This window comes from Oreochromis aureus, linkage group 7 (assembly GCF_013358895.1).
Source record: "Oreochromis aureus strain Israel breed Guangdong linkage group 7, ZZ_aureus, whole genome shotgun sequence".
NCBI lineage: Eukaryota > Metazoa > Chordata > Actinopteri > Cichliformes > Cichlidae > Oreochromis > Oreochromis aureus.
The window spans coordinates 18,851,182-18,915,503 of record NC_052948.1 but is presented as its reverse complement, the minus strand read 5'-3'; the positions used below and the strand labels follow the sequence as shown (position 1 = coordinate 18,915,503).

At 39.5% G+C, this 64,322-nt stretch overlaps 6 protein-coding genes and 1 long non-coding RNA gene across 12 annotated transcripts in view; 4 read left to right on the top strand and 3 right to left on the bottom strand.

The window, feature by feature from the left end:
• Positions 1 to 1,771, top strand: part of pus7 (pseudouridine synthase 7) — a 6,992-nt gene extending 5,221 nt beyond the window's left edge. The window contains exons 14-17 of one of the 2 annotated variants that reach the window (XM_031756260.2): positions 36 to 137; positions 400 to 529; positions 734 to 825; positions 1,150 to 1,771. In XM_031756260.2, the coding sequence (XP_031612120.1) occupies positions 36 to 137; positions 400 to 529; positions 734 to 825; positions 1,150 to 1,286 (461 nt within the window). In that variant the 3' untranslated portion in view covers positions 1,287 to 1,771. The remainder of the gene's footprint in view (positions 1 to 35; positions 138 to 399; positions 530 to 733; positions 826 to 1,149) is intronic. The other variant, XM_031756261.2, reaches the window with a different exon arrangement.
• Positions 1,772 to 4,001: 2,230 nt separating this feature from the next.
• Positions 4,002 to 36,968, bottom strand: LOC116333108 (plexin-B2-like). 2 transcript variants are annotated; one of them, XM_039614304.1, is made up of 21 exons: positions 36,952 to 36,968; positions 30,111 to 31,240; positions 27,222 to 27,410; positions 26,972 to 27,103; positions 25,913 to 26,013; positions 23,526 to 23,652; positions 22,906 to 23,065; positions 21,958 to 22,069; positions 21,328 to 21,439; positions 20,860 to 20,961; positions 19,502 to 19,597; positions 19,034 to 19,121; positions 18,541 to 18,707; positions 16,283 to 16,431; positions 12,393 to 12,498; positions 11,565 to 11,701; positions 10,958 to 11,140; positions 10,246 to 10,339; positions 5,962 to 6,159; positions 5,020 to 5,172; positions 4,002 to 4,686 (listed from the first exon to the last, which is right to left on the bottom strand). In XM_039614304.1, exons 2-21 carry the CDS (start codon positions 31,236 to 31,238, stop codon positions 4,534 to 4,536), a joined length of 3,687 nt encoding a protein of 1,228 aa, XP_039470238.1. In that variant the 5' UTR covers positions 31,239 to 31,240; positions 36,952 to 36,968; the 3' UTR covers positions 4,002 to 4,533. The 2 variants fall into 2 exon arrangements, with proteins under 2 accessions (XP_039470238.1, XP_039470239.1); XM_039614305.1 differs by lacking the exons at positions 4,002 to 4,686; positions 5,020 to 5,172; positions 10,246 to 10,339; positions 36,952 to 36,968 and having other exon boundaries at positions 5,969 to 6,159.
• A 3,339-nt stretch (positions 36,969 to 40,307) lies between these two features.
• On the bottom strand, positions 40,308 to 42,420 carry LOC116309621 (endonuclease domain-containing 1 protein-like). Its single transcript, XM_031726288.2, has 2 exons — positions 42,051 to 42,420; positions 40,308 to 41,288 (listed from the first exon to the last, which is right to left on the bottom strand). The coding sequence occupies exons 1-2, from the start codon at positions 42,342 to 42,344 to the stop codon at positions 40,692 to 40,694; spliced, it is 891 nt and encodes a 296-aa protein (XP_031582148.1). The 5' UTR covers positions 42,345 to 42,420; the 3' UTR covers positions 40,308 to 40,691.
• A 2,092-nt stretch (positions 42,421 to 44,512) lies between these two features.
• LOC120441012 lies at positions 44,513 to 45,699 on the bottom strand. Its single transcript, XR_005613713.1, has 3 exons — positions 45,621 to 45,699; positions 44,751 to 44,849; positions 44,513 to 44,648 (listed from the first exon to the last, which is right to left on the bottom strand). It is a non-coding gene; the product is annotated as an uncharacterized LOC120441012 (long non-coding RNA).
• aplnr2 (apelin receptor 2) lies at positions 44,806 to 47,523 on the top strand. Its single transcript, XM_031726278.2, has 2 exons — positions 44,806 to 44,925; positions 45,404 to 47,523. The coding sequence occupies exon 2, from the start codon at positions 45,603 to 45,605 to the stop codon at positions 47,082 to 47,084; it is 1,482 nt and encodes a 493-aa protein (XP_031582138.1). The 5' UTR covers positions 44,806 to 44,925; positions 45,404 to 45,602; the 3' UTR covers positions 47,085 to 47,523.
• A 680-nt stretch (positions 47,524 to 48,203) lies between these two features.
• On the top strand, positions 48,204 to 55,563 carry hdac10 (histone deacetylase 10). 2 transcript variants are annotated; one of them, XM_031726293.2, is made up of 22 exons: positions 48,204 to 48,279; positions 48,394 to 48,518; positions 49,696 to 49,830; positions 49,924 to 50,020; positions 50,104 to 50,201; positions 50,444 to 50,548; positions 50,652 to 50,720; positions 50,806 to 50,932; positions 51,176 to 51,241; positions 51,330 to 51,389; positions 51,480 to 51,569; positions 51,666 to 51,772; positions 51,853 to 51,920; positions 52,121 to 52,364; positions 52,454 to 52,544; positions 52,666 to 52,751; positions 53,565 to 53,621; positions 53,753 to 53,834; positions 54,105 to 54,293; positions 54,623 to 54,782; positions 54,882 to 54,955; positions 55,271 to 55,563. In XM_031726293.2, the coding sequence occupies exons 2-21, from the start codon at positions 48,460 to 48,462 to the stop codon at positions 54,911 to 54,913; spliced, it is 2,022 nt and encodes a 673-aa protein (XP_031582153.1). In that variant the 5' UTR covers positions 48,204 to 48,279; positions 48,394 to 48,459; the 3' UTR covers positions 54,914 to 54,955; positions 55,271 to 55,563. The 2 variants fall into 2 exon arrangements, with proteins under 2 accessions (XP_031582153.1, XP_039470086.1); XM_039614152.1 differs by having other exon boundaries at positions 48,207 to 48,518.
• A 1,332-nt stretch (positions 55,564 to 56,895) lies between these two features.
• parvb (parvin, beta) overlaps positions 56,896 to 64,322 on the top strand; it is a 17,908-nt gene continuing 10,481 nt past the window's right edge. The window contains exons 1-2 of one of the 3 annotated variants that reach the window (XM_031726298.2): positions 56,896 to 57,070; positions 64,165 to 64,254. In XM_031726298.2, coding sequence (XP_031582158.1) covers positions 56,956 to 57,070; positions 64,165 to 64,254 — 205 coding nt within the window. In that variant the 5' untranslated portion in view covers positions 56,896 to 56,955. Of the gene's footprint in view, positions 57,071 to 60,565; positions 60,690 to 62,458; positions 62,636 to 64,164; positions 64,255 to 64,322 lie in introns of those variants that run through there. The other 2 variants (XM_031726300.2, XM_031726299.2) reach the window with 2 other exon arrangements.

Below are 64,322 nucleotides of genomic sequence, written 5' to 3'. Positions count from 1 at the left end.
TATAATATCATCTTCCAAATGTTATGTTCCCAAAGCCACAGCACACGTGCTGTCTGCAGAGGAGGCAGAGAGTTACTCCATCCACGACATTGTGATGCCACTTCCAGGGTTTGACGTCATTTACCCCACACACCACAGTAAGTATAGGCTATGTATAATGTAGAGTTAAGTTTTTATAGCATATAACCCAAGTTAACATTGGGTTGTTTTAACACTAATGTATTTAAGATGGTAACACCTGTATAACAAAGTAACGGGTGTTTCTGGTGGAAAATGGAATAATCTGAGTGGTTTAATAAAATAAAAATTGACATAAAACATGAAATAAACCTACAGCAGAAGAGAAAATAGTTTTGTTTTGTGTTACATTGTCAGTCATACCTGTGTGTTTTGTTTTAGTCGGAGAAGGTTACAGAGAGCTGCTCACTGCAGACGGGCTGGACATCGACAACATGAGGCACAAAGTGAAGGACTACTCTCTGGCTGGAGCCTACAGGCGCGTCATCATCAGACCCACTGATGTCAGCTGGTCAGCACCTCTCACTGCCTTTTTCACACAATGCAGTGCATGACTTGTAACAATCGCAATTACTGTTGTGCTTTGCTATTTCACAGTAAAACATAATAGTAGTGGTAGAGTAATTGTGTACTGCTCTCACTGAATGCTTTGTTAAACTGTTGCTCTGTTTACTGTAGTACTACATTTCCCCGTATTTTTCGCTGTTCTGTGCAGGGAGGTCATTAATTACGATGACCCCAGGGTGTCTCTGGTGCATAGTGATTTTGAGAAACTAGAGAACAAACCTGCACCTGTCTTCAACAAAGGTAAACTTATTTTTACACCTGTTTAGATCTGTGTCAACGATGGATGTAAAATTTGATTTAATTTCCATAGATTAAAACTTTAGACTTACAGGCATAGGTCATGTGTGCATAAACCCAGTTTATTTCAAAGGGAAACTGACAATACTTACAATATGAGATCATTTTAAGGGCAGATTTTGAATGAACTACAATAATAAATGGAGGACATGTATATATTATACAACAATCAAAAGCATGAATGATTTATTTTACTACTTAAAGCACAAGAAATAATGTTTTGTTTACAACCTGCGTAAACTGTGCTACTCTCCATCCCCCTGACAGAGGGGAAATATCGCGCTCTGCGGATGGAGTTCTCGCTGCCTCCGTCGACCTACGCTACTATGGCAATCAGAGAAGTCCTCAAGCTGGACACCAGCATCAAGAAACAGACGCAGCTTAACACGACCTGGTTTAACTGAGACCACGACACCTTCAGGCATGAACTGGACCGTTGATGCAGTGGCTGCTTACTGTTGTTTTTAAGTCATGTGTAGTATGTGTGTGAGAGCATTTGGGTTTTATACAAACCCAAAGGTAATTTCTTTGACGTACAAAGAGCAACAGTTTATAATTATTGATCTTTTTTATGTTTTTATTTGCTCTGACAGGTTTTTGTGCTGCACATTGCGATTTCACATATTTTGACAATGATTTAAATATGTTGTGTGCTTTCAGGGCGCTCACACATTCAATAATTACTGCTGCTGGTTTTGTACAGAGATAAGAACTTCCTTTTAGCTTGAAGCTAATAGCATAAATTTAAGATTTTTTTGAGAAGGAAGAGAAATTTAAATTGTTGAGAGAATCAGTGGAGTGTGTGTATGAACAAAAAAATCTGAAATATTTTTTATTTTCTTTTTTTGTTCTTCCACTTATAAAAGTGGTAATAAAGCTGTTATCTCTCTTTTGAGTCTTTTCCTCTGCAAGGTGTTGTGACTGCAGTGATTACAGTAACACCGTCTCCCTCTAGTGGTTGACCTCTACTACCAAAACAAAAGTGAACAGATCCAGACAGTAGTAGTGGAAGAAGCGCTATTTTATTTTTTGTATTCCACTTTATATAACTACAGATAAGCTTAGTTCACATTTAACGGGGGGGGGGGGGGGGGTTGAGATCCAAATGTAAAGAATATTAATATTTGATTCTGATAGTCTGAGAAGCATAATTAGTTGCCTGCTAATAAAACTGAAGTACGGTTGAGCACTACAGTACAGTACAGACTGTTCAACACTTTCAGGTGTAAGCTGGATTTTTGATGCAAGCTACAAAAGACTCTAGTGCTGCTACCTACTGTTGTGGTTGGAAGATTGTTATATGTGAGTTTGAGAGAGGATTTAGGTTTTATATAAACCCAAAGGTAATATTCTGTGAAGTGCAAAGTAACTTGATGGTTATTCATCTTTTTTATGCTTTTACTTGTCACTTGCGGGGGTGTATACTTTTTAGGGTGCTCACACTTGGAGTAATCCTTCTGGTTTACTGTACAGAGATGATGACCAGTTTTAGCTCTAAGCTAATGTATTAAATTTAGAAAAAGCTGGTAAAATTGTTGAATCAGGAATGCAATAACAATTATGGTTTGAATTTGACTCTTGGATGTAGTAATGACGCTGTTATGGCCTCTGATCTCTAGAAGGCGTCTGGCTAAATGATGTGACTGCAAAGGCTAGAGCAGGGGTCGGCAACCCGCGGCTCCGGAGCCGCATGCGGCTCTTTAGTCCTTATATTGCGGCTCCGCCTGGTTTGGAAAAATAAATTAGAAGCATTTAGCTGAAGTGTATTTTATTTATGTTAGTTCTTTTTAACTCGTAGTTCTAAATTGGAAGATTATTGTGATACTGAAATATAAAAATAAAATTATATTCTATTATTTTTTTTCATCGCTCAAATTAAGAGTCACACTCGCGGAAGCCGGTGTACCCGCCGAAACGCCGTGCATTTATCGAGACTTTCAACCCCAGGTAGGCCAATTATGGATCTTCGGATCCACATTACGTCAGCAGCTGTTCTCCACCGTGAACTATGTTAAAAGACAAACACCGCTCACGCCTGACAAATGACAGATGACAGTCCTGCGTAAACTGACTTCGTATAGCCCCGATTTGCGGACTCTGTGCGCAGAGGTTCAGGAGCAGAAGTCCCATTGTAAACAAATCACGGCAGACCCGACGATGTTTCCATGAGCATGCTTTTGAGCATCTCTTTATTGAGCACTTTTCACACACGGTTGCTGTACGCATACAGCCGGCTGTAGCTTTTCAGCTCACAGCCCGAAATACATCACCAACAACACAGCACAGATAGCGCAGACGTAAAGGCAGCGAGGCGTGATTGCGGGTGTCGCTCAGGTGCGTCCGCCTCCCCTGCAGCAGCGCTGCAAACCACGCCCCGCCGCACGCATTAACCAGGTAAAATACATATTTAGGCAGAATTATATCTATTTTTCATTTTTCAGCAGCATAGTGCTTTTTTCCAATTATTTTTTAAGAGTCAGGTCAAGGCTCCAACAGCCTAAAGGCGATATAAGGGTGGCGGCTGACAACAGTTTTTGTTTGCTACATGGATCATTTTAGTTCAGGTTGGTGTCTTTCCTTTTGTTATATTTCTTTAAGAGTTCAAAATGTGTTGATTACATAAATATAATTTTATTTTCTCTGTGCACTTCATGGATTTCATAAGCAGCACACCTTAGTTGTTCACACAAAGCATAAAGATAAAAAAAACAATATATACAGTGTTATCTTCATTTTAGATGTCAAAAAGTATTTGCGGCTCCCAGTGTTTTCTTTTGCGTGGAAACCGGGTCCAAATGGCTCTTTGGGTGTTAAAGGTTGCAGACCCCTGGGCTAGAGCAACACAGTCTCCCTCTAGTGGTAGTCAGTGCCAATATCAGTATGCTAGTATCAGTATGCTGCTGGTCAACAGGCATGGTGGCCCAGACCAACTGCAATCCTCTCAAATTATTACAGATCACTGAGAGCGTACTCTGCAGTGATCTGTAATAATTTATGGTCATTTCTTAATCATTTATTTATAAACAGCTAGTAAAATACAAAAAAGATGAGAAGTGAGTGTCCAGCTGAAACAAACAGATATTTGAAAGAAACAGGAGATATGAATTGTCTCTGAGTTTATTAAATGTATTAAAGCAGAAGCACTTTGCCTCTAAAGCGCTGAATGTATGGAACATTACAAGGGTAAAAAGGCAAAAAAAATCAAAAACATAATTTTAATGCGTAAAACAATCTGAATAATTCTTATACATAATACTGAAGTGTTACTGTAAGCAAATGTTTTTATCATGTTATAAATATATATATATATATTGCAGGATTAATGTGAGCGATATGACTAGTGGCAGGAAAAAAAGCTGCTTTTTGCTGACATAAAAAAAAAAGAATTTAAAAAAAATCTCAATAACTATAATAATCTTTAAAATGTACTAAATTTTCCCCTGTGATGTCATTGAGGTGGAATGTTTAATAAATTATATACAATAATTTAAAACGTGTTACCAGTGTACAGTTCACAAGAGACTGCATGACATGGCAAAATCAAAAAGTAGCTGCGTGGAAACACACGACTGTCCACTTTTGTGTTGCATATAGTGGCATATTGGCCAGCTAGATGAATGCACAGTATATGATATGAGTCTTAAAACAAACCTAAAACAACTGAGCTCGTGTGGCGCAGTAGACAGAGATAGTGATGGTGACCAGGGTGACCAGAAGGATAATGCGGATGATCATGTAGAGGTAAAAATTCTTATCCTCAAATTCCATTGAGCCAACCACCCACTCCCCTTTCCCAAACTTGATCTGTGGGAAACAAAAGAGTGGAAATCTTGTTATTTACACAAGCGCTGCACATTTTAGCCAAAGGTAAAGACCGGAAGATACTGGAGTAGGGATAGAACGTAACTTTCTGCTAAATCGGGAGCTTAAGGTTTTTGAAATGAAAAAATTAAATTAAACTGGGTACTTAAAGTTCACTCTCTTGATACTTCCATATTTTTACATTTTCAGAGGACTGCCTTCATTTATGAAGTCATGTTAGAGCGTTGTAGCTTGTTAGAACTTTCAATGAAATAAAACAGTTGGAATATGTCCTCCATAACAGTGTGTCATCCATTTGTCTTTGTGTGGTCTGACCTTTACATCCACCTGTGTGGAGTGAGCACGAGGTGGGCTGGAAGGTGGTTCCAGGAACATCTTTTCATCCTGAAGGGTGCTGACCACATACTGAACGTCACCTACGAAGGCTCGAGCCTCGTTTGCTGTCATGGCTTTGGAGAATCCCCGACCCTGCAGAAGGAAGAGTGAATCCAAGGCTCTAAGGGCAGTGACTGACAGATAATACGATGAGCACTGAAAACATTATCGGCAGCACTTTATGAGAAATGGGTGGGAATGGGTGTACTGTATGACAGCTATGAGTTGTCATACGCCAAAAATAAAGAAAAAGATAAATATTGGAGTAATTGTAAGCATCTATTGTAAAAAACTTAAAAATCCTCCAAAAGGTCTTTAATATTCAGTCCCCATCTTATCTTACTCATAGTACCTTATCACCGTAATAGAGAACTTCACTTTCAGACGCTGGCCTTCTTGTAGTTCCTAGGTTATTTAAAAGCAGAATGAGATGCAGAGCTTTCGGTTTTCAGGCCCTTCTCCTGTGGAACCAGCTCACAGTTTGGATTTGTTGGATTAGGCTTAAAACTGTCCTGTTTGATAAAGCATATAGTTAGGGCTGGATCAGGTGACTCTGAATCCAGCTCATACTTATGCTGCAATAGGCATAGGCTGCTGGGCATTCCCATGATGCACTGAGTGTTTCTTCTTCACTCGTGTTTTTTCACCCACTATATGTTTGTACACCTCTCTGGATTTTAGCCTGATTCTGCCGGAGGTTTCTTCCTGTTAAAAGAAAGTTTTTCTTCCCACTGTCGCCAAGTGCTTGCTCATAGGGGGCTTTTCTGATGGTTGGGATTTTCTCTGTTATTTTTTCTCTATTATTTTCTATTATGACAGAAAAAGCCCAAAACAAATCATTGTAGGACAACTGTATAAAAGTGACCTCATGGCTGTACTCACAGTAACGATAATTATGCTGCTCTCAGTGATGACCCTCTTGGTTACAGTATTGAAGCTGGGGTTAGGGTGGTAGTAAAAGGGCTTCAGCTCCTTCTCCCAGTTGTCCAGCTTAATGACTGTTTTCAAGTGCTGGTTTGCAGAGCCGTTTACTGTTGGAGACTGAAACTGGATGACTGTATCGTTCTTCTCATGGGCAAGCTGAGTATGTTGTGTAATAGAGGGACAGTAAATTGTGACAAAAGGACATAAAAATATAAGCATGACATGACATAAAGGAAATTACACCATAGAAAATATGCAGCATCAATAAAAATAATAAAGAAAACTTTTCTGTTCTGATGTATGTTCTATATGTTAACGAGCCAAATGAGTAGTCACATAAATTGTATTTCTATTGTTATATGTCAGAAATTTGTAAGGTTTTGATTACGACATTTGGACAGACAGGAAGCAAGAAGTGCAGAGAACAGTGGGAAAAAACTGGGCTGCATCTTTGAGATCCTTAATGTGGAGTCCAAAGTAGAGCTGGCACGATACCACTTTTTTATGTCCGATACCGATACCAATATCATAAATTTGGATATCTGACGATAGCGATATGAATCCGATATAGTGTTTTTTAACCCTTTAAGACCTACCATAGAACCAAGTCCGCCAGAGCTTATATTATATTTTTACATGCTGTAGTGCCAATTTTGGGAGCATTTCAAGTTGCTATACATCAATACAACCATTATAGCCCACATTTTAATAATATGTATGCATTAAGTGCATAGTAAATGGCCTGCATTTGTATAGCGCTTTACTCAGTCCCTAAGGACCCCAAAGCGCTTTACACTACATTCAGTCAATTCACCCATTCACGCACACATTCACACACTGGCAATGGCAAGCTACGCTGTAGCCACAGCTGCCCTGGGGCGCACTGACAGAGGCGAGGCTGGTAATACATAAATTGCAAAAAAGTGCAAACTACAAAAAAATTGAAAATCGTTTTTGTTTTTTTAACATATATTTCTAGTTAGAGAAATTTAAGAGGCTTATCCCTCAAAACTGTAAATACAAAAAAGTTGCACAAAATAGTTTCCCACCACAGGAAATTTATTTTGAGTGTCTTCATAGTTTTATTTTTGAAATACACCAATTCTTATATACTGCAGAAAAAACGAAAATAAATATTATAATGCAAATTTGCAAAAAAGCAGCATGTGCATCAAAATAAACTATTTCCAGCAGTGCAATTTGAGTTCTAAGCATCCCAGAAACGACACAGAAAGTCATAAAGTCAAAGATAACTTTTAAAAACACTAGTATAGGCTCATGAGGCCCTGACAGTAAAAAAACTACATTTCCGCGAAAATGACATCACTTCCGGTTTCGGGCAGGTAATGGCGGACATGCGAAAGTTCGCGCTGACGTCTATTCCAACGTAGGAAGTGTTATGAACAGCTGATCGGATCGGCAAAGCGTGTTTCTGGAATATTATGTTTTTGTTGCTGCAAGCGCTTTTTATGCAGTTTTTGCAAAGCTATATGTGGAAGGAAACTGTGACCTAGGACAAGCTAATGGCATAAGATGTAAGTACAACTCCTCTGGTTTAATATGCAAAAAAAAATATTGCTCTAGCTTACATGGTTGCAGAGCTACCGGGATTTAAAAATAGTTACGCAAAACGGAGCGTGCCCGCTCCGACCGGTTTTAAAGGGTTAATCAATAAAACTGTTTTTTAAATATCTTGCTGCATTTTGTATAAGTTCATACTCACGTTTAAATAAACAACAACACTAAAGCTATTCTGTTATACCTGTATGTAAAAAATATATTGCACCCAAAATATTTCATAGTTCAGCAACACTGATCAATCTAATAAACTTAAACCTACTCCATCCTTCCTATTCTGGTATTTTAAAGAGTACTTAGCAGAAATATTAAACAACCTAACTAATAGGGTTGCAAACTCCCAGCAAAAAAAATAGGGAACCACCCCCCACCTCATGATGCTTAATCGACGTAATCAACTTTAATTTAATGCAAGTGTAAAACAAATGCACAGAAATCAATTATTTTTCTACAATATTTAAATAGATTCAACATCTTTCTTCAACAGAATTGCAGACTGCACAGATGGTACCTTCCCAAAGGAAAAAGTACTATAGCTTACTAGGGTATATTAGACTTAACAGTTACTATATACAGTAATGGACTTCTATACATTTTACATCAGATTAAAACTTTGGGTGTAAGATTCGGATAATTATTTATTAAAAGCTCGACATTTTAAATGAGAATAAGAAAGAAAAGTATGTCTTTGTGCCCCCTTTTCCCTGTTCATGCCCTATCGGCCCCCCTGGCTAAACTTTGCTAGATCCGCCCCTGCACAGTTACCAGCCGTCAGCTACGTAGAAAAGGATCCTGGTCTAGAAAGTAATATTAAATAAATTCTAACAACAGCTTATCAAGGTTAAACGTGCTGCTGTTGTTCAGCCGCTGGTTTCCTCTTTCTGGTGCAAAGTGGGCCAAAAACAAAGAAGAGAGACGGACTCGCAACAGAAAAGCCGATCAGCTGATCATTAAGCAGTTTCACGATTGTAGCAGCAGCAGGAAGGGGAGGGAGAGAGAGAGGCAGTTGCTCCATATATGGGTTGTTAAGCTTAACATGGGAACGCTTTACAAACATTCAGAGATGAACTTACACACTTGCTTTACTTCTCTCTGGGATAACTTGGAGATGAAATGCTGGTTTGGTAGCGAGGCTACAAATACACACAGCCGCTCTATCACCTGGCACACTGCTCCAACGTGCTACGGTTATGAGCCGAGTTAAGTTTTATGAGGTGCTTTTTTGATATTTAATGGATCGGATTACATTTTTTATTTCTCTCTGATATCCGATCCAGTAATTTATGTCAGTATCGGACCGATACCGATACGTAATATCGGATCGGTCCATCTCTAGTCCAAAGCAATCTTTCAAATGAGTCCTTCTGACAGCAATGGATGGCATATTTTCTCACCCTATTACTATGTTAACTGCTTATTTTTCGTTGTATACATAAGGATAGGCTACTTATTTTTAAGTCTGCTGTGATATTGCTGTGTAACTATACTTACCTGTGGATTATATGACAATCTATTAAGAGTTTATTTATAGGTAGGATTTCTCCTAGGCTGCCACTTCTTCTATCTCCTCGTGGTACATGGCATGTAGGGAACTGTCATGGCACCGGGTCTGTGACCCAGTGTTTTGTTTTTTCGGACTTTTGGACTCTGTTTATGCTTACTGTAGTGTCTGTGTTCCTTAGTCTTTATTTGGGATTGTTTAGTTTGGTTTGTTTAGTTTTGTTGTACTTCCTAGTTTAATCACTTGCATTTCCATTTCTTAGTTACTTGTGCATTTAGTTGGTTCCTTTCGATGTCTCTGTCTCATCTGTGTGCTCCACCCAGCCCGTCATGTTTCCCTTGTTCTCTGTCTCTGCGTTGTGTTTCCTGTTTTATTTTGGTACACCTTGTCTCTCGTGCAGTTTTGCTTCCTCCTGTCTTGTTATGCCTGATTTGTTCCTCCTGTGTTACCCAGCTGCCCCTAGTTCCCTGATCATCCTGTTGTGTATTTATTGGGTGAGTTTCCCTTTGTCCCATGTTGGTTTGTCTGTTCATCTTCGCTCATGTTTCTGGTCTCAGTTTCCGTGTCTCTGGTATCCCCAGTTTAGTAAAGTTGGTTCAACCTTAGTCTCCCTCCAACTTTTGTCTGTATTTTCATAGAGCCAAAAATAAACTGCTCGCTTTGTGTTAAGTCCAGTTCTGTTTCGATAGTCTGCATTTGGGTACACAATTCCTTCTTGTTCCCTTTCTTTCTTGGGTTTCTGCTGCCTGAGGTATTTACGAGGCACACTATCAGCTGTGGCCACCTTTATGGTGTACTCATGGATGTGTGTTGTTTCATCCTGGATGAAACAACACACAAACTCGAGTATCAGATGACTGGCATGGCGTACATGTTGATTGTCCAGATCTTGTTCTTTGTATTCAACTGATTTCTCAGCACTTGCTTTAATCTCTGCAGGTATTTGGTATTTGTATTTTCTCTCATATCAGTGACAGCAAGGAGGAAAACTATAATTGGGGCTCATGATGTGGGTGAATAAAGAGTTGAACTACTCTGAAGGGAGAAACGCGTAGGAGAAGCAACATTCAATAGAAAGAGTAAGGAGAAATCTAAGAAATTATGACTCTTAGAGGTGGATCAGTACACTGACTCAGAGGAAGATGAGGGAAATTAACAGGAACCTCTGAAGATGACCAGTCACGTCCCTGGACCTTCATGATTGCAGTCTGGATTATGTCAAACCTGGTGCCAGTTACCACAATATTCCTCCCTCCACTAAAACACACACAAACATATGTATTCACACCAAAACCACAGGAAAATGCATTTAAGGAATTGTACTCCTACCCACACAAAAATAAGAGCACAAGCACACAGAGAGAATTAAGGGAAGACAGGCAGGGTTCTTAAAATGCACGTGTGATAAAAAAAAAAAAACAATGTCAACTTAGAAGCTTTCTTATTTCTATTTTAAAGCACATATTCAAAAGCAAAACTCAGCCTGTGTCTTATTCTCTTATTTCTGTCCATTGAGACAGTAATCTCTAAACACTGAAGTTTAGAGATTTCAGAAATATGAACTATCAAAATAACAGTCAGTCACTGTAGGGAGAGTGAGCTTCTTAGGCAACTATAAATTTTCAAATTTTCGATCATACCTACTCTGTAAGACTGTATGTAGTTACAGAATGCATTTAGTACTTGGTCATATTGGTTGTATTAGGTGTTCAATAGTCTGAATGGATGAAAATAGGACAACAACATACACATTTATCCCCTGAATTTTCATCCTGCCCTGCAGGTAAAATGAAGGCAGTAAAAACACAACATGTAACAAACAGATACAGTGAATGTCACAAACACCATGACCGCATACTGCTGTGTTAAACTGACCAGACAAAGCTTGCTTTGGGCTGGTGATCCTGCACAGTGGGGTTTTCAACAAACCGAAAAGGAGTCGGGATGGTTTTTGTGGTTCTCTTTCCATACTTCATTACGACGTCGAGAGGGTCAGAGGGCACTTTATCCGCGCGGTATTCTCCTGTCCTGCAGGTGATATTTTCTCCAAAGTGCTCCCTGCCAAGACAAGGACATAGCTCAGTACTCACTGGCTGAAGGAGTGGGGGTGGCACAAGGTCACCGTGCAGTGGAAGCCAACATGGCAGCAGGCTGACCGCTTGTTAAAATCTGGCTTTGCTGCTTCTCTTGCTCGTTATTTTTCTGTTACCTCTGCCTAAAATGGCACCGTGAATGGGTTTTGACAGAGCTCTGGTGGTCACAACAGCACAGGAAAATTGTAAGAGAAAAAAATCCCTCCTCATTGTGACACTAAGGTTAAGGTCAATTCAATATTTTGCTTCAAGAATATACACATATATAAAAAAATTTACATAGAATTCAATGTCTGAATAACAAGTAGCTCTATCAACTAAAGAGGCTGAATTGAAAAAGAATTGGTGTTTGGCCTGAATGAGAATGATTGAAAAAAAGAAATCCTTACACACTGCAGTTCACCCCTCCGATGGTAACCTGGACATCTTCCTTACTGCCAGTATTCAGAAATAATCCAGAGATTGTAATGAGGGTTCCCCCTGCTTTAGGACCTCTATTTGGTGTCACCTCCTCAGGCACCGGGTCCTAATGAAGGGGAGAGGGTGTCACCAAATACCACCTTAATACACACTCATATTTCAAGTACACACTAACTACTGGCAGATGCTGGCACACACAAGAATAACACACACAGACACAGCTCCATGTCAGAAACACTGCTTCTCAGCCTGATCTAACCCGACCCACTCTTTCAGAAACATTCAGACACACAAACTCCTACAAGCACCACATCTGCCTCAATTTGCTGAGCGAGCAGTTAGGAGGAGCACTCCCCTGTGGGGAAGCTTTAGCAGAGCCAGAGATATGAAAAGCCAGTTAAATAGCTACGCTGTAGCCTCTTAGAGTATTAAAGTGACAAAGGGAACTGCTGCACAGCATCTGGTTAAAGAGGAATGCCTGCACATTTTGACTTACTGTACAGTAAATTACCACAGCAATGTGCATCTAGGTGCCTAATTTACTGTTACATTTAGCATGTTGTATTTGGTCAGTCTTCTTAACTGTCATGCCCTTGGTATGTTTTGATAAGAGTTTCTCTGGAGCTAATAAATGGAAAACATAAAACAGTCCATAAAACAACAAAATCAGCTGAAAGCTTTTGGATGAGTATAATTTCTGAATAAGAAGTTGTACAACTCAATGGAGGACGTGCAGCTGAGGACAGTGTATATATGTGTGTGTTTGTGAGTGTGTATGTGTGTGTGTATGCAATTACCCTGTAGGTGAAGGAAACAGAGGAGGTTCCTCTCTTCCCCCCATTCACCTCGATCTCCACCTGTCCCCAGTCAGCTTTATCAGCAGGTCCAATCTCACACACAACTCTGATCAGAACAACAGAAAAATAAATAAACAAAAATAAATGCTGGGACTGGAAACTCAAAACTGGAAACTCAAAACTGGGTAAATAATTATTTACTATTTACATATTAAGGCAAGTTTCAATAGTTTTATGATGGTAATGTCCACTCTACTGCTAACAAGTCATATTTTTAAAATGACTTTTTTTGTAGTGAGAAACAGAATTTTATGTTTATCTCTGAGTCGCGACAGCGTGAGAATGAAGCTTCACAGTTTTAGAACAATGTCATGGAGAATGTTCACTTTTAGTGCACTGCAGATGTCCGGCCGTAGACGTGGAACACGTGAAATTTTGAAAAATATATTTTTATGTCAAATTATATTGTTTTTTATATAATATATTAATATAATTTTTATACCTCCTCTGAGATAACTATGATCAAAATTGCTATCTATGCTATTTTAAAGATTTTTATCTTCCACTATTAAATATACACAGAATCACATTTGTTGGGGATATTCATGCTGAGGATCCATCAAGCACTACAACTCAGGATTTTCCTCTCTTTAAATTTATTGAACATGTTTGGTGTCCTACTCACACATACTTGGTCTTATGGTGTTATCCTCGACCATTTGCACATAAATTTATTTGTTTTCAGTGACATAAGTCAGTCTCCTTTAATGTTTCTTGTAACTCATACTTGTTTTTTCAAGGTTTGTGTTAAACGCGGGAGCTTCATTGATGATTCTGTTATTTCCAAGTTTTCTTCTTTTTTAAATTTTTCTAATTCTTCTGATAATAATGTTGAGCTCCTTGCTGCCACCATTAATGAACACTACCTTGCCATTCTCAGTCAGGCCGCTCCTTACAAAACTGGTAATAACTCTGAACTTGTGGCCTTGGACATTCCTTTGAAAAAGTAGAGTAGCTGTGGAAGTCCACGGGTTGGATGGTCCATTGTGAATATTTCAGAGGATTTCTTCACTTGTATAATAAGGCAATAAAAAAAGCTAGATCCTCTTATTTTAATAATAAACTGTAATAGAATAATCCAAGAGTATTATTTGAAACCGTCAACAGCACCTCAGCATGTTCTGTTACTTTCTGATTGTGATTGTTTTTTCAGTCATTTTGTAAATAATGTGATGGTCCTGGACCTCAAAATCTCCTCGGGTTCCTCCGCCTGTAACGATGGTGCTCGGTGTCCTGAATCATTTACTTCTTGACTACATGACTTGACTACAGTAAAAGGTAAGATGAAACCCTCATCATGCTCATGGTGAGGGTTAGTTCCTCCTTCTGTCCTGTCTGGGACTCTCACAAGCACTGGTCCATCATTGCTTCATTAACAGCTCAGTGAGGTAATCCTACGTTAAACATGCTGTTGTAACTCCTTTACAGAACAAACCCAATTTGATGCCACCTCTATTGGTAATTTTGAATGATTAAAATGATTTTAAAAAGCCAGTTCAAATCTTTACTATGCAAATTACAGATTTATGACCCTTTTCAGTCTGGCTTTCAAAAGCAGCGCTCCACTGAGACCCCTATTTTTATCTATAAAGGTCTTTCGGTGGCTTCTGCTGCAGGGATTTGTTCTGTAATCATTTTACTTCATCTGAGAGCAACCTTTGATACCATTGACCATAACATTTTACTTAATAGGTTCTAGGTTTTGGGTTATATTTCTGGTGCTGTGTTGGTTTTCCTCCTCCTTATCAGACAGGATTTTCTCTATTAGGATGAGCAGGTTCACGTGTGGGGTTCCACATGGTTCAGTCCAGGTCCACAGGGTTCATATTATATTATTTTCTTTCTTTGGCATCGTCCAATCTTTTAATGGCATTTCTTATCATGTCTATGCAGATGACATTCAGCTGTATGTGTCTTTTAGGTCTCACCATTGAGACAGGGTGTCCACCCTACACAACTATTGAACCTGGATTTGCCATTTAAGAGAACAAACTGGAAACACTGGAGAAGTCTCATTTTGTAATCTTTAGACCAGCGGTCCCCAACCCCCGGGTCTCGGACCGGTACCGGGCCGTGAGTCGTTTGGTACCGGGCTGCGAGAGTTGAGGCTCAGGTGTGAAATGTATGGTTTTCAGGGTTTTTATCGGTTTTCAGCGTTATTTTGTTATCGTTTTTATCGTTAACTCGGTTTTCCTGGGTCCTTTCACGTGTGTTATGAATAAATCTTCTTTTTTTCGGTACCGGTACTAGTTTTATTTTGTTGTATTTATCCGCGACACCTTAAAGGCCGGTCTGTGAAAATATTGTCGGGCATAAACCGGTCCGTGGCGCATAAAAGGTTGGGGACCGCTGCTTTAGACCATCATTGACATTGTTAACAATTAATGTCTCTTGTTTTAGTTTAGTAGATAAGGCAACAGTTAAAAAACTGAAGTCAGTTGTTTTTGTTTGTTCACATTCAGGTTCAGCTGTTTAATTAATTTTTTTGACTAAGCAGCTATGAGTGTAGTGTGATTTCTTCAGCCAGGTTCTCTGCTTCTGTCCCTGTAGGGATTTTCTTTTATGAATGTCAATGTCTGGATTTTAAAAGAAACCATGTGATAAACAGGGAAAATGCAGACCTGATGAAATTGTCATTGTAATATAGCAAGCATCATTCATAGCACGCCTCCAACAGGAAGGTCATGACCAAACAACCAGCAGCTCAAACTAAGATGTGTCTCATAAATCCTATTTTATGTCTCATCATGCAGATGGTGGGGTAAGATTTTGTCATAAATGTGGCTCCATCCTGCCAGGTGTCAACAGTTCTGGCCAGCGGCCGTGGGGCAATGATGTGGCCGTTTTCTCTTTTATAGACCATTTGTATGAAGTGAGCACTTTTTAAACACAGCTGTTACTGAAGTACAGTTTGCTTGACTTGACCTAAAGTTCATTCAATGTTTTTCACAGCGCTCAGTCCATTTAACACCTGAGGTAGAAGGATGAGGTAGTGCCTGAAGCATGAACAGACCACCAGAGACTGCAGAGGTTGTGTGTGACACTATCAAATCATTGACATATACTTATAGTGATGAACATATGTATCTCAAAGGATGTGTGCAACATTAGGGCCAAAAAGAAGACTACCCATCAGCAGACGTGTGCAAGTGTTTGAGTGCCATTCAGTGGTGTAGTAGCAGTAGAAAGCAAATAAGTTCAGGACATTTATTTAAGTGCAGAACTTAAGTAAAATTTCAATGTACTTGTATTTTACTTAAGTGTTTCAATATTCTGCTGTTATACCTCACTATGTTTTACATGCAAATATTATAGTTTTAATTTCACAGTTTGTGTCAACTTTCATCTGCACCTTAGGTTCCTATCCAGAAAATAATTTAAATACATTCAAATTGTGTTCTTAAAAACCAAAACATCACTGAAAGACTGACTGACCCACTCTTTCTTTAGACTGACCCTGGCTTGAACGGCTATAAAAAGTTTACTGAACAATCAATCTGTAACGTGACTTTTTGACATTGTTGTCTTGCACATTTATGAAAAGAAAAGGAAAAAAGTGAATACTTCTTCTACTATTGACATTTCCCTCTGAAAACTGTGACTGTCAAACTGTGTCTGGAGACTCTCAGATCAATACAGTTGTAGAATGAACTAATTAAAACCTGTAGTCAGGTTACCCTGAGCAAAGGGAAAGTATTCCTAGCTCAGTTAAGTATGCAACATTTAAAAAGAGACTTGATAAAACCTGTCCATATGCCATTTGAATGGCCTCCAGGTGGTTTACATGTCCAAGTTTTCACATTTGCACAACTGCATGTGGGCAAATTTACCTTTTGGAAATGGAGTATTTTTCTGGCTCATGAATGCAGGGCTTCCCAGCCACCGTGATGCTTTTAATGTCTCCCTGATCGATACCGAGGTTGGAGCCGCTGATGGTGATGGAGATGCCTCCCAGCACGGGGCCGAAAAGAGGGCTGATCTGGATGTGAGAGGCAATAGGAGGGTGTTTATAGGAAGAAGGGATTGGAAATGGATTTAACCAGATTATCTGTGCAATAAGAACATACAAGAGATTTACACAGTCTGTTTAACCAAGTATTGAGCTGACTTAAGTATTTAATATTCAAGGCCAAGTGGAGAATTACGTCAGTACTGTATGAGTCACATCTGTATGCATGTATTTGAACATGACCCATAATGTATTTGTGGGTCAGACACAACGAAATCTGACTAAAATATAAAAGCAGATGATCTGGTAAATACAAAACAAAAACAAACAGTTTTGTGAGGAAATAAATTGAATATTTTATAGTAAAAAATTATATTTGAAAATTTTTATTGTAATTTTTTCATTTTAACAATGTGAATTCAACTTCAAATAAAATACACTAACACGAGACACACACAGTGTGCAGCATTTCTGTAAGGCTGTACTTTCAGAGATAATGGTGCTTCACGCTACACTAACATTAACATGCTCACAGTGACAAAGCTAACATGCTAATGTACAGTGTTGGGCAAGTTACTTTGAAAAAGTAATTAATTATAGTTACTAGTTACTTCTTCAAAAAACTAACTGAGTTAGTAACTGAGTTACAAGATTCTAAAAGTAATTAATTACTTGAAAAGTAACTATTGCGTTACTTTAAAAAAAATTGCTTAACCCTCTGGGGTCCAGGGTATAATTGGCCATTTTTAACTACTTTTGATTTTCCCTCTACAGTTCACCTTTAAAAACATTTACTTTGCCTTGTTTGGTATCATCCTTTTCAGCACAACCTCACGTGTCTGAATTTACAGTTATGTTCTCATTTTGACATACTGTATTAACACAATTGATCTAAAATCAGACAAAAAACATAAAATCCGAGTAGAAAAAGTTATATTTTTCACTGTAACAACCACAAACATGTTTAATGAATCATATTTCATAACTTTAAATGCAAATATATATTGTCAATTTTAAAATCATATGCACAAGTTTTGCAAACAACAAAGTTATTTCCAGCCATTTACCTTTTACCCCCTTTTTTAATAACAAATTTCCCCCTCTTCCTTTTCCACCAACACGAAAAAGCTGTTTTTTTTGTTTGTTTTTTGTTTCTTTGTTTTGGTCATGTGATTGGCTTACCATGACTACTATATTCTTCCTCACTCAAACAACAGCACTCATTCGATTGTTTTGGCCCCTTAGCTCCAGGTGTTGTGCCAAAAAGTGATCGTCGGGCAGAACGTGATGGCCGCCCGCAGGAGCGCGCGGAGCTCCTTAAAGCTGTAGCGCCCAGATTACTTACTAGACAGCTACTTCCGTGCAACTGATGCGGTAAGGTGCGGTAAGCTGAAGACAGCTTCAACCATCGGTTTGTTGAAAAATAGTAACGCCACGGCACCGCATTTTATTGTTAGTAACGGTAACGGCGTTGTAATGATAGAAAAAGTAATTAGTTAGATTACTCGTTACTGAAAAAAGTAACGCCGTTATTCCCATCACTGCTAATGTATAGCAGGTATGGTATTTACTGCACCGTGTCCCTTATTATACGTGTGCTTTAGCAGGATAACGTCCGTCGATGGTACTGGTATTGGACACTGAAAGTTTAACCTGAACATGGGCTAAAAGAGGGCACAAGTGTCTATGAATAATAAAACCATAAAGGTCAACACTGCAGACTCTTAATGTCTTCAGAAATTTTCACTGCAATCCTCTGTATAGTTGTTAAGTTGAATCTCAACAACATACAAAGTCACAGTGATTTATCTGCAGTATCTCTGTCTGTCAGGCTGCAGCGGGTTAGGTGATAGCCTCTGTCAGAATGATATAAACACAATTACTGATGGATTTTTATCAATGACAAAGAGGCACGAACAATTGATCCGATCGACATGTGCTAAGGAACAGCGCCGCACACTCTCAAGGAGAAACACACTCCCAACTCCTCTGTGGAAGAAAAATACACGGCCAGTGAAGACCTCCAAGTCCAATCATCACAGTCAATGTGTTTTTACATCCAATCACAAGATTTTAAAGAAGGTACAGTTTCCATTTCAAAGGTAAACATGAAGTGATGACAGCACTGTGACGACTCACATTGGTGATCTCGGGGTCGGGACACTCGGTGTTGCTGGGGAGAGGATCGCAGAGCTTCTCATACACACACGCCTGCTTCTTGCTGCACCACACACACTTGTACTTTGGGTCGGCGTTCTTACAAAGACTACAGTCATTCCTCTCAACGGCACAGTTGTACAGTGTGACTGTAGAGAAAACAGTGAGGAAACAATAAGCATTATAATAATTTTCTTGTTTTTGAATATTGTGTTATTGCACATTCAAAGAGCATATTCATGCATCCTCAATGAAAAATTGATGGACAATCTAATTTCAAGTGACTCCTGCAGTAACATACATTTATCTGAATCCTTCATGTAAAAAGCTGTTAGATTATGCAGTAATCTTTTGTAATTTTCAAGTGCAGATTAAAGGTAGCTTCCTTAAATCCAGCTGAAGCCCCACAGTGGGACTTGCCGTGCACACACAGGGCATTAAAATAAAATCTCCTCATTAATATGTGAAGACACACCGTACACCGTGCTGTCCATCTTCTTGCCAGACTCCTTGTCCTTCACGTAGAACAGAACATTGGTCTCCGGTGACTTATCATAGAAAAACTAAGAAATTGGAAGAAAATGAATTATTAATACAGAATCCTGTGATTAATGGCACTTAAGCTCTTCTCTGCAAACAGTGTGGGCTGCTGCTCCCCCACGCCAAGGGAAAATAAGAAAGAAAAAAGAATATATACCCAGTCTGGCAGATTTTCAGCTACAGAAATCAATGTTGGAAAAGAACATGGCTGGAGGCTAAGCACTGTTTGAGCTTCCCAATCACAAAGTTCACAATGTGGAGATGGTGTTTAACTCTCCAGCGAGGGGAGCGTGTCCATTAGAGGGAGCTAGAGAATATCAAAGGGAATGTGAAAAAAAGGCTAAAGGTTGACTTCTTGAGTGTGTTGCATCAAGACAAATGTCAAGCGAGGGGTCATGCTCACATTGAAGCCACTGAATGTGTAGAATCCCCCCGCCTCATCAAACGAGACATCTTCTTCCTTTGTCATCAGCTCACTGCCAATGGTGAAATGACGATTCTGCAGAGCCACACAAACAAACACAAAAATGCTGATGTGTATTCATGCTGATCATACTTTTACAGTACTGTTCTTTGATGCTCTTCTATGTGTACAGCATGGAAACAACTGCAGTTTCTCTGTTTCCACTCAAGTGTGTAAAATCAAATCAGCAACACTGAACATATACACACAACAACCAAATGGAAACAGCCCAGAAAGCTGTGTGATTATAAAACCCTCACACAAGGCGTAAAAGTTTTGATTTTCACAGCTTTGAAAGATCAGCTGTCAAAACTTTGATTGATGAAACATGAATGGATCCCCGGGAACCTGCACCTATAAAGGTTCAGAACTCACACATTCAAAGAAAATGATCAAGATGTATGTTGTGTGACAACTAAGTGAACTGTTACAGCTTATATTGCTGTCTGATAGTAAAAGAATTGGAATTTGTAATGTTATTCATGTGGAAAGATACTCTGCATAATCATAACAAAAAACAAAAATACTGACGGTACCCAGTGCCACCCCTTAACTTCCTAGATTTGCCTATGGTAGGTTTAAACATCCAAGGAGACGTCCGTCTTGAGTTATTGTATTCACAAGATTTCTTGAGTAATTCTGTTTACAAAGACAGGTGTCCTCACACTTGTTTGCTACGGTTGAAGGGTAAAAAGTAAGTTTTAAGCCCTCTTCCAGCAGAACACTCCAGTCTTAAAGGGGAACTATTATCATCACTTCCAATTCCAAAATCGAACTTTACCAGAGTAGCTTTGCATGATTCACAGACAAAACAATCCTTATTTATCTTATATTGGACTTTGGTAAGAGTGCGGTATCATCGCTTACAGCCAGAACTGTATACCTGATATGGGGACCCCATCTCTGTGATATTATAGAGATGCATTACTTTGTTTATTTTCTTAAAACCCTATCCTCCCACCCATCCAGTGGGGATGGGTGGGAGGACTGGAGCCAATCCCAACTGTCATGGGACAAGAAGTAGGAAGTAGGATACGTCTGTAGAGGTGTCAATTGCAGGAGAGACACAACCACTCAGTCTGACATTTACACCTATGGCCAATTTAGAATCCCTCATTAACAGATGCAAGAGTAGAAAAAACTGAAACAAGTTTGGCTCATTCTCCTTTCTTTTAGCCTAAAAATGAACCTGTCGTGTTTTTCTTTTTTTCTGTCAAAGGGATATCCACACACAGAAGGACAGTGTTTCTTTCCCTGGAACTCAGATGCATGTTGGGGGTGGAGTGGAGCCAGTTTACCTGGTATTGTTTAAGATTTATGCCTTCAAAGTCGATTGGAGTCTTGTAGCCCACAGGGATGAGCCCAGGATCAGGATTCTCAAACCGAGGACAGTTTGCACTCTGAAACAGAATGAAAACAAATTAGATACTTTAATCATTTACATTTTAAACATGCTAACCACTTAACAGACACCCTCATCTGTGGCGACAGATAACTATATCGCTGAAACATCTGCTGACTTGGAATCTGATATCCTCCGCCCTGCAACATTTGTCATGCAAGATGGTGACAGCTGATAGTGGGATTTGTGTATTTATTAATTTTTCAGGAGGAGTTTGGACCACTCAGGCGGTGAATCACATGTAAAGTTTAGATGTGTCCTTTAAAACTCGTGCTATACTTGTTCTCCACATCTACCATAAACATCTATGACAGAAAAGAGTCCTTGACCTGTCACTGAACACACAGCACTAAAGAGGACTAACCTGACGGTGCTTGATGATGTGGGAATCAACCACACTGTTGTCCGCATCGCTGCAGGTGTGGTCCTGCGTGTTCCACTGACATCCCCACGGACTGCCTACACATGACATGCACCTGAAAACACAGAAATATGGACTAATAAGCAACTTAGATAAGGAAATACTTTCACATGCACAATCAGGCTAGAGCATGCACACATAAAAGCACACACAAGCAACATCTAAAACATGCAAACTCATCAGAGAGCGTCCGGCACAAAAATCTATGTTGCTGACAATGAAATGGATCTCTGCAACTTCACAAAGCTCGTTCATCACACGTTCCTCTGTGTGAAAGAAATGCAGAAAAAAATGAGGGGAAAAAAACCAGCCAGGATCGACTTTCATTTTTTGATTAATGAAAAGGAAACTGAGGCTATTTCCTCGGCTTGGTAATAGAAGCAAGAGAGAAAATGCAAGAGGTGCATTCAAAACCACCATGCATCACAATTTACAAACAGAGCCTTGATCTCTCATCTGCTCATGCACGGTGATACATTTACATCAAGGTTGTCAGATGATGCTGTGTTCCATGTCACTGTGTATTTTCACTGAGTGACAGAGCAGAACTGAAAGATTAACAGCCTGACTCACGGTGTGTTTTCAGATTTCCTCACTGTGGCAGCACAGTTGTAGAACCTGAATTCCCGCGTGGCCAACTCCACAGTGTCATTGACAAAGATCCTGATAGCCACGGCCACAAAATCTGAAGAGACAGTAAAACAGTGGTTAAAATGTGTTACACTAGCTGTTTATGTGAATACAAGTTTCATCATATAAAAGATGTGAAGTATGCTAGTACATTTAAAGACAAAACAAAACAGGGCAATGAAATATTTTGATAAATCTTCTCACAATTAATTTAGTGATTATTTAACTGCCTAAATGGCATATTAGTATATAAAAGCCAAAACTTGAGCTCTATTTGCAAAAAGTTTCATGTTTTGTTTATAAAGCCATTTTTATGGGACTTGCTTTGTTTTGGGCAAGATGTTTGCTGACTACTGATACAAAAAACTATAAACTGGAAAAATAAAGCTTAAATTAGATTAGTGTGTTGATTTCGTGCAATTTTCTAAATTTGTGCAAATTTGTTGGACACTGTAAGTTCCTCAACAAAATGATTTGCCAGCTGACATTAACTTAACCTCATGTTTTTTCAGCCCATTTCCCACTTTGTCCAGTTAGTAATGCAGCATCGTTGTATTTTTACTCAATTGTATATAGCATTTGTACTCTATTTTTATCTCATTGTATATTTTATTCTATTTTATTCTACTGTATATAGTATTTTATTTTATTCTATTCTGTACAGTTGTGTACTGTATTTATTCTTATTTTATTTTATTCTAATTTTTGCTTCATAACTTTTGCACTGTCCACTTCCTGCTGTGACAAAACAAATTTCCCACGTGTGGGACTAATAAAGGTTATCTTATCTTATCTTATCTTATCTTATCTTATCTTAACCATCATGGAGAAGCACAGACATTAGACCTTAAAGACAACAGAAACATGGCAGGGTAATTAAAGAGACCATACCTTGGCCCTCAGGTGTTTTCGGTATAAGCCCAGGCTGGGGGAGATCACAGGAGACCTCACCAGAGTCTGACATGATGCCGTTACTCTGGAAAGACTCAATCTTGCATTGCAGATGGTCAGAGTGTCCAATGGTAGGAAGGGAGGGAATATTGATGTTCACCTGGACAGACAAAAACATACTGACTGGAAACACTGTGGCTTCTGAGCCTGTAAGATCTCACTGAATTTATATCTCTGCGTAACCAAAGTTATAATAAAGAAACTGATTATTTTTTCAAAGAAACTGAGAAAGAGAAAGGAGTGACATGCTGCTGATGGAAATTCATGTGTGAGTCAGACAGGCAGGAACACAGAAGAAGTAAAAATGGGGGAATAGGAAGAGGCTCTCCATCTTCAGACAATCAGCCACGCAGGTTATAATAAGACAGTTTGGAGTTTTCTGGGTGGATCAATACAGAGCTGGAAGACCTAGAGCTCGAGGTCTCTGATTCACAGTGTACCCAGTTTATTACTCAGTCTCTGCATGTAAGTGGAGTTAGGTACTGCAGAGAAAAGGGGGACAATAAAAGAGAACAAAGGAAGTCAGAGACAGTATGGGTGAGGAATAAACAGAGCTGTACCTTGCCAGTCTTTCTGCAGGAAAGGTTTGAAGGAGAGAAGGATACAATCTTGACACACTGCTGCTTGGGGCTCCACAACCAACCATTCTTCTCCTCTGCCCGTCGGCACTCAGACCTCCTGGTACACCTTCAGACGAAGGATGAGAAATTCCCATCAGCCTGAGCTGCACATCCCATAAACACTTTCACAAAAAGTCAGTTTGTAAATAACAACTCAATGCCCAAGTGACTTCCAGCAGGGTCTGTGCACATAATAAAGATTTATGTATCAAAAAGAAAAACATTTAACGTCCTCAATGGTAACTACATTAATTGGGTCATTTTAACTTATATAACCTTTAAGCAAAGTACTAAAAAAATACTCCTTTGTTCAAGCTTCCCAGCTGTGAGCATCTAAGGTATAAGATTAATAGAACATAATTTTAATGAAGCTATTCAAATTATGTGATGATGCAAGAAATGAAACAGTTAAAGACAAAAAATGACTTTGCAATCAGACAAAATACACAGGAGTAGGGATGGGTATCGTTTAGGTTTTATCCGATACCGGTGCCAAACCGGTACTTTTGAAACGGTGCCGGTGCTTAAACGGTGCTCAAACCGGTGCTTAAAGAATGGAGAACACAAAATTGGTCCAAAACCCTCTCATGTTCAGCTTTTTTTTGTAAAAAGATAACAATGTTAGCCTTTTCTGCAGCTATAGGGCATATATGGTATCACTCTTGGCTGGAAGCAGTGCTTAAACAATGGAAAAAACACAAACTTTGTCCAAAAACCTCTCATGTTTAACTGTTTTCCACTTTTTCTTTGGGCTACCTTTTTGGCCAGGGTGAAGGGAGTATCTGCCATCAAACAAGAAGACAGCTGCATGTAACTACGACGGTGTTTGCTAGTTCACCTTACATGCATTAATGTAATAATGTGGTTAGCCTACTCAACGTTACACACGAACAACATGAAGCTACTCACGCAGAGAAGAACGGCTGCTGCTGCCATCATCATCCGTCATCATTTCTGCTACGCTGACAGGGCTAGGGGCCAGGACTCTCTATTGGGGGGATGTTGCTAACTCCGGGTCCGATAACAGGCACCACACCCGCAGTAGATGTGCAGTGTGAGGTCTTGCAGCAAGCTATCAAACACGGCTTATTTCTCGGCTTTAAAAAAACCGCTATGCGTCGCCAGGTGTTTCATCAGATTTGAGGTGTTACCTCCTTTGACAGTATCACAGTATCAGCTTAAAGCACTTGTTGCAGGCTGCTGAGTTTGCATCTTTTGCTGTGAAGTACAGCCAGACTTTTGACCGCTTCGCCTTGGGCATTTTTAATCTGTAGCTCTGCTCTAAAAGAACGTACGTACCTGGCCCCGCCTACTATCCTCGGAAACGTAAAATGATTGGCTAGAATTGGCTCAGGGGGAAAAAAAGCACCGAAATAAAGCACCGAAATGTGCGCTGCTTTTCGGTCTGGTTACTACCGTTTATGTCAGCACCGGTGCCATCATGGCACCGGACACCGGTACCCATCCCTACACAGGAGAGATAAAAACGTGACTTCTTTTTGATAAAATCAATCTAGCACTAAATGCAGCGAAGACTAAAATACATACTCTGAAGGAAATACAAACTAACACAGAGATGAGCTGATATTGTGCACATAAACAGAAGTACAGGATATAATGCAACATCAAATTTGCACTGTAAATCACACTGACTGATTTTTTCATAAATGAGAAGCAAACGAGTTAAGCACTGCTTCAAATCATTTGCACCAATTGAAGGCAAAGAAAAATTGCAGAATTATCCTATTCAAAAGCTCAAATCATCAACTCGTTTGCCTGAGAAATGACTGAATTGATTAATTCTTTATGAAAAGTTGCTGATTCTTATTCTGTCAATTGACTTATCAACTGATAAACAGATTTCAGCTCTAACACTAAATAGCGTGCACAATGTTGCACAGTAAGAGCATCGGATATATCAGATAGTTCCAGAGGGACAGAGTTTGCTTCTTTTTCCTAGTCATGATCACATCCCTGTAAAATACATGATACATGCGCACTTTTCTACCCTCCAGACCCTGATAAATATAGGCTGATGAGAGTAAATTGCACAGCCTGCCTTCGCCGTGTGGGGCTGACAAACAGCTTTAATTCCTTACGGCTGCACGGACAACAGGAGATGGAATATAAACACTGAGGGGTACTAAAAGTGTCTGCAATAAAACACTGAACAAATATCCTGCTGTGTTTTACAGATGGAATTGCATGTGTGGGTGTTTGTGTTAGTCTGTTGCTGTGAAGAATGTACTTATACGTGTGTGTGTGTGTGTGTGTGTGTGTGTGTGTGTGTGTGTGTGTGTGTGTGTGAGAGAGAGAGAGATCCTCACCTGCCCTCCAAAACACACCAGCCACAGTAAGGGTCCCTCAGTCCCACGCATGATTGGCAGTCTTTCATTTCGAGGCACGTCTGCACTGGCACCTTGGTGATCTGGATTATTACAACATGAAATATGATCAAAAGGTGCACCTTAAGGGAGACACTGGACAAAAATAACAAGTATTTAAAGTATAGCTGTAAATGTTCCTTAGTATGTTGCAGGTGTGCAGAGTGGGAGCGAGTGGGGTCTCTCGTGTTTTCTCCCCATGTTTAATTACTTAGTTTATTCAACACAAAACACTGAATGTTTACTGTAACCAGGGTGAAATTATTTTCTTTTTCACGTGTAAAAGCCAATCCATTAGATCTTATTTCAAGACATCAGTATTTTTCAGATAAAATCTGAATGTTTAACAGCATCTGAAACATTAGAAACTCTTTCCCCTCTGCAGAAACAGATGTGAGTCAATATAATGAAAGCAAAACTTCTGAAATCGCAAACTTAAAAAAGCAACGGATCAAATAATTTTGATTTTATATATATATATATATATATATATATATACATATATATTTCTAAAATACTAACACTCGTGCTGTGATTGGTCAGCTGTGTGGATGTGAGAACAAAGCCATGACTCTCAATAAATCTGTTTATCTATTCTTAATGCAGCTGGTGTTGCTACTTTTGATTGTGATCTATGAAGTCCATGCCTTCCCTTCTAAAAATACCATGTCCATATTTAAATGGTATTGTATGTGCCCGCTCTCTAAGGCAGTCAGCTTTCCTCTCCACATTAGACTGAGGCTGCTCAGCAGAGCTATTAACACTTTGTCTTATATTATAAGACACTTTGAAAGCAACATCTCTCGTTTTAATCAAGGCAGCTTTCTACAGTGGCACCATACAGGCTTTTCTCCGTGCATACCCACAGAATAATTTTTTGGCTTTGGGTCAATTTTTTTCTCTTTTAAATGAATACAGTCTTTGTGGAGCTCAGTCTTAGCACCAGCAAGTACTCTGCCTGAATTTTAATGTATAATAAGTGTTAAATATATACACACACACCCTCTTCTCTGTGGTAATGTAGAGGTGGCTCTGGCTTTGGTCAAGGAAAAGGTTCTTGTTGACCTTCTCTCCTATGTTGTTGCCAACAGAGGAGTATGGCTCGTTGCCATATTCACCTGGTCTCAGGTGTACCTGGACAAAATAAAGAAAAAACAAAAGGTAAGACAAATTTGAGGTTTTAAAAGTTTAGGATAAAAGTTTAAACTGAGGAAAAAAATATCCCACAAAAAAAAACACAAGAGAACTCAACCTTGAAGACCTCTCCGTTGGCGCTGCCCAAAAAGGCGATCGTGTGGTCATTCTCCACAGCAACAGCTACAGCAGTCAGATGGACCGACATGGTCAACGCTGCATCTGCCTTTAAGGCAAATGCTGGCTTGCTTGCCAGAGGCGAAAGCAAATGCTCTGCGCCACACTTGAAGTTTCCCAATGCATCCTTCTGTAAAGGGAAAGGATAACAAGAAGGGACGATCAGACATTGTTTGCTTCTCACTCCAATAACATTAACTGTCTTTGCAGTACTGTTTGTATCCTATTTAAACTTTATAACAGAGATGGGAAATGTGCTTTGAACACTCAACCATTTTAATCTACAATCTAAAATTGGCTTTGTTTTGACTGATCATTTCTTTGATTAAAATAATGAATAAAAATTACAAGTAAGTATTTGCTTTAGAGTCGGAAGTCTGAGACAAGAACAATAGGAAAACTCGTGTTAATGATCACTTAACAAGAAACTACTAAGACATGCAAGTAAAAGATTTAAAATAACCAGTTAAGTTGGGCCATAACTAAAAAGGTCTTGGGCACATGAAAATTGTTCATAGAATACTTCAATTATTTCTGAGTAGGTACTGATCTAGGTATTAAGCTCAGTCACTCTCTATAAGTAAATACCCTACAGCTGCAGACCCTATGGTGGGAGCTGAAGAGGTGAAACAGCTAAAATATCAACTAGTGGTGCAGGGTAGCAGCGGTCTTGACATGTCAGAGGCAGCAATGGACAATGGAAAATTTTAAAACATGAATAGACCGCCAAATCCGAGAGGTGTATTTAGTACATGGTGAGAGGAGAGTGAGCCATATTAATGTTAGGCCCATAACTTGAACAAAGGCGTAATTTTGGTGGTTTTACCTTTCTACACCACAAAGGCAGGTTTTAAATCAAATAATCAATATGTGATTGAAGTTAAACTTTAAGCTTTAACTCAAAGCATTTTAGCAAATCTTTGCCAAAACTTCTTTGGGAATTTGAGCCATTTTTATACACAGTCCCCCTTTTTTAGAGGTTTTTTAGAGGTTTTTTAGAGGTTTAAAACCAACTGGATATTCGACTGACTGGTGAGGCCAGTTCTCTTGTTATTTCATGACAAATGAAGCGGACATAATATCTGAAGGTGGTTTGAAGTGTTGAATTTATATTTTATAGCTTTTCTTTGTAATTGTAAATAAAAATGCCCAAATATATGTCAGTGCAAGTGAGATAGACTAAGATTCAGCTGAAAAAATAAACCAGAATCAGAAATAATAGTCTGTCGCAGGGCCCTGCAACAGACTGGCGACCTGTCCACAGTGTACCCTGCCTCTCACCCTAAGACAGCTGGGATAGGCTCCAGACGCCCCTCACAACCCTGAAAAAGGATAAGTGGACGCGAATAGATGGTTGGATGGACAGAAATAATAAAAACTTCAGGAATAAAAAAATTAAAAATCTGGTACTTTCTTAGAAAATAAGGAATGAAATGGCCAGCTCAGCAACACAAAGACCCGAGAAAAATTATTTCCATAGATAAGAAAAATGGCTTCATAACGTCCAAGTCAAAAACACCCAGGGGAGGTAGGCATATCCTGACACCGCCATGAATGGGAATACAACAAGGTTCAAACTATCGGTTACACTAAAGAACAAGAGGATCAGATTACACTTTGCCAAAGAAAATCTGAAAGAACCTTTACAGTTCTGAAAAACAAAATCTTTGGACAGGTGAAACCAAGATTAACAGCATGTCTGTGAAGGTTCTCAGTCATCCAGGTCATCGTAGTCTAAGGAGGCTGGAAAGCATCTGGACTTCTGTAAGTTGCTTGAAGACGTTTCACCTCTCATCTGAGAAGCTTCTTCAGTTCTACGGTCAAATGGTGGAGAGTCCCAGATTTAAAGAGGAGTGAAAGAACCCATCTATGTCCATTATGAACAGCCATTTTTGAACAGAGGTGGTGGTTTACGACACCAACTGTCTGCCATCTATAATCCAGTTTTGAGTTCCCTTCCCAGAGGCCTTATCGCCCACTCGCATCCTGGCTCATCTGACCTCAAGAAATCACATGATAGGGTTGGGCTGGGTTTCACAGTGAGCTCATCTGAAACCTTGGCACAAGCCAAGGTGTAACGTTTTTACACCTTGGCTCATGTGATTAGGTAGAGGATCAATAGGGGGTCCATTGTCCCTCTTGGGGGAATCCTCCCACAGGGCTTAAATCTGGGACTCTCCACCATTTGACCCTAGAACTGAAGAAGCTTCTCGGATGAGAGGTGAAACGTCTTCAAGCAACTTAAAGAAGTCCAGACGCTTTTCTTTCCAACCTCCTTAGACGAAGATTAACAGCCTGTATCAGAATGATGGGTAGAGAAAAATATGGAGAGGAGAGAAACAGCTCATGATCAGAATGGGCATGTATAGCTGCCACTGAAACTGGGTCACTGTCTGGTTGCTGTGACTGCTGATCGAAACAGAAACAGAATGATGAAATGTGAAGTGTACAGGGCTATACTCTCTGCTTAGATCCAGACAAATGCTAAACAAACAAAACCAAAAAATACTGAAACCCCTTAATTAAAGTAGAAAGTCTGCACTTTAGCCATGTCTTGATTGTGTGATTTAAAATCCACTGTGGTGGTGTACAGAGGCTACAAGAATTGTGTCTTTCTCCAACAAATTCTTATTGGACACTATTGCATGTTAATGCAGTGTACGAGCCTTGGTTTTTTAGCCTTGGTCAGATTACAAGTGATCCGGAGAACGAATTAAATATTGAGATTTTATAGTAAAAAGTGATAACTGCATTAAAGATGATACCTGAGATATCTGAGTTTTTCAAAACATTCTTTTAAATTAGAGTCAGCTGACAAAGAAGCACTTACAGAAATTTTTGAAGTGCATGCTGTGTAGGTTTGGGATGAGTAGGGTACGTCCACAGCAGGAATCCCAGAAATCTCCCCAGAGTCACTGTAGCATGCACTGATGATATCCATCAGCTGCTGATTGATGGAGTTCAGCGGGTACATGCAGAGAGCAGAGTCGCTTTCGTCATCATCTGGATGAGCCACCATGAAGAGGACTTTTGTGAATGAGGTGACCGTCCCATAATTACCAGACTGAGACATGACCCGTGCCAGCTCTTTTCCTGGAAAAGCCACATATGCAGCTTGGACTTTGTTGTACCGGTTGTTTGTACCGCAGGTTAACTGGAGCTCTGTGTACGAATAGTAATGTTGGTCATTTTCACAAAGACGAGACACAAAAGTCAAGTTTTTGTTATCTGTGCCATCGAGAGTCCGAGAAAAGAGGAAATACACAAAACCATCCTCTTTGAAGGCATGTCGGAAGTCGTGTAAGTACTTGTCAACGAATGGCGCCGTCTGTACCGCTGATGCCTCAATGATGTTCTCAAACACAACCCAGTCCTGGTAGTCCTCAAGGATTCGTGTGCTGATTAGTTTTGTACTGTCCAGGCTTCCATAGCCCTTTCCAACAAGGAACACTTTGAAGGTCCGGCCATTTTTTGTGTAGTTGGACATGACGCTCACCACGTTCACATTATCCTCTATGCTAGCCACGTAAGTCCTCTTGTTGTTTTTGTCATTGTAATGCAGCTCTTGTTCTACATTAGACAGGTTGAGGAGGGAACATACGCCTCTGTACCGACTGCCGCATACTATTAGTGAACCATTGGTTGGGTGGACCAGCAGAAGCTTGTTGCTGTTGGGCATGAGCACTGTGTCCAGACAGCCTGAAGCAGGAGGTGTACATGTTTTGGCATCTTTTTTTGGGCCCGTCTCAGTGCGGGCCTCCTTCTGGAGGGACGGGCTCAGCTGGAAGATATTGTTGACTGCTCCCAGGTAGATGCGACCAGTCTGTGGGTCCTGGACCACGTTGTTAATCAAGGTTTCAGAGATGAACTCCACAGTGGAGATTTTTCCACTCCCCTCTTGGGCTTGAGAGACTGACAACCAGATTAGGAAGAGGAGGGTGGAGACCCAGCTTGCCATCTCTGGAAGGAACAAAAAAGAAGGTTTATAATTAATATATTATAATATATTTATAATTATTTTATTTAATCATCTTCCGGAAGAGAGAGACATGCACAGCCCAAAGCCATTTTGCAGATCTCTAGCATTAGAAACCAAAAATGTGTATCATATAGGTGTTATTTTGGTCCTTTACACGTCACACATAGTTTAGATAAAAACAACTACTTCTGTGTTACTTAGTTCCGCTTTTTCTTTCCTGTTCTTTATTAATATGCCTCTGCAGGTCTGCACTTCCTGTATTTTTAGTCTGGCTGAGCACTTGGTTTGTGAGTCAAAGCTGGCCTTCCTTTATACAGGCCTTTATTATTAAAATACATAAAACACTATAATCAGAAAATAAGCACTGAGAACATATATTTATTGTGTAACAATACTATATATATATCAATTTATAGTCAATCCTCATGCATATGCTGGATACATAGTAACTAGTTATCCATTTCTTATTTATTTAATCATTCACTCCAACGTCTCTGCACCTTGCACAAAACCATTCTTACTGTATAGTCAGTCTGCACTGCAACAGACAGACTCCACAGTAAGACGACAAACAAAAGCTTTTAAACAGTTAGTGGTTCTGGAATGGAAACCAACCTCTTTCAATTAATAGACAACCTTTTTAAATTCCCTTTGAGTCAGAACTTCACTAGAATATTTACATAAACTCCATGTGATGATGCATCTTTTTTGTTCTTTTTTCCTGTACGTGTGCACTAATGAAAAGCTTATTGAAAAAAGAGCAACCGCCGACGCAGGGAGATCATCGTTCTTTGATCACCCACCTAATTATAAAGGGCTTGCTTAAATGACATTAAATAAATTGTGAACACTGACAGTGAGGAAAAGACATCTGCAATATTTGCACCAGGTGTTTATGTTTGCCAACAAGTAGTTCAGCTGAGTGGTTCCTTTAAACAGAGACAGGGTGGTGTATGAAAAAATTTAAGGAAAAAACATCTGAATTGTAGATCAAAAGGAAAAAGAACAGAAACAGACGGAGACAAATATGTTACTTACTGAGTCTTTGTGCAAGCTGGTAGGTGTCTGTCCCTTGTCAGGGTGAGTCAGAGTGTGGATGGTGAATATGTGAATATCTCACCACAAAACCTCAACTCACAGTGTAAAAGCACGTCTAACCTCTTCCTCTCACAAATACTAATGAAGATGAGCTTACACTACTTTTTCTTCTTGGTCTGGCTGAACAATATAATTTTTTAAACACAAGCTTCACTTATGAGAGATTTAAAACATCGTGCACGCTCTATATTTTAATGCAAGAATGAAAATTGAAATATATAATTAAATAATATATAGTTAAATTGTTAATTTTTCATTGTCTCAATTTGTAACTTCAGTTTCAAAGAAATTGATCGTTCAGTCCTTCTCTTTCATGCAACACATTTCCAGTGCTGATTCTACTGAAATCATATATGATACTGAAGTGGGTAACACCAGCAAGAAGGTTCCTGGTTAGCTCAGTCCTTTTTGTGTGGCATTTGCATGTCCTCTGCATATGTTTTGACATAAATGACCAAATTCATGCATTTGTGCTGTCTGCAGTTAGGAAATGTTTCAAAATATATTTATATTTTTTATGTTTATGATTTTGATTTGAGTTGTTTTTGATTTGAGTTTATTGTGTTCTGCAAAGCACAAATTCTTTGAAAATAGTCGGTGTCTTGGTTCTTTTTCTGCGACTACTGCAGTTACACAAATCTCCCCCTGTAACTCTAGAGATGGTTGAGTATGGTGCTTTTGAGAGCTAATCACAGGATGGGTAGCATCTGATAAAGTATGTACATATATTTATTACTCACAGATTTAGCCATTCTTATAATTTGCTTGTTTTACGTTATTGTATTTTTGCACAACTCTGTTGCTTGTGAAGCTCGCACACAAGAATTTCACTCGCATGTACTGTACCAGTGTACCTGCACATGTGATGTGACAATAAAAGTGATTTGATTTGATTTGATTTGAATGCCTTGCCTCAAACCATAACTCATGACACCACAGCACTATCTAACTTCCTCCTAATTTCACCATCTATTTCACCATCTATCTTCTCTCATACTCTCATGCTTCTCTCCTCCTGTTATCACCCCAAAACCCCATCCGCTTACAGACTATCTCTGCTCCCAAATAGATAAAAAACCAAATTAAAAATCGTCAAAAAATGACTTAGACATTTTAAAAAATCACAAAGAAAGAGCAACACAGTATCATCAACAGCACCAAAGAATAAAACAGTGAAATGTGGGTTATTAAACATTAGGTCTCTCTTCCAAGTCTCTGTTAGTGATTGATCAACAAATTAATTTACTCTACCTTACAGAAAGCTAGTTTAAATGAATCAACACCGGGGCTGGACTGGGACAAAAAATCAGCCCGGGCATTTTGACTAGTGACCGGCCCACCATGGTATTATAGGAAAAGCCATAAAGCCTTTATAATAAACTTAAACCTACACCATCCTCCCTATTCTGGTTGTCTAAACAGTACTTAGCAAAAATATAAAACAACCTAATTTATAATTACATATACCTAACAAATAGGGTTGCCAACTCCCAGTAAAAAAGAAAAGAAAAAAATAGGGAACCACTCCTCCACCCTCTGCCTCAAGATGCTTAATTGACAAAACCAATTTTAATTTAATGCACGTATCAAACAATGCACAGAAATCTATTATTTTTCTCCAGTAACTAAATAGATTCAACATCTTTCTTCAACAGAATTGCAGACTGCACAGATGGTACCTTCCCAAAGGAAAGAATACTATAACTTACTAGGGCATATACTAGGCTTAATATTTACTGAATACAATAATGGATTTCTATACATTTTACATCAGATGAAAACTTTGGTTGTAAGATTCAGATAATTATTTATTAAAAGCGAGAGATTTTAAGTGAGAATAAGAATTTCTAAGTAAGAATTTCTAAGTAATAAGTATTTCTTTGTGCCCCCCTTTCCCTGTTAATGCCCTACCTGGCCCCCTGGCAAAACTTTGCTAGACCCGCCCCTGCACAGTTACCAGCTGTCAGCTACGTAGAAAAGGATCCTGGTGTTATTTGTCTCTCAGAAACAGTTCATAACTTCCCTTCAACTCATTCATGTCACCTAAAAGGTAAACCTGTTTCTCCATCACCTGTTCAGCTCTGATGATTCAGTAAGGACATCTCCTGGTTTCATCTTCATGTTTCCCTCTCACCAGATAACCAAACCGATATCATGACCAGCAGCTTTTACAGCCGTGGCTCCAGCAAACATCAGCTGATACTAGAGAGTAATATTAAATAAATTGTAACAACAGCTGATCAAACTTGAACGTGCTGTTGTTGTTTAGCGCGACATCCGCTGGTTTCCTCTTTCTGGCGCAGAGAGAAAAGCCGATCAGCTGATCATTGATCAGTTTCATGATTGAATTAGCAACTTTCTAGCTGAAGTCTTACGGGACAAATCGGGTTCCTTTTCACCTCAACTTTAAAGTTCGACCTCCTCCGCTGTAATTGGTACCGTTTATACCGTTAAAAAAAGAAAAGAAATAAAACCCCATCGGCTCATAAAAACGAAAAATCGCGAGCGGCCCACCGGGCAAATGCCCGGTATGCTCGATGGCCAGTCCAGCCCTGATCAACACCCCTGAGTCATACTAACTATAAGAATCCTCGAAGCAGAGGCCAAGGGGGCGGTGTGGCAGCAATTTTCCACACCAGCTTGTTAATCAACTGAAGACCAAAACAGACTTTTAATTCATTTTAAAGTCTAATGCTTGGCCTTGTCCACCCTAGCTGGAAAACTCAAAAAATAGCCTCATTTGTTATCATCTAGCGTCCACCTGGGCCTCACACAGAGTTTCTGTCTGATTTCTCAGACTTGTTACCTGATTTAGTGCTCAGCTCAGATAAAATAATTATTGTGGGTGATTTTAACTTCCACGTAGATGTAAAAATGACAGCCTCAACACAGCATTTAATCTGTTATTAGACACAATTGGCTTCTTTCAAAATGTAAGAGAACCCACCCACCACTTTAATCATACTCTAGATCAGAGGTTCCCAAAGTGTGGGGCCCGCCCCCTAGGGGGGGCGCAGAGCCATTGCAGGGGGGGCGCGGTATGAAAAGAAAAAAAAAGAAGAAAGCTTGGACACTGCTAGCATAATGGACAGGTTTTTGATGGGGCTCCCACACAAACGCAAAGCAGGAGATGAAGCATCGCCAAATAGTGATGGTAAATTTGATTCTTTTTACTGAATCGAGTTTTAATGAGTCACTCACCAAAGTGAATCGGGTTTTTTGAGTCATTTGATTCACTGAGTCAGTTGACCAGAGAATGCAAAAAATGTACATTTTCAATCAAACTTAATTTCTTTTCTCTTTTCATGTATATCCTACTGCTAAGATGAGTGATTCTAAAAGAAAACAACTATTTTATAGAGCAAAAAAGAGCAAAAAAAAAAGGGAACATTTATTTTGTTTATTTTTATTTTATTAGGATTTTCCTTAAATGTGTCAAATATATGTTTTCTCATCTAAATGTCCACTGAGCTGTGAGCCAGGGGGCGGTAATGCGCCTTAACATTGGTTGCCAACCAAGAAGAAGAAGCTGTGAGCCAGGAGGGAGGGGGTGAGTGAGTGAGTGAGTGATTCGTTCGCTTACGATTCAGCACAGGAGGGAGGGGGTTAGTGAGTCCTGAGGGATTTGCTAACCCTACGATTCAGCACAGGAAAGGAAGGGGTGAGTAGCTCAAATGTGCTGTTAGCATGTTAGCAGAGCGATGCTACTGTGAACCGAGGAGCTATTGTCTTGATGTGAGCTTCTACTCAGGGTTTTTTCTTCCAGTTCAGAGCAGAAATGTTTTTGTTAAGATACTGGATGTTGTGTTTTTCTCCACAATTTTAATTATAAGCTGGATATATTGCTGCTAACAACAACAGGGATGAGTCAGTGAGTCAGTTGGGCTTGTGAATCATGATTCATGAGTCAGTAAAGTGATTCTCGAGTATTGAACGATTCGTTCATGATTTGCGCATCACTATCGCCAAATATGTTTCCAAACCAACTTCCTTTCAAGTCAAAGACTAAAAAATATGGTGAAGCATATCTTCCCTTTGGCTTCACCTGCACAGTGCCAAGGTAGGTCTCCCCTGCATAATTTTCCCTGCGTTGGGATTTGGGCTCTCCAAATCACGGACAAACAGGATCCCACATTCTTGATTTTTAGTTCACAAACACTTCTTGTAACAACTACTCCTGACATTTTGGACATGTTAGCTCTTTATGCAGTAAAGTTACAGTGGGATCCAAATAATATCAGGCTGATCCTGCCACGATTTGTTCCCCCGGTTCAAATCAGGGACAAACAGTATCCCACAGTTGTTTATGTTTTTAAACCCATTTTGCACGAGAGGCATTTTTTGAAAAATGTATTGATAGCAATGTTGAACATTATTACACAGGAAAAAAACAACTACACGTAAAATAATCACACCATGACGCCTCTGCCTTTCTAAATGGAGGGACAGTAACTGCGTGTGTGTATGTAAGCTTGTAAAACCTGCAGATAGTCAGATTAACAGTAACAGTATTTTGTCTCTATCTGCCATTCTGCAATTCATCTCATGTAAACAATAACGTGGCGCACAGCGTGACGTGAAAAAAGGCACATACCTTTGATGTTGCGTGACGAACTCTGTATTCCTCGTCCACACATAAACGCAAAAAGGGAGTTTTAAATAATCTCCGTTTTCGGTGAATCGCAACGCCGTTTACGTGTTGACGAAAGACCCAAACGCATAGAAACAGCTGCATTTTCAAAAATACCGGTGTAGGTGTGGACGCAGCGTAAAAGAGTTAGTAGTATATTTTATTACTACCTGTAGTTTATTGCCGTTTACTTGTATTTGCTTAATTGTTTACTAAATGTTTGAGGTGTGAAATAAACCGCAATGGAGCATGGCCTGGCAAAAAAAGTTTGGGAACCACTGCTCTAGATCTTGTTTTAACATATGGCATAGAAACTGAACATTTAACAGTGTTAAATAGCAGTGGGGAGTAGACTTCATCACAGTAGATGTCTTTCTGAAAGCTGTAACTAAGTTTAAGAATATAATTCCCCCACTGTTATCATGTTCAAGGCCCTGCACCAACACAGAGCAGAGCAGCTACCTGAACGCTACTCCAACAGAGGTTGACTATCTTTTTAATAACTTTGCCTCCTCACTACATATGACTCTGGATACTGTAGCTCCTGTGAAAAAGAAGGCCTCAAATCAGAAGTACTTGACTCCGTGGTGTAATTCTCAAACACGTAGCCTAAAGCAGATAACTCGTAAGCTGGAGAGGAGATGGCGTGTCACAAATTTAGAGGATCATCATTTAGCCTGGAGAAATAGTTTGTTGCTTTATAAGAAAGCCCTCTGCAAAGCCAGAACATCTTACTATTCATCACTGATTGAAGAAAATAAGAACAACCCCAGGTTTCTCTTCAGCACTGTAGCCAGGCTGACAAAAAATCAGAGCTCTGTTGAGCCAACCATTCCTTCAACACTAACTAGTAATGACTTCATGAATTTCTTTACAATTAAAATTTTAACCATTAGAGAAAAAATGACTCAAAATCATCTCACAGATGTAACATTATCTACAGCTACTTTCAGTACCACTGATATTCATTTAGACTCTTTTTCTCCAATTGATCTTTCTGAGTTAACTTCAGTAATTACTTCCTTCAAACCATCAACGTGTCTTTTAGACCCCATTCCTACAAAACTCCTCAAAGAAATCCTACAAAGAATTAATGCTTCAATCTTAAATATGATTAACCTATCTCTAATAATTGGCTATGTGCCATAGGCCTTAAAGCTGGCTGTAGTTAAACTGTTAGTTAAAAAGCCATCTTTTGACCCAGCTGTTTTAATTAATTATAGGCCAATTTCCAAACTTTCTTTCATCTAAAAAATCCTTGAAAAGTAGTTGTCAAACAGCTAACAGATCATCTGCAGAGGAATGGTTTATTTGAAGAGTTTCAGTCAGGTTTCAGAGCTCATCACAGCACAGAAACAGCTTTAGTGAAGGTTACAAATGATCTTCTTATGGCCTCTGACAGTGGACTCATCTCTGTCCTTGTCCTGCTAGACCTCAGTGCAGCGTTCGATACTGTCGACCATAATATTCTATTAGAGCCATTAGAACATGCTGTAGGTATTACAGGTACTGCGCTGCAGTGGTTTGTATCATATCTATCTAGTAGACTCCAATTTGTTCATGTAAATGGAGAGTCCTCTTCACACACTAAGGTCAATTATGGAGTTCCACAGGGCTCAGTGCTAGGACCAATTCTGTTTACATTATACATGCTTCCCTCCATCAGAAGGCATAGCATACATTTTCAGTGCTATGCAGATGAAACCTATCTATCTATGACGCCAGATAACACACACCAATTAGTTACACTGCAGGAATTTCTTTCAGGAATTTCAAGGACTAGAAAGTGAGAGCATATTTCTCCTTTATTAGCTTCCTTTCATTGACTCCTTGTTAATGAATTTAATTCAAAATCCTGCTCCTCACATACAAGGTCACGAATAATCAGGCTCCATCTTTTCTTAATGACCTTATAGTACCGTATCATTCCATTAGAGCACTTCGCTCTCGCACTGCAGGCTTACTTGTTGTTCCTAGAGTATTTAAAAGTAGAATGGGAGGGAGAGCTTTCAGTTTTCAGGCCCCTCTTCTGTAGAACCAGCTTCCAGTTTGGATTTGAGAGACAGACACTATCTCTACTTTTAAAATTAGGCTCAAAACTTTTCTTTTTGCTAAAGTATATAATTAGAGCGGGATCAGGTGACCCTGACCCTCCCTTAGTTATGCTACAATATGTGTAGGCTGCTGGGGGATTCCCATGATGCACTGAGTATTTCTTCAGTCACCTTTCTCACTCACTATGTGTTAATAGACCTCTCTGCATTGAATAATTACTTGTTATTAATCTCTGGCTCTCTTCCACAGCATGTCTTTTTCCTGTCTTCTTCCCTTCACCCCAACTGGTGGTGGCAGATGGCCGCCCCTCCCTGAGCCTGGTTCTGCTGGAGGTTTCTTCCTGTTAAAAGGGATGTTTTCCTTCTTACTGTCACCAAAGTGTTTGCTCATAGGGGGTCATATGATTCTTGGGTTCTTCTCTGTATGTGTTATTGTAGGGTTTACCTTACAATAGAAAAGCACCTTGAAGTGACTCTTGTTGTGATTTGGTGCTGTATAAATAAAATAAAATTGAATTGAATACACAATCATTACAACTGTATTTAGTTAGACTATCTACACTACTTCTTCTCAGTTTCATTCTCCTTTTGGGAATAGCAACAGTGATTCAATTTGCAGCATAATGTTGGGTTCATACGTTTTTGGACAATGACATGATTTTTAATAATTTTGCCTCTATGCTCCATCACAGTCTATTTTAAATCAATCAATATGTGATTGAAATTCAGACTTTCAACTTCAGTCCAAGGGATTTTAGAATAAAACATGTCTGTTTAATTAATTAATCATGGATTACAGTCATTTTTATGTATATAGTTTTATATATTTTCAGGGTTCAGAATGGATTGGACAAACGTGGACATTACTGTAAAGAAACAGACACACCTGAACATGACCTTGTTTCTCTCTTTTCACTCCCCCAAAAGTGAAAATAGTGAGACTTAAGATTACACTGATAGGGTCTCCCTCTTCTGGTCACATCAGCAAGTTATTCTTTGACTCGTATACTTTGGGGTCTTTATCAATCTGCTGCTGGTCAAAGCATCCACAGTTGAGTTGACCACCTGAAATGCTGTCATATGCCAACCGCCAGGATCTGCCCGAAATATCATTCATTCAGTATCATTCACTGATATAATTCATGGAGTTAATATTGGCTTATCTGTTTTATGTTATAATACTGTATCATGTGTGACCTCCTGTGTGAAAAAACGATTAAAGAGACCAGACGCTGAATAAAATGAATAGACAGTCACAAAAAGAAGTAGTAGCAGACATAAAGAGGATTTTATTTTTATATTCTAATTAATTTTGCCATAATGTGGGGAGGTTTTTTTGTGTGTAGTTCACATTTAATGGTACAGTTTGAAATCCAAATGTCAGAGCAATTAGCAGCTAGTACTTTTCCCAAAATCTAGAAATGCTCTTCTAAGGCTGTAGAACTAGTGCAAACTGAGGTGCAGAGAACTGCTGTAGTTAAGGTGTACGAGAAAATGTAAAACAGCTGGTCTAATCTCTGTCCTGAACAAAAGGCCTACAGAGGCAGGTGAGGTTTTAATTTATAAGGAGCATGGGTTTGCCAGAGATAACGTGAAGATGAACAAAAATTTTGTTGGTTTTACACACTGGTGGAAATATAATATTTTTTTTTAAGACAAATGTGGTGCACCATTAGGAGGCAGGCAGTTGTCATAGAAGATCTGGAAAGAGCTGTCAACATAAGTTACTCTCTTCAGGAAATCCTCCAGCTGCTGCACCGTCATCTCTATAACTTTATTATTTTCTCTGTCGTTGAGCCCACGAGATGCAAACGCAGGGAACTTGGAGCGCTCGGAGTACGGAGCATTGTGGTCATAATCAGGGCAGCAGTAGGCTGACCAGAGGTAGGTAGGGATGCCCACACGGTTGATATTGTGACGGCGGATTGTGTGGCCCGACGTGGTGACCCCGGTGACCACGTAGGCGGTGCCCCTGCAGTAGTTGTTGAGCCTCCTGCGGATGGTGTTCTCGTGTTGTTTCCATGGACCAATGTTGAACTCACGAGCCTGAGGAACCACATTTGTCAACGTGTAGGTGGCTGCTTTGTCTTCAGGGTCGGCCTGGTGTTCGTCTGGATTGAGCTGACCGCGTTCGTAGATCACGGTGTCGGAGTAGTCCTCAAGCACAGCCTGAGCATCCTCAAAACTCCCGTGCACATTTTCTGAAGGCAGCTGCTGCATGTCTCTGGGGCCGGACACTGAGGAGAGCTATTAACATGGTCATGTTAAAACTGTAAAATAAACAGGATATTTGAACTTATTATATATTTATATTATTTAATACCAGCAACACCCCTAAATGTATCATCTTTATCTTATTTAAAGGGTGTGCATTCTGCAAATGGGCTTCACTGTTCATTTACAAAAAGCTTATTAAAAGGCTGAGATGCTGCTAATAAAAAGTGTTAGTTCAACAATGTCTATTTTAACATAACCTATGCATATGCACTGATCACAGTGAATTAGCAAAAACAAAACATTCAGGTTGTAATTTTTTGGCATGCAGCAACAGCATTTTACTTGATATAAAGAACTTGTGACCTTCTGGTAACCCCACAGCAGTACTAGCAGTGCATGTATTGATAAAATTGGAGGTATCTAAAAATTGTGGCAAAAAGTGAAATGATTAGCTGTATTTAAACTGTGGTAAATTACTATTCGTCCTTAAGCTCTCATACATATCTGTATCTCAACATATTTGTCATGAATGATATCAAGTCATTTCAAGAAAAAAATCGGCTTGGTTATAATGTACAACAGTCATAAAGAGACTTGCAATACAGGTCATTATTTTTATATATAACCCTGTTCTGTAGACTATAGCCTGTTTACCAGCACATGAGAATATCAGCAGATATTAGACACACACACAGAAACAAATAAAACAAAATACAGAAACACCACCAATGTTTGGCAGATGGTCAGAACACATTTGAAGGATCAGACAGCAAAGCTAGCAACCATCCCTACCTGCGGCTCATACATCCAAGGCACGTCCACTTTCTTGGAGCCGTCTGAGCGTTTGAAGGTGTAGGCAGAATAAATAGGGATGTGGCTGAAGGTGTCGTAGAGGGTTACAAATCGTGGCTTACCCCCATAGAACTGGCAAATCTTTTTAAACGACTGCTCTTGAAGCCCTCGAAGCAGCGTCCCCATATACAAAAACTGCTTACACTCGGATGAAAGGCTTTCCTGCACCTCGCCTCCTACCATCACGACAATCAGAAGACAGATGAAAGCTTGATCTGTTCTGTAGACAGACATGATGAAACATGTATTTCTCCACGGTGCATTTAATCCCCATGAAAGACTCTACTGCTGTGTGCCTTTTGCCTGTCTTGTGGCTCTTTCCATATCAGGCATATTATGCAAATCCTTATCTTGTTCTCCTTTCAGCAGGCAAACGATCCACTACCATGTTTAAAAAGGTACCAATTAACAGGCACAGCAAAGCCGAAAGAACATTTTTCAAGTGGAAGACTTGTAGGCATCCTAAACATGTGGTTAGATTTACAAGGATTTTGAAATCTCTGTGAAATAAAGGGAGAAATATAGTTTTAAGAAATTGATGACAGTGGTCTGAAATTCAGGCTCATATGCAGGTCTATGCATGAATATGGGTGAAATGTGACAAGTGGCACTGCACTTTATTGCACATTTACACACCTTTTGTAGGCTAATGAGTAACTGTAAAAGAAAACAGTGAAAAAATGGAAAAACAGGTATTTACACTCTGTACCTGGGTAAATTCTACTTAATCCTACTTAAGTAAAAAAAAACATTTTTATCATCAATATCTAATAATACTCATTATGTGGGGTAATAATTGTTATATTATTGATTAATTAAAGTCTTTATTGCTTTAATTTTGCAGCTGAAGATGATTGTGTTTATATACTGCTGGACAGCTTTATGACAATACAACATATTTCAGTTATTATTTTTATTTTTTAAGCTGTATTGTATTGAGGGGCATGATAAAATACAAGATTTATACTTACATTTTAGCAAAAATAAGAAGTAAAGAAAACTTTAAAATAAGGAGTGCAAAGGACAATGATTGCATCCAAGTTATACTATAGAGTAGAAGTAGTAAGTAGAATAATAGAGAAATACTCAAAGCACAAGTACATTAAAATTGTACTTTAGTTAAGTACTTGGTATATTCCACCACTGGTCCCATGCGTGTGCTCATTCAGTGGTGTTTTCATTGAAAGAATCATTTGATTTGCTGATGTAGTTCACAACAAATCCCACTGTGCTTTCCATTGTAAGGTAAAGCCAATATTAACTTTATTCTAGACCAGTGGCAGTGGTGGGGTGTGGGGGGCAGTAGGTAGGCTGAATAAAATCTGAAAACAGATGCAAACTGACCTCTGAGATCAGCACACAACAGCCTACAGTTTTCTTTTCTTTTTACTTGTATTTACTCTGCCTTTCCTTCCTTCTCAGCAGTAAAGTTTTGTGTGTGTGCATGTGTGTGTGTGTGTGTGTGTGTGTGTGTGTGTGTGTGTGTGTGTTTTTGTAAGAGAAAAGACTGACTGGAATGTTTTTTGTTTTTTAGAAACATCTGTTCCCATAACTACAGGTTAGTGGCAGAATGACCTCTGTGGAAACATGCACTTCCTGTTTACTATCCGAACAGCTTCACTATTTACACTGTAATTCCCCATGATGACCCCATTCATCATTATCACTCCCTCCTTACAATATGTAGGTTTTGACAGGACATTTCCAACTGCCTCTGAAAGTTAAAGTCTTTTATCATTTTATAAATTGGAATGATTTTATTATTTTAAGTCCTAATCATTTATAATTGTATTTTGTAAGCATAACAATGAGTCATTTTTTACCATATTCATTATTAGGAAGACCAAAAAAAAAGTCCAAAAGAGAAAATGCACTTTAAGGATGAGCAGAATAAAGATAAATAAGTCCATAAAACGAATACATTTCTTGGACTAAATTGATTTTGTTACTTCGATCGAAGTGTCTTACTCCTTTGAATAAAAATAACTGATAATGCTGTTTGTACAGATGAGATTGAGAAAAGATCTCAGAAACCATGTTGAGCATGATTTTAATGGACTTTTTAGCAGCTTACATAAGACATGAGACCACACAGCTGTGGGCTTGGATGTACTTTCACATGGAAATTCTTATTTCTGTCCCAGTTTACACTGGGTAGGGATCAATGGCTTAAAGGCCTTCTCATTGTATTCATGAAGGCTGCCTCTATTCTGATATTGTAGTCTGACTATGAATGTGAGGGCTGTTATTTGCTCTCAGTGTGGGTAGCCGCATTTGACCACTGAGAGCAAATGTGAGACCCCCGACAACAAAGAGGGTGCTTGTGTTTGCACGTATTTATGTACTATAGGTGCATTTGGATCTGTTTGTGTCTTTGCATGGAGAATACGAGCAGTATAGGAGATGGAGGACTCTGTTTGTGTATCTCGAGTTTGTGGGGGGAAGGATGAGTGGAGTTATTGTGTCTCTTGGGAGGTGAGTATGTTTGTGTTGGGGGGGTTGATGCTTGCAGGTCTTGTTACTCTCTGCTGGGGTGGTCTAGTTTGGAGAATGGGAGAAAGGAGGGTTCTGGGTTTTAGTTTACTTGTGTGTGTGTTTAGGCGACACTGGTGTATATTTAGACTTAAGAGAAACACTCACCTTCTTCAGTCGGCATGTTACAGAAGCTGAGATTGAGAGAGAGACAGAAGAAAGCCCAGACTGGAAGTTCAGCAGGAGAAGATGGGATGATGCTGGTTTCTGTATAACAAGTATTGTACCATGGTTATAAGCACCTGTGAATGGGTTTTATCCACGGTAATAAAGCAACTGTAAGGTAAGTGCCTTCATCAAAATCCTCTCTTATTTCACATAGTCAAGATAAAAAATGTATTTATAAAACACGCCAGTTGGGGAGAGCTTTATGCAGATTTTCAGAATTCACTTTCAGAATTGAACATGAAAGCAGAAAGCTATAAATGTTTACTCAGTTAAACCATGTTATGTCACCACAGTGAAAGTGCTCATGGTCCTAGAAATTCCTTACTTTATGGTTTTAGTGTGCACTGTTGCAGTCTTGATTCTGTTTGTTGTCTTGTATCAGTTTTAAATTATGTTAAAGTTGCCTAAAATTGTTTGTCTAAGTGTTTAAATTGCTGTATAGAAAAAAAGTGAGGTCCTCATGATCCTTAATATATTCAGGTTGTGATGATTGGGAGAAGCCTGAGCATGGAAAAAACATACATTTACATAATCCCAAAACTGAGTGTAGCTAAAGTTTAAAAAATCTATTTGTGTCTTCACTGAATTTCCAGAATATCACAATCAACAGACGTGAACTGGAGGCTTATCTACTCCTGGAATTTGGACCTCTTCACCTAAAATCATTCCTCCAGTGCAGGAATCTTGTCTCTTCACATCTAGATATTATGCTGCTTTGGCTACAGTGTTAAAAACTCCAGAGGATTTTAATGCCAAAACCTTTTCAATAAAAAACCAAGTATATACAGAGTGATGTCAGAACCAGCTTACCTCGCCTCCCCTGCTCCTACCAACGCCCCTCTCTGTGACTACAGTGACTGGTCTCCCTCATTTTTCATCATCCCATCTGTCTACCTGCTAGCATTTCTGGTTGGTTGTCCCGGCAACAGCCTGGTGCTTTGGGCCTACCTGGACCGAGTGGAGGGGAGGAGGAGAAGGGACCGAAAGCCAGCAGAAGATGGCCAGTTCTGCTGCAGCAACATTTTTAGAAGCAGTCAGCAGCACATTAACGACACTGGCAAAGTTCAAAGTTCAAACTGTGGATTTTCCTCTAGGCAAAGCTACAGAACATCCTCCCATTCCTCCACCTCATCCTCTTGCTCTCCCTCCATCTCCCGTCCCTCTCGCTCGCTGACTGACTCTCTAATTGCCAGTTTAGCTTTAGCTGACCTTTGTTTCCTTGTGACTCTTCCCCTTTGGGCCGTCTACACAGCGATGGGCTACCACTGGCCTTTCGGGCAACCTCTGTGCCAAATCAGCAGCTTCCTCACAGCTCTGAACATGTATGCCAGCGTGTTCAGCCTGAGCATGCTAAGTGTGGAACGCTACTGGGTTCTGACTGGGCGCCAGCACTCCAGCCACCACGCACCAAGAAGCTGCCCCAACAAGGCTTTGTGGATACTTGGAGGGATGTGGGTGCTGGCGGGAATACTGGCACTTCCTGGTTTGCTGCTCCGCTCTGTCCGGGAGGTGGAGCTTGACCCTGAATATGAAGACGACTGGCAGCTGGAACCCGCTGATTCCAGGTCTGTCTTCCTTTCTTGCCAGATGGATTACTCCATGCTGACTGGAGCAGAGCTGGAGGAGGAAGAAAAAAACAGGACAGAGATGTGGTGGGCTGCTGCATTAAGTATTAAATCAACTCTTCTTGGCTTCCTGCTTCCTCTTGTCATCTTACTGGTCTGCTACTGCTCACTGGTCCAACTTCTCAGCAGACATTTCGGACAGGGCCCTCGTCCTGACCGTAGACGGCAGCGCAGACTCCTCAGGGTCATTGTCACGTTAGTGATGGCATTTTTCCTGTGCTGGCTGCCTCTGCATGTCAATAAAACTGTGTCCCTGCTGCTTGAGTTTGGATTTGTCCCATACTCCTGCTCTTTAGATCAGATATTATTGGCTGCTCATCCATATGTCACCTGTTTAGCCTACCTCAACTCCTGCCTGAACCCTCTCCTCTATGCTGCCTGTGACCCATCATTTAGGAAGAGATGCAAAGGAGCTTTCCTCGTGTTGTGCAGGATGAAAAGTAAAGGAGCAAAGAGAAAGGAAGGGAACGAAGCTGAAGGAGTTGAAGAGAAAGGGGAGCAGAGCTCAGCTTTTCCCATGAGGACACAGGAAGAAACAGCAGACAGGACAGAGGAGGAACAGGAGGGGGGAGTTAGGGAGATGGGTGTTGCCACACCTGAAGAACTCAAGAAGTCAAGATATCAGGGTGCAATGTTTTCTGACAATTAAGTAACCCTAACCCTATGTAATGACCAGTGAAAATAAAATGGAATGCATGACACCGTGTACAAGTCAGTATTTTCAAAATAAATATTATCACCAGAAGAAGGCATGCAATATATATTCTGGTTTCTGATGCTTTGTTTCCCACAGGAAAAATTCCACCCATTCCATTAAGACTCCATGCAAAACATGCTCTCCGGTCAAACCAAATCTTCTCATGTAACATGAACTGTTTCCATATTTTGCACTCCTGTATATCTTGAATTATTTGTTGATTTTTGTTAAACTGTTTTTATTATTCATTATTAAAATGATGTGACGAAGTGATGTAAAGAAATTTTTTTCACTTCATTTGTTGCAACTTTTTCTTTTAAAAAAAAGATTTTTAATCCCTTTATGAAGAACACTGACTTTAAATGGGCAAGTACAGCTGTCCTACCATGAGCCACACTGTTCACACAGGTATAATGTTCACTTTTTTATGAAGCTACTTCAAATTTTAGAGCTTACCTCTTCAGTGCTGTTGTTACATTCGCTTCTCTAAAGTGTTTCGAATACTCTGGCCCCTCCATTTGTATCAGTAGCAGTACAATGTGACATCATTTAACACCTCAAACAGTAGTCTCCAAAACAGTCATACAGCTCAAACAAGACATGTCATGAATAACTGATTTAAATACTAAGGAAGCCACAGGAAGTTTGAACCTCCATGTACCTTAAAAAAATCAACACACAAATATAAAGTGTAAGTGCAGCGAGGTAGATCTTCAATAGTAAAAGGATAATATAGGTCAAAGGATATACAGGATACAGTACTAATAATATTGTTAATTTGTATTTATTTTTTCATATATTGTATGTTTAACAATGAGTTAAAGTTAAAGATAAAGTTCTGCCTTTGTGGTTTGTATCCAAATCAGACTAATCAACCATGCCCAAACTAAGAAATTAAGAATCTGACTTTAGTTCAAATTTAATTAATTTCTTTTAAATGACCCAAGATACCCCAGCACTGGTACTATCCGGTGATTCTGTCACTTTGGGCATCAGTGGGACAGATAATGAACGACGAGTATCGAACCCCGTCCAGCAGGTGGCGCTGATGCGCTAGTGAACTGTGTGAAAACCAACATAAAACTCATAGAAGATCATTTGAGTCGATGAATAACTGTAAACCGTTTTGTACAGTCACTGGATTTTGGTATTCGTTTATATGTTGCACATTTCGATAAAAATCTGCCAATGCTGGATCAAAATTAATTAGTCAGCGGTTCATTTTAAACTTACTTCGTGTCCTTTTGGAAACTGTCTGCAGAAACGTCGCTACTCTCATAGTGAGGGTCGCAGTTACTTACCTGTTCTTACCCGAGGAATAACGAAGATGGGAACAGCGCTGATTTATGATGACGAGATGACCAAGTACAAACTGCTCTGGGTTGAGTGAGTAGTAAATCCATGTTTACGTTTATAAAGCTAACGTGGCTAATAAGAAAAGTCTTCAAATGTCTTTTCTGCAAATGTCCAACCTCATTTGGGTGTAGCTTAGCATGCCTAAAGTATATCAAGGAGTAAATATTTCATACTGTAATTTCACTGAACGGGTAACTTCATCAAATAAGTTATTAGTTTTAGACAGATCACACTGGCTAAAATGTGTGATCTGTCAGAAGTCATGGGAACCTAAGTTGTTCCTTGTTGCTGGCACGGTTAGTTAGAGAAGACACCCGTTTTGGTTATTACGGTTGCACTTTGGCCGGTCACTTTTAACTGAGAATCTCAGGTCACAGATTTCAGTGTTACACCCGCCCGGCCCGTTATAGCTGCTGCACCACCTGTTTAAAAACGTTGCGAAATAGTTTTTTTCTTTTGGACTGATTGAGGTCTAGATATGGTTTAACTTTCGCAGTTAAAAAATGAGTAAATGCAGTTGTGATATTTATTATGTTTGTGACTCCAAAAAATGTCAAAATGTGCCGAAAATACTCTGAAGTTTGAGGCTCATGCGTTTATTTTGGAAAGACAACGAGCTCTGACCGCCAGCTTTTGTCTATTTGCAGTTTTACTGCTGAAATAAATGTCTTTGTCTGAACAGTGCAGTGTTGCTGGGTTTATTCTCTTTGTTTTTGGCTGCTCCCTTTAGGGGTCGCCACATCTCCCTCAATTTCACCCTATCCTAGCATCCTCCCCTGATATACCAACCCTTTACATGTCCTCCTTCACTACATCTATGAACATCTGAATCTTAACATCTTCAGCTCTGTCATCATCAAAGGCAGGTCTCACTACCATCTTGTAAACCTTCCCTTTCACTCTTGCTGCAATTCCACAAATCACCCCTGACATTCATCTGCACAGACTCCACCTGTGTGCACTCTCTTCTTTACCTCTCTTCTGCACAGTCTGTTGCTTTGGTTATCTCCTTTGCAAAGTCATATTTAGCAAATTGCTGTTTTCCATATCTAATTTCTACAGAGGTCATTCAGCATGTCTCACTGTGTCTTTTATATATTTTTTGTTTTTATATAAGAGGTGAAAGAAATAGAATAGTAAAATGGATCAGTGTCAGTTTATTTTCTAATTAACAAATATTCATAAAGTGTGTAATGTTTTCCTGCAGTCCAGCTTGTAAGATTGAGGTGCCTGAGCGTCTGACTGTGAGTCATGAGGCTTTGGTCAGGACTGGCCTGGCTGATCGCTGCGTCTCCGTACCTGTCCGTGAGGCCACGGACGCAGAAATTCTGCTGGCTCACAGGTCATCTTGTCTAACTCTTTTCATGAAGGTATGATATAGTTTAGATATTTGTCTCAATTCACTGAGCTGCGTTTACTTTGCTCCTCTCAACAGTGAGGAATACCTGGAGGCAGTGAAGAAGACTCCTTACATGAGTCTGGAGGACCTCATGGAGCTCACTCGTCAGTACGGTGACGTCTACTTCCACCCAGTAAGTCTCCTGCTTAACAGCTGAGCAAAGGAACAGAAAATCCGTATCTGACATCCTCTTCTGTATGTCATTTACCATCCTAGAACATCTACCACTGTGCCAAGCTTGCTGCTGGTGCTGCACTGCAGCTGGTAGACAGTGTTATGATGGGGAAGGTGAGGAATGGCATGGCTTTAGTCAGGTGAGGCTGAGATACAGCAGTTCTGATATGCACTCAGTGCTTGTTTTAGTATTAGTGCCTTTGTTTTGTCCATTATTGCTAAGTTAATAGGAGTGTAAATATCAGGTTAAAACTCTTAACATTTAAATTCATATTTTTACCAGTTTGTTAGCAACTAACTTTTCAGTAGTTAATGGGCAAAATGGGCAACAACAAGTGTAAAAATCGCAACCCATGAACTGCTTCTTTTTTATTATTAATAGACCACCAGGACACCACAGTATGCGCAGTGCTGCTAATGGTTTCTGTGTGTTCAACAATGTGGCTATAGCGGCTCGATATGCTAAGCAGAAATATGGAGTCCGAAGGTAATGTGACTTTTAGTCTTTATGCTTATTCTGGGAACCATTAAAGATGTTAACGATCCAAAAATCCACAGCTATATGCATTCACCTCAGATTTTGTCTTCAGGGTGTTGATAGTTGACTGGGATATACATCATGGTCAGGGGGTGCAGTATTGCTTTGAGGATGATCCCAGGTGAGTCTTTGATGAAGGAGAAGCGGATGCTGCCTGCTTGCATTTCAAATTCTGCTCACTGTGTTTGTTGTTTTCCTTTTCACAGCGTGCTCTACTTCTCTTGGCACCGCTATGAGCATCAGAAATTCTGGCCTCATCTGAGAAATTCTGACTACGACATTGTTGGCGAAGAGAAAGGGGCAGGATTCAATATAAATGTACCATGGAACAAGGTCAGAAATACTGCACACTTATGGTTTCATTATGGGGTTTTTTCTATTTGCTTCTTGCTTTATCTTAAGCCTAGTTCAAATTTGTCTACAGTGTCACATAATGCCACAGTTATTACCTCCACCAGTGAGGTTATGTTTGTGGTAGTGTGTACATGCGTGCCATTTGCTTTCCTGATTGTGTGTGTACAAGCTGTATGTGCGTTTTATTCCATTTACTGAAAAGACCTCATCGTGATATTTCAGGTGGGCATGGAAAATGGCGACTATCTGTCAGTCTTCTGTCACGTCCTTCTGCCAGTTGCATATGAGGTGAGCCATTCCGAAAATTAACTTTTTCCTACCTAAAGGCAGGTGATCTATGAAATGCTTTGTTTAAGCATACAACTGTTTTTGATAGTTTTGCCCAGACTTAGTCTTGGTGTGTGCGGGATTTGACTCAGCCATCGGTGACCCAGAGGTATGACATATTTATTAATGTCATTATGTAATTACATGCATGCACTATAAACCTCTGCATCCACTCGTTTACTGTTATACTTATTTTTAGGGTGAGATGTGTGCCACTCCAGATGTCTTTGCCCATCTGACTCACCTGCTGATGAACCTAGCAGGAGGAAAACTGTGTGCTGTGCTGGAGGTCAGGCCGCCCAGCCTATACAGCTAAAACATGGAAACAAGAAAACAGCCTGTTAATGTTCTGTTGTCTGGGAACTTGTGTTTTTGTGTTTTCCAGGGGGGATACAACTTGACTTCCCTCGCCCAATCTGTGTGTCAGACAGTCCAGACATTGCTTGGAGATCCTGTGCCGAGACCTGCAAGCCTCAACAGTCCCTGTATAAGGTGTGCGTCACAATCAGTCAAATTTGTGTCTCAAAGTTTGTGTGTTTTATAGCTGCAGCAATTTAATTCTTCTTTTTCAGTGCACTTGAATCTCTTCAGTGTGTCCGATCAGCTCATAAGGCCTATTGGTCGTGCCTCAAACATGCAGGTAACCATAACAGAGCCTTTAGGGGACGTGAGGCTGCAGGAGTCTGATAACCTCATTTCTTTTTACTTGTTTCCATCCTCAGTCAAACTGAGTAGCATCACTTAGCTGAGAGTTTGCTAGCTGTACTTCACGTTTACTTCTGTTTGAACTTCTCATCACAATAAAAGACATGGTCTCAAAAAAGTTACTCCCTTCTTCAGCTGATCTTCCCACCTCCACCATCAGCACCAAACGGATTAAATTAAGAGAAGGAGAAGAAACTACAGAGAAGGGAGGAGAAGAAGAAAAGGACGCGGAGGAAAAGGTGTGGCCTGAGCCTCCAAAACGTGTCACTCCTCCAGTATGTGCTGCTTTAGTGCTCCCTGATGACGTGGCTTGCCCGGAGGGATGCGAACGCTTCAGCTTCTCAGAGGATCTTGACCCACTCTTAGCCAGCAAGTTAAGGTATGGTTGAGTGGTTTGTTGTGGCTCATTTCAGTTCATGGTTTTCACTGTAACTGGGTTTGAAAACTTTTTTTTTTCTCTAAAACAAGGGAGAGTTTCCTCAGAGATGCAGATGACAGTACTGCTCTTATAACCATCTCCAGTCTTATAGCCCTGACAGAGAAAATGGGGAAGAATGAGGTAAAGCCACAATGTTGTTTGTTTCTTATATGTGAGTGCTATTATGTTCTCATGTCTTGTAAATACAGTTTGTGCTTTGCTGACCTGCCTACATGATATCATTCTAATTCCCGGCTCTCAGATCTGCAGTGGCCTTGCACTGGTCCGTGATGTCACCAAGGCGATGACAAGCATTGTCCAGCATGTTACAACTGTTCTCAGCAACCGGTATAACACCCTGGACTTAATCAAATCTTACACATTCTGCTTTTTTAAATATCAGCTAGTGATTAAAAATGATTAGAAATATTCTTACAGGAAACACACACACAGAATATGCTTAGTCGCTTTGCAAAGGAAGTGCAACCCCAATTCCAAAAATGTTCAGTGTGCTGTGCAATGTAAAATTTTATAAAATTAAATCAGAATTGGATGAAATGATTTGCAAATATCATAGATCCATATTTTATTTACAAAAAAATAATATGAAATGTTTAATCCTGAGAAAAAAAAAACAGTGGTCTTTTGCAATTTTATGGCAGCAACACATTTTAAAACACTTAGTACAGGGCCATGTTTACCGCTGTGTCGTGGGCTGAGCCTATCCCATCTGTCATAAGGCAAGAGGAAAGTCACCAGTCTCATATAAACTTGTAGCTCAGATTCGCACCTACAGCAAATTTAGAATCACCACTTAATCTAACTCCATGCATGTCTTTGGTCTGTGGGAGTTATTTGGAACTAATATTTTTATGTACTTTTTGGTTAAATAATCTAAATAAAATATCAGTATCCTTCTTGTGTTGTGAACAAGTGAAATCATTTTCTTTATACAGACAAATTTTAGGACTGCAACAGTAGTAAAAAATATCACTTGGAAGTGAAGATACTTGCAAAGCACAACTATGCCACACCCACAGAGGTGCAAGTTAACATGATAAATATAGCCTACTAAATATACCGCTGGAGTGTGCATGTATACTAAAGTTTTATTAGCAAGATTGCAATCTGCTTTGTTAAAACTTGTCTTTATATATGCAGCGTTTTGGTCGTCTGTGTGGGTGACGGGAATGTCCCAAGCCATATTACAGAAGACAGGCAAGTATCATTTATGCTCTCTGTTTTAGTCTTAGTAAAAACCAAACTATAAAGCACAATTGATACAATAAAACACACTATTTGTCCATAACGGCGAGGACAGCATGCTGACAAAATCTTTCTGTTTTCAGGGAAACAGTTGTGGTGCAGATGGGCAGTGCACAGACAGCCGAAGAAAGCTGCAAATATTACATTCGTGTGTGTCTGAAGAAGGTACTGCTGCTTGCTTTGTAATCACATTTAATGTTTGCCAGAAATATACACTCACACATCTCGCTGGTCAGCATTAGAACTCCCTTTTCTTTAAAACTGCGTCATTAAATATTCAGTTTCTGAATTATTACAGTTTCTAGACAGAAACCTTTATGAAACAGCTCTTAAAGGTGACTGAGATGTATTTTTCTGCACAGACAATTTGAGTAGTTGTTTTGGGGGGTTTTGTTTTTTAAATGTGTTTAAATGCATTTGTTTGTTCTCCCACAGGGCTGCAGTGACACATCAGGGTTCGTTCAGGCTGTGTTTGGCCTCCTCCTGCCCCTTGGGTATGAATATGACCCCAGTCTTGTTGTGTTGGTTCGGATGCCAGATAGTGGAGTGAGTGACAGTTTGTGGCAACAACTAACTGGCCTACTGCAGAGCTTTGCACTTGGACATACACTGGTGCTACTGCAGGTAAGAGTGCTGGGGAAGATTTCAAAAAGGTACACTAGATGTCTTCAACAATGTAGTGCTGCCAGGCAGGAGCTCTGGAGATATATGGTTGGATGGATGTAGTGAAGAAGGATATACAAAGTGTTGGTGTGACAAAAGAGGATGCTTGGGATAGGGTGAGGCAGACGATCTACTCTGACAACCCCTAAAGGGAGCAGCTGAAAGAAGAAGACAGTAGATGTCCTCTAATTCTGCTATATTGTGAAACCTTAAGAAGCATTTTAAGAGGAGTTGGCAGGATGTTTGCATACTTAGTGTTCAGTATTAATTTATTTACTTTTTAATTTCAGGAGGAGGAGAAGGCGCTGGTCGGACTCACGGCGTCCTCCCTCCTCGGTAACCCAGCCCCCTCTCTGAAGCAACTTCAAGCCCCGCTAACAGAAGATGTGGAGGCCATAGAGAGGCTGAGACACAGGCTGCAGGCAGATTGGAAACTTCTTCAGACCACAGGTGAGTGCAGCAGCATCACATTTGAAATCAACATAAATATCCACAGATCTTAGTATAACTGCTACTGTATTAACGGGACTTTCTGTCTTCTAAAAACAGCACCACAAACTCAAAGAAGTGATGAACACTGAGGATGGAGGGTGTCGTATGGACTTTTTGATACTTTATTTTTGGTAAATTATAACAGCAGTTGTCTTGCTGCTTAGAAATTATGCATGTGTTATAATATTAATTCAAGCAAAATCACAATCAACGCAAAGTTTTTGCCATCTCATAAAAAAATGTATTTAATGACTTAAACTGTGTTTAAGTTATTTGGTAAGCTGGATTAACCTGTACTGTTGTATCAGCGTATGAGCGTTATCAGCCTTGTTGACTAAACAAAGATGATGACGTTAACAGATCTCCAGCTGACATTTATCTCTTTTGTCACAACAGTTTTCTACTGGTTACATTTTGATTTTTGGAATTTTCATTTCTTTTAACAGGAAGATCCACTTGGATCAAAATCAGTTTCACAGGACACCTAGCCAAGTGTGAAGAGCTACAAGCTAATGAATTTCACAGCAACATAAAAATTATTTAAGCAATCACTGATCAAAATTGCTATACTTTCTTTTTTTGTGTGTGCCATTGACATGATTGAATAGTTGACTGATTTCTGCTGTAAGTTGAAATCTTGTGTCTTGTATAGCATTCATGTCATGTAATTTAACATGAAGGTTTCATAAGCAACTTTGATATTCTCTGTAATAAATGTTACATTTGTAAAAGAAAAAAATGGCTGCCAAATAGTTGTTTTGTTTTGAGTTTTTTCGCCCCAAGGTATCAGTATTGTGGTTTGAACATCAGCATTGTATTGCTATGTTTCCCCACAGAGGTGTTGTTGACCACCAGGGAAGCTGTTTGAGTAGGCTTGCATGTTCACTCTCAACCTTTGAGGGCACATTTAACAGTTTATAGAGCTCTTCAGTCTTCATTCAAGTAAGGAGACCTCTTTTCTGCTGGTCTATATGTATTGGCCCTGCAATCCACTGGTGACAGGTCCAGGGTGTAGCCCTCTATTGCTGGGTGACAGCTGGGAAAGACGTCAGCCTCCTCATGATCCAGAGTTAGATAAGAATACAAATAGATGGCAAAGCTGATAGATAAATCACACTAACTATACAATTCAAAGGTTTGGCATTGATCATAGAAATGCAAATCTTATATATTGTATTTTAATGTAATTTTTCACTACTTTTTACAAGCATAAATCTAGAATCTAACTTTTTATATTTATTTTCTTTTTCCTGTTGTAACAGCTGTGAAAGGTGATGTTCTGAAATGATCTCTGCATATCTTTGAATTCAGAGATCACCGCAATTCTTTGTAAGCCATGTGTCTTGTGAGACTCACACCAGAAGACTTTTGAGCCTCTCATCATGTGAGATAGAAATGGGTGAGTCATCTGGTCACCTAAACTGGAAGTTAATTCAGTACAGTTTAAGTCATGGGTCACATACATCCCAGTTTGATCTCAAGTGTGCCAGACCAGTAATACCATGTATAAAAAACAAACAAAAGCCTTGTTTAATTTCTTGTTTCCTTTATTTCCATTTGGGCTGTAGCCAAGATTTTAAAACTGAAACCACAGGTGATCCTGGCTCTACTGTCATTACATTGTGTCTTACAGTTTAGCTGCAACTAAACAGTGGTACTTAATATTTTCATGAACAGTGATGTGTAAATCTAGAAACAGTTTTAGGTTTCCAATTTCCACTCCTGTGTAATGATACGATCACCACAAAATGAATAATTCGTTATACTGAGATAGGTAAAAAGAGTAATTTATTGGTTAACTCCAATGGCTTGGTATGGACATTTTTTGGGGGAGGCTATCTGTTGTGTCCCCCTCAAACCCATGGGATGACGCACACGTTGCTTCCCAATCCGACCTGCGGGTGGCGCTGTTGGCGAACCGGCGAAGCAATGAAGGTTTTACTCACACGTGAATCAGTGGTATACGTAGATGCCCACCAACCGTCGCTCCTACTGTTGTTTGCCTGTCTGTTGTCACTGTGGTTGGACCGTTTTCCTGTGCCTGAACGCAGCACAGGGAGGAGTGAGCCTTATTAACGGAGCACTGTGAGAGGGAGAGAGAGTGAGCTTAGGTACACAGAGACACACAAACATGTCCGGGGCTCCGACCGTGTCTACGAACCCTCAGACCGCAAAAATGAAAAAAGACGAGTCCTTTCTCGGGAAATTAGGAGGAACCCTGGTCCGGAAGAAAAAGTCCAAAGAAGGTGGGCCATTCGCAGTTTTGTTTTTCTTATTTTTGTTTTACATGATGGAAGATTCCCATTTTTCTTTTTCCTGCTCGTGTTTCTGTCCATGGTGCTGCAGTCTGCGCTATGGAAATATTCTCCTGTGGGGCATCACTGGCAGCTGATTTACTGACTGTTCACATGACATCTAACAAGAGGTGTTCATTGTTGCTTTAACCCGACTTGTGCTTCTTGTTCCCCTTGTTTAATGTAGCCAGTTGATAAATTCAATGATTTTAAGTTTAAATTATGTTATTGTAGTTCAGATACAGTTAAAGACGTATACACGAGTCAAGGAAACCGAATTCATTTGTGATGAAGAGTGGGACAAAGCTTCACAGCAAGTCCACGGGCTTGGCACATGAGGCAAGTACATATAAATAGATCACACACTAAGAGACCGGAATCCAAGTTTATGAAAATAAACATGAGTGTCATTGCTATTCTAGCAGGACTAGTCACAATTATCAACTATTTTGTGCTCTCCCACAACAGTCCCTGAGGCAGCTGTGAAATTTAACGCCTGTGTGTGCATTACAGTGTTTGTGCTTTCTATGTGTGCTCTCCAGCCATGTGTTTGTAATCTCCACTCAAGGGCGGTCGCCAGAAGGCACACAGAGGCATTTTAATGGGTTAGGAGTCCCATTTTAAAGGGTATTTAAGACCCTCAAACCACTTTAATTTGCTTAAATATGCATAAAATGAAGCACATGGTGTCACTGTAAATACACAGAAAATAGTTCACAAAATAATTCACAGAAAATAGATTACGCGCTACATCTTCTGTAAGTTGTCTTATTTATTACTTGTCAAGACATTTGAATAAGCAAAAATTTCCCAAACTATCTTTCTGCATCTTTCTTTGTAACTCCCGTCCTAATAGTGGAGTAACCATTAGTTACAGTCTCAGTGTACTGTATTTCATTGATTATTTTTCACAACAAATAAAACAGTAAGTTTTAAGGAGGTAAAAAAAAAAGAAATATGCTGATGACTACTGAGAGAGTTAATTAGATGATAACTGAGAGGTGGAGTCCTGTGCACTAAGTAAATTACAGTAATAGTCCTGCTGTTTGAACTTGAGCTTAAAGCTTCAGCCTATTCTGCTTCAGTGAGCTAGATTTGCTGTCCATCAGTATAACTTGCACAACCAACTTGGCAGCCAGCATTTCTCACAAGTAATTTATATATTACTTTTCTTTTGGTTTTCAGAGTCATACTGCTCAGATTTAATGGCTGTAAAGCTGTACCATTTCTGATTTTAGCATTAATAGCAGGTTGTGGTAAAGAGAAAGCTGCAACGCAATGTGACAGTTAACTTAAAAACGCTCCAGAACCTCACATTAATTTCGCCAACACGCAGCTCTCATTGCTACATGTGATGACTATTTCAGATGTGGACAGCCAATCCAATAAAGCCACAGAACCAGTGCCTGCAGTTCTTGCAGCTTGTGAGAGCGCAGTGCCCCTGTGTGGTCAGTGGGTATTAAAGCTCACATAAAACGCAGTTCTGTGCAAGGGAGGCAGTCATAGTGACGTTTCAAGGGAATATCAGTATAACAAAAGAAAGGCATGTGACGTTTGTGTTGCTAATGGAGCGCAGCGTGTTGGTTTCTGTTACTTGCGAGCAGTGTTGGTCAAGTTACTTGAAAAAAGTAATCAGTAACTAATTACTGATTACTTCCCCCCAAAAGTAATCCCGTTACTTTACTGTTTACTTATTTTCAAAAGTAATTAATTACTTAGTTACTTTTTAAAAACACGATTTACAACCTGAATAGGTAATAAAGCGATAGATCTTTCAGCCCAATTCTACTTTTTCTGCATAATTCATCATACAAAATGTAATCAAATGGAAAAGTCTCTTTTTAAATCTTGTTTTATTAGTTTTAATCTTTTAACTTTATGCATCAAGCAAAAATTAAATTATATGCAACATTCTCTGAACGGAAGAAATTTGTTTAACATTTAAACCTATTTTCTGCACATTCCAGCACATAAAATAAAATATGTTTTTGTGTTTACACTCACTCTTTCAAATAGATGCAAGTAAAACACAGCAGAAAATAAATAAAATCAAAGACTAGCGGTCCTGTTGCTCTATTTTCACCTATACAGCAGGAGTGGGTTAGGCGGAGGTTTACCCTGGTGCAGGTGTGCTGCAGCGGTCAATGGAAGAATCTGCAAGTTTCTCTGTGAATTTCACATTACGTTGTAGCACACTCGGTGCTTGCTTGGAAGTTTAGGGGTTTAAAAAGAAGTTTTCTTCCCACGCAGTGAACAGTGGACACTAATGTTTTTGTCACTTTTTATGGAATCAAACTCAAAGTAAGGTCAGTACTTCCACGCTTTAAACGCTGCATGCTCATACTCTCTCCCGCACTCAATATTATCCATTGTTGATCTGCACACAGCTGTTGTCACAAACTTCGCACTGGCTTATGTCACTGTCATGAGACATTCTTGCAAAAAATCACGGTTTTAGTAAGGCAGTAGCAGCGTTCCTACGTGAAAGTAACGGTAATCTAATTACCGTTTTTGCAATAGTACTCCCTTACATTACTCGTTACTTGAAAAGGGTAATCAGATTACAGTAACGCGTTACTTGTAAGTAACGCGTTACTACCCATCTCTGCTTGCGAGTGTGACGCTTTATCTCCCTTAAAGGAAACGCCCAGCAGTTGCTGGAAAAATGCTTCACTTCTGATGAATAATTGGCGATGGGAGTTTGCACTCCTCAGCACCGTTTCCTCTTACTCAATTAAAAGATGTTGCTTCAGGCGATGTGATGATTTATTTATTTAATGCTCGTAATGCAACGTGTACTGGTATGTAAAAAAAGAAAAGAAAAAAAAACAGAGAGGGAGATATGGTGCTTCTATAACACAATATAAAGTTGTTGTTGTTTTTTTATTTTGATGGCAGTGGTCTGTTCCAGGATCAGATTGTGTACCATTGAACTCATTGGCACACATATAAATACATTTATATGTGTAGCAACATGCTAAATGACTGTGTTTTTAGTAAAGTGCACTACATTTTATTTGCAGTAAGCTCCATGCGTTTTAGTTTTACAGTTCATGATTTTTAAAATTTCCATTTGAGTTATCCCAGTCAGGTAAAAATTGCATTGTAGGCGTCAACCTATCCTTAACCTCAAACAGGTCACTGTGGATGTGGTGTATTTAAGAGCTAAATACTATGCTTTGCACCACCATCACCAAAGCACCAATTTAGGGAATGTTATTTTGGAATAATGGAAGTCCTTCCCTTCAAAAGAGTTTTGAGACTTGAAGAATCAATGCCAGGGTGTTGTATGTGGATAGTTAATATTGGTTCATATTCCTGCATTTCTGGAGCTGGTCTCACACAGAACAAGTGTGTCTTTTTTCCTCGATAAGCTGACAGGAAGTCTGCTTTTCACTGACAAGGCTACTTCCTTTTGTCAGCAGAAGGCATGTTGTAATAATGATAGTTTAGTGAATAGGGAATGAGAAGATTGTGTCTTGTCACATCCTTAACATTCAGGAGGGTGTTTGAGCTGAACACACAAAGCATACATGGATTACAAGTTGTTGTAGGATGGATGCTGACAACAGTAAGTGATCAGTGTTTCTTACCAATGTATGTTTCAATTTTCTTTATTTCCTCTTTTTTAATTTTTAAAAAGCACATTTTTTATAATGTATATTTATATATTTTTAAAGTGCAGGTTATACAAAACTGCTAAACACAGAATATATTTAGGATAATGTTGATTTGCTTTTAAAAATATCGTTTGCCCTTTATTGCACTCATTATATTTGCTATTTAAAAGTTTAGCTTCCACAAAATGTATTTTATGTTTCAAGCAGTTGTGCAAGTACTTGATCAGGGTGGCTCATTTCAGTAGATCCTGTTGCGTAAAAACTTGAAAGAAACAGCAAAAAAAAAGTGTATTTATAAGTTTCTTAATAGGAGCTTTTGCAAAATGTCGTTCGACAGTGCACAGTTAGTACCAACATGGGCATTGTTAAAGTAATTCAAGCACTACAGTACTCATTGGAGAGTGCTGAAAATGTAATTTTCTTCTATAAAAATGGCTCGTTAATATTGTCTGATATGCTACATTCACTAAGAGTTGGCAGATTTATGCTTCTGCTAATATGTTGTTCCTGAAAAAATTATCCTGGATTAAATAGCTTTGGACTTCCTTTTACCTTTTGACCTTTTCTTTAATTAGAAAAAGAACACGCTAACGTCCTTATAGCAGGAGAGAAAATTAACAGAACAGCTCAGGAGGAGCAAGAAGAGGTATATGCAAGTGTAGACATAAATAAAACGTGTAGTTTATTGAGCTAAATAGTTGAAATTGTCATCCTTAATATCCATAGAAAGAACCCACTGAAGCAAACTCAGTGTGATCTCCTTGCTGCTGTTACTCACTGGTGCCTGTGCTGTTGTAAATAACCAGAGCTATATTTAAGGCCCAGTCTGTCCTCTCCATACTGCCGCATTATTTATATCTTTCCCCTGTGAGTCAGTAAAACGCCACCCCCCCCTCAGGGAGTTGTGGAGCCACACAAGTCGATTTCAGTCTACTTTACGCTGTTATTTTTGATGCAGGCTGGTTATCCATATAACAGCTTTTTGTTTTCTTTTAATTTAAAGCAAAAGAAATTTGACCATGTGCTTCTGCTGATTTGAGTGATCACTGTTCCCTGTTTGCATGGCGGTTTGCAGTATAGCAGATTTTTTCTCGAATACGTCCAATGAAGCTGGCGTAAGATAAATGTTCTTGACTGCAGGCTTTGTTTGTATTGAATTAGTGTACTGTTAACAGACAGTCACTGCCTGATTGATAATCTCCTACATTACAACAGGCTCCGAATGAGCCTGAGAATGGAGCCCTGAAACCAGTGTACTAGTTCTTATGTTGTTCTGAAAAGATTAGACTGTAACTAGTAACCTTTAGTTACTGACCAGTAGACATAAAACATATTAGAAAATGCTCTTTTAAGTGTTTAAACACTATGCTGCAGTTATAATACAGGTTGCAGATTACTGTAAATTAGTGATTGAATACCTCATCGGTCATCCGTTGTCTTTGTCTTTGTCCACGGTTTAATATCCCAGTTGTAACCAGTGTGTCGGGATGATGTGGTGGGTTTAGGTCCACGGTGGTGTCTTTTTTTCTGTCCCACACACACACACACACACACACACACACACACACACACACACACACACACACACACACACACACACACACACGGACATTACGTTCAGCCTCTCCTGTAACTGGACCGCATAGGTGGGGTGGAGGGTTGTGACAGAAATACACGTGATGACGCCCCTGACGCTCAGCTGCACCGACTGCAATTCACACACACACACTCACACTCTCACACACAAACACACACTTATACACACAAACGCTGCGCACACATACACTCCTGATTTTTCTACCTTCCCTGACTGCCATTCGGACAAAATCTGTTGATTTCTTGATTTGTTGTGAGGACATGGCGGGCCTGCTCTGTGGGACCAAGAGGAAGCAACAAGGTAATGTGAATTTCATGCTGGAGTTTAGGGAAGTTGGATGTGGAAAAGGGGAACCAGAACCTGTTACCTTAGTGCAGTGTTGGTTTAAATGCAGCAGCGTGCTGTTTCGGTTGTTACAAGTATTTTTACTTTTCTGTATAGATCTGCTGCAGTAATTGAGTTATCTTTAATAATCTGACCATTTTAAACAGAGATTTCCTTTTTTTGGTGTGACTGTAAAGCACCAAAGCTGTACCCAAAAGCAGCAGCAATGGAGCCAGATGGACACGAAAGGAGGAAGTAGCACAATTATGATAAAATGCAGCAAAGCAGTTCTGTAATTACAAAGCAAACTGCTGATCTGCAGAGAGATTCAGCCTTTTATCCAGTTATCGGCTCTTATGTGAAGGCTGAATCAGATAATAAAGCTGCAAGGACCCTTCCTCCTGGGCTAATTGTGTTTATCCTGCCTTCACTCATGCTTTGAAGTTGTCATTTTGTTCAGATTGTCGCACGCTGCTGCACATTTTGTTTAATTTTATTCTCAATTTGAGAAATTTGTTCAATGCTTTTAATATGAAAACCTTAAAGGGCAGACAATTTTTTTTCTGTTCTCACGTTTTCCTCAGCCATCCTGAGCTGCTTTATAAACAGTGAGTTGGTGAGGTGACAGATTTGAGACCACTGATTGTGGTCCAGCCTTTTGCAGGATTTAGAAAGTGAAATTGCGGGAAGATAAAAAGCAATGTGGCCATTAGGGCTAAAAAGCCTTTAAATCCCTGGAGAATCACAGTAGCCGGGAGTGAAAGCATCTTAGAAGAAATTGATTTTATTAAAAGCTAGAAGTGTGTGTTATTTATAAGTGTTGGCGTCCCAGCTTGTTTTAATTAGCTGGAGTGATCAATTTTCCCCAACCCAAATAAAAAAAAAAAAAAAACGCTACGGCTTACTCTAAAATTAAGATGGATGCCAAAAGTGGGGGTTGTAGCTTTTTCCTAATGAATAAAAGTAAAAAGAGTAAAAATGAGGAAGTTACAGATGTGTGACACCTGTGCTCCATGTCAAATCAATTTCAATATTTGAAACCAAGAAAATGTCCTGGGCGTGCAATTCTTTCACAGCTTCTTACGAAATGACGAGGATACGATTGAAGGAATAGTCTGTCTGTAAATTCATATATTGTTCTTTGATCAAATCTCAAACTGTCAAAAAAAAAATCAAATGTTTAAAAGTGGTAAGTGAAAACTGTGTGGAAGTGAAACTATTGCCTAGACAACTGAACAGATCATTAGAGGGGTGGAGCACACCCAGCAAATAGAGACCAAACTGGTACCACACTTTCCCTATGAATTTTTGTGGTGATCCAGGATTACTGGGTTACGACTTACCAGTAACCCTGACAAGTCTTCACTTTCTGCTCTCTTATTCGCGCCTCCTTTTCTTTTTCTCCCAGAGTCTTTGCACGTCTCATTGTCTGTCGGTCTACCATCTGTACTGTCTGTTTGCCGGAACGTTTTACACTTTTTTGTGTGTTGTTCTTTTTAAATAAGTGAGTGATCTCCATGAGGAGGGAAAGAATGCCATCAATGCCCCCCTGCTTCCCTCAGGCACAGACATCCATCCAGAAGATACACTGCTGGGTATGTACATAGTAACCACATGCAAACACCGCTAATAATATAATATATAACATAACCTTTATTTGTGT

Bases quoted from the DNA above. Each gene is read 5' to 3' on its own strand.
- LOC116333108 (XM_039614304.1), bottom strand. From the start codon at position 31,238: ATGGCAAGCTGGGTCTCCACCCTCCTCTTCCTAATCTGGTTGTCAGTC. The intron at 23,653-25,912 runs GTGAGGATCTCT...CTTCGTCTGAAG, and splicing joins TGGTGTGTTTTGGAGGGCAG to GTGTACCAGGAGGTCTGAGT. The intron at 19,122-19,501 runs GTGAGCATGACC...CCAATTTCTTAG, and splicing joins ACACATTCAGTGGCTTCAAT to TTTTTCTATGATAAGTCACC.
- aplnr2 (XM_031726278.2), top strand. From the start codon at position 45,603: ATGTCAGAACCAGCTTACCTCGCCTCCCCTGCTCCTACCAACGCCCCT.
- LOC116309621 (XM_031726288.2), bottom strand. From the start codon at position 42,344: ATGTCTGTCTACAGAACAGATCAAGCTTTCATCTGTCTTCTGATTGTC. The intron at 41,289-42,050 runs GTAGGGATGGTT...CCATGTTAATAG, and splicing joins CTTGGATGTATGAGCCGCAG to CTCTCCTCAGTGTCCGGCCC.
- hdac10 (XM_031726293.2), top strand. From the start codon at position 48,460: ATGGGAACAGCGCTGATTTATGATGACGAGATGACCAAGTACAAACTG. The intron at 50,202-50,443 runs GTGAGGCTGAGA...TATTATTAATAG, and splicing joins AATGGCATGGCTTTAGTCAG to ACCACCAGGACACCACAGTA. The intron at 52,365-52,453 runs GTATGGTTGAGT...CTCTAAAACAAG, and splicing joins CTCTTAGCCAGCAAGTTAAG to GGAGAGTTTCCTCAGAGATG.